At 40.9% G+C, this 72,089-nt stretch overlaps 1 protein-coding gene across 3 annotated transcripts; it reads right to left on the reverse strand.

The window, feature by feature from the left end:
* Positions 1-35,772: 35,772 nt before the first annotated feature.
* On the reverse strand, positions 35,773-56,013 carry KCNS3 (potassium voltage-gated channel modifier subfamily S member 3). 3 transcript variants are annotated; one of them, XM_041420705.1, is made up of 2 exons: positions 55,747-56,013; positions 35,773-37,947 (listed from the first exon to the last, which is right to left on the reverse strand). In XM_041420705.1, the coding sequence occupies exons 1-2, from the start codon at positions 55,987-55,989 to the stop codon at positions 36,418-36,420; spliced, it is 1,773 nt and encodes a 590-aa protein (XP_041276639.1). In that variant the 5' UTR covers positions 55,990-56,013; the 3' UTR covers positions 35,773-36,417. The 3 variants fall into 3 exon arrangements, with proteins under 3 accessions (XP_041276639.1, XP_041276657.1, XP_041276648.1); XM_041420723.1 differs by lacking the exon at positions 55,747-56,013 and adding an exon at positions 55,320-55,336; XM_041420714.1 differs by lacking the exon at positions 55,747-56,013 and adding an exon at positions 38,627-38,778.
* Positions 56,014-72,089: the final 16,076 nt, after the last annotated feature.

A 72,089-nucleotide genomic window follows, 5' to 3' on the forward strand; every position in this document is an offset into this window, starting at 1 on the left:
CTACAAGGTGGAATGGCAAGACCTGTTAAAACATGACATCATGTTGCTGCATAGTAGGCATATAAACTATTCCCTTCTGTCATGATCCCAAAATGCTATGAGCTTTTTGCAAGCACAATGTTCATGGTATTACTATTAATATAGAGCTGCGTAGATCCAAATGGGCAGTGTAGTCAGCATGCGGAACATATAGAATATGGCCAAAACAAAGTTGAACCTGAAAAATGCTCTTCAGTTTATGTAACTTATATAGCTCCAACAACTCTAAAGAATTTACAAACTTATCTCAAATCCCACTTGTCAACCAACTGATCCATAATTCTTAGCCATAATCTGTACACTTCCTCTAAAGAGCAAAACATTGTGGTTGACGTGCAGAGAAAATGCATTAAGCAGTAAATAATATCTATTGCTTGACAGATATTTTCTTCTTAAAAGTAATATCTAAATAAATAGTAACATAAGAGTCTTATTTTCTCCAGGATTTTGCATGCAAATGAAAGAAAGATATATGTTACTTGGGTTGTTCGTAACATCCAACAGTTCTGCAGTATGCCAGCAAAGCCCAGCTCATATAGCTGATTCAGTGAGCATTAATATTCATTAAAAGCAATAATGAAGGGATATAGCCCTGATTTAGCTGTCTGGCAGGAAGATGGTGGCAAGAGTCAAAGCTGGCCCCAAATGCCGTCTTAATCCTGACCCAAGCAGGTATGTGCACCAGCCCACAGCTCACTAGGTCTGCTGGCAAAGTCTGCTCCCCGTGGAGAGCAGTGGGGTCAGGGTGAGAGCCACTTATGTCTTCATGACTTTTCACTAGGACATAAAGCTGTGGCTTGCCATGGAATTGATAAACTGGCACATCAGGACCAAAGTTTTAAAGACTGGGGAATGAGATGCTGGAAAGCAGTGCCATGGAAAGGGACCTGGGGGTCCTGGTTGATACAAAGCTGAACACGAGGCAGCAGTGCCCTGGCAGCCAGGAGGGCCATCCCTGTCCTGGGGGCATCAGGGACAGCATGGCCAGCTGGGCAAAGGAGGGGATTGAGGGGATTGTCCCGCTCTGCTCTGCACTGGGACAGCCTCATCTCCAGTACTGGGGACAGTTTTGGGTTGGGTGCCATGATATAAGAAAGACTTTAAACTATTGCAGTGTCCAAGGAAAGGCAACAAAGAAGGGCCCTGTGAGGAGTGGCTGAGGCCACTTGGTCTGTTCAGCCTGGAGGAGACTGAGGGCAGACCTCACTGCGGTCACAGCTTCTTGTGAGGGGAAGAGAGGGGCAGACACTCATCTCTGCTCTCTGGTGACAGCAACAGGACCTGAGGGAATGGCCTGAAGTGTCAGGGAAGGTTTAGGTTGGATATTAGATAAACGTTTTTCACCCGGAGGGTTGTTGGGCACTGGAACAGGTTCCCCAGGGAAGTGGTCACAGCACCAAGCCTGACAGAGCTCAAAGAGCATTTGGACAACACTCTCAGGCACATGGTGTGACTCCTGGGGATGGTGCTGTGCAGGGCTGGGAGTTGGACTGGATGACCCTTGTGGGTGCCTTCCAACCTAGCATAGAGTGTGGGTCCTTGATTCTCAGTAAGCGAGGTTCAGCCTTGAGCTGGGCACAGAATCTCTTTATTATACACCAGGATATTGTTATACATAACAGGATATTGTTATACCCACTTCCCAGTAAAAATTCTTAGATGGCAAGCTAGAAGTCATTTCACTGTCAGGGTGTCCTGAATTTCTGCAGAAAAGTTTATAAGATTAGCTGGGCCATCAGTGACACCAAAGCTCTTTGCCTTGAAGATGAAGTCACAGGTTCCAGTCCCAGCTCTCTAGCTAGTTTTAGCTAGCTCTCTCTAGTTTGTTTATTTTATTCACTGGCTGTTTAATATTCAATATATAAACACTATTTAGGACAAGAACAGGAATTTTTAGGCAAATTTCCTCATAACATTACTAAAGACTTTTTTGCTGTTCTTGTGTTTTCTGGTTTTTTTAAGTGGGTCTTCATTTCTTTGCTGCACAAAAAGGGAAGTGTCTCACAGATGCCAAGATCATCTCTTGTTTGGATAGTTTCCTGAAGAATAGCTTTGAACTTCTTCAGCATTAAGAGGTTTGTGTGAGGGTGTTGACTGTCGGGGTGAATTACCCCTGACACCTGATCCAGGTGAACCACAAATTAAGAGATTTCTCTTTCCTGTTAATTAATAAAATGGTCTCATCTTATTAATTAGGTGATGCTTTTTTTTCTCATTTTCACAGATATATAGGTATATTTTGAATACCTTTGACTGAGCTTTTCAAGAAACTAGATAGCAAAGCAAAACAAAAGATCTCTGAGCTTGGACTCAGGTAAGACACAGAGATGAAGGAAGGAGCATTTGGTGGGATGAACTTCAGATGCCTTTCCTCAGCATTTGCAGACGTGAGGATTTCTGGGTTTTCCTCCTTAGGTGGCATCCTAAATTCTAACTACATGCATTTTTAAAACTCAATTGAGAAGTCTTCAGTGATCCCATGTTCCTCTGTCTCAGTTTTCTTGTCACATATAGCTGGCACAATTTCCTGCTTCTGGGTGGGGGTTTAAGAACAACTACTGAAAATTTGGAAGATTTTGTGGTGTTAAACATTTCCCAGGATGCAATTTTCTTTAAGCTTGCTGGAGTTTGACTGTTGCTATTCTTAAGTTAGATCAGTATCAGCATAGACACCCAATGGGAAACACCCAATGAAGTTTTCACTCAACCAGGAGAAAAGATGGATTGAAAATGAAGCAAAGAACAAAGAATGAGAGATAAAAGTGAAGGAAGAAGTGGGACAGTTTTGTCCTTCTGAGTCCTAGAAGCTCATATCCACAGCAATAATTTGTTATTGCAATGTTTGATTTTTTTAGACGGTAAAAAATAGTTTCCTGCAAAACTTAACTTTCCATGGTACTGCTTCAAGTGGGGTCCTTAATTTCAGTTGGAAATATAAACACTTATTCCAGTGATTGCATTGGAATGACAAATTGAAAGAAACGTGAGATGGAAAAACACAAGGTGTGTGTTAAGAATGCTCAATTGAGCTGAGAAAACAAGGTAGCATCCCTCCAGAGGAGATCACCTGATCAGAATCTCAGTCCTTACTGCTGGTAAGATGCTGAAAGGGTCTGAAAGCAAATTTTTCTGATTTATTCCAGCTGGATGATAAAAGTGCAGCCTGCATAGAAAGTGTATTTTACTAGTGCTCATTAAAGGAACTGAATTTAAGAATAACGCTTTGGTGCTGCATTTAAAAAACAAACTTGAGAAATGCTTCCATATGGAAACTGATAGGATTGTACTTTGAAGAAAAAAATGCCTCCTAAACTAAACCAGACCTGTCCAGTCCTGTTCTAACATGAAGTTAGAGAAATATTTTGTGTGCTTCTCTGAAACACATTACTTCTAGGATTCTTTCCCCATTTTAAGTAAGGAAGGCTGGAAGACAGTCCATCTGATTTAAGCTATTTTACTGGGAATTTCTGCCATATTTTGAGCATGTTCCAAGTAGCAGTTGAGATATAAATAGCAGAATAAACAAACAACTGCGCAAGCAAAGTTGAAAAGTCAGAGACCAACAAGATTATCAGTTGTTTCTGCAGTACTTCCAGACTGCTAACATACCAAATGTGATCTCATGTGACAAACAAATTCTTTATTGCCAGCAGCTAGCTTTGGCATTGCTTCATTTTCCCTACTTACTCATTCTGAAGACTTTTTTCCTTATCTTCATCCTGAAAATAGGGAAAATTACATTAAAATCACTGACAATGAAAATCCCATGGTTTTGGTCAAAAATCCTGGCTTATACTTTGCATTTAACTTGCTTTATGGTATATTTATAAATATAAGGGCAGTTATATGTTGAGAAATGAAAGTCCACAGATAAAATAAAATGTACCCTCCCTTCCAAATCTACCTTTATTTAAGAAGTGGGAAGATGTCTTTTATCCAATATTTGTGTGCAAATACTGTTTATGATAAAATAATGAGCAGGCATAAGACTTTCTGTATCCCATATCTGATTATGAATACTACTCATTTGGCATTTCTTCCTGACTATAAACACTAAGCAATAGACAATTCTGCATAATGAAACAGCTAGAATCATGAGAACGCCAGTCTTTTGATGCTCTCTACAAATGCAAATAAGTTAAAATGTATTTATTGATTGCTGAATAACTACCTGTCTTCACTGGGTTTCAATCTGAGTTTATGTCCTCTAGTTCACAGGAATTTTTTTTTTATTAAAGTGAGTCAAAGCCTTTTGGTTTTTAATGGGCTATAGTGTATGTGACCAAAATGTTTAGATCTGTTAACATTTTCCAGAGCTCTGGTGCTGAAGATGATTTATGATTCTTACTTACAAGGACCAAAGTTTCTGCTGAAAGTACTGTGAAGAATCACATTCACTTTAATGTCTTGAAATTAAGCATAAAATTGAGCTTCTTTCATTTATTTTACTGCCACTTTCAATAGTGTAGTAGCAACATTTGAATGCATTGCATTGGTGTTCACTCATTAATGTGCAAAGGAAGTTAAAGTGTATTTTAAAGACTCACTGCCCAAAAGTAATTTTTAAGCTGTTTTGAAATTCTTCATGTTTTGACATTATTTATGTGTTTTGACTTATTTATTTCAGTGGAAATGGCCATTTGCCCTTTAAATGTTCCAGTCCTTTTTAGAATCCTGGTAGTTCATTTTCTAACTTGGCTGTAAGTCTCCTCTGATTCAGGTTCTCATGTCAACATTGAAGTGCTCTTTCATTGCTGTTTTCTTGAGTGATGGTGGCATTTGTGAATCCTGTAAGCATGACTGCAGTTTGAAATTGGAGAGAGTTAATCTAGGAACACTTATTCTGCTACTATTAAACCACAGTCTCATGGGATGAGCTGAGAGGAAAGTACAGGATGCCCGAAATATTTACTATATTGGACAAGAAATTGGAGCCCTTTGAGCTCTTTCCAAGTGCTTGTGATGTTTGACCTATCCATTAGTCATATTTGGTCTATGATCTCCGGAGTATCTTTTATAGGAGATGAGCTAATAACCGCAAAAGATGGATAGTCAGCTAAAACACTTAAAGGGATACAGCCTATCAAAACAAGATGATGTTTATATTAATAGTTTAAGTAATTCACTAATATGCCAATTACTGATCTACTGTAGAGAGGAAATGGGTATCATTATTCCCACCTGACAAAAATGATATCCAGCTTCCCAAGATCACCCATGCCATAGGTAGCAGAGTTAAGAATAAAACGAAGGTCTAAGAGAACATTGCTTGCAATCAGCCAACAACAACAGCCTCTGTAAGAAACTGCTTACTATCTGAAGAGTTAAGGCATGGGGCAAGGAGGGAAGCAGAGCAGAGCAGCAAAGGGACAGAGAAGCAAAAAGAGGTGACTTCCCCAAGGAAATTCAGTGACCTGAAACTCAGTGACCTTCCTTCAAGGAAATTCAAACTCAGAATTCGCGCACACCTCTCGTAGTCCTGTTCATGCCACCACTGGGACATCCATGGTACAGTGCAGAAGAATGTGTTTTCCTGAGTGTTGATGTTTATGGCACTGAATATCCAGGCCACCAGATATTTTAGAGGACTGTCCTCAGACAGAGTCAGGCAAGAGCTAGAAGATGTTTCTATTACTTTACTTGAGATCCTGTAAATATTATCTTTTATCCCAGTCTCTCTGTGCTAGTTGCTATTCCCCTTTCATTGTCAAGAGCTTTCTTCTTTCATCAGAAAATACTGTCAGTGAGTTCTCAGCTTAGTGATCTTCCCATTGCTCCTGAGACTTTTATTACTTAGAAATACCCTTATACAATTGCAAAACTCCTCTCAAAGCTTTTCTTTGCCAGAACACCTTACAACAGTTCACAAACAGCCTGCTTTTTTTAAATGTTGCTGCACAAGTGTTAAAATATTTATCTTCTATCTGTGCCTAGCTGTGGTCCCCAGATTTATAAACACTTCATACAAGACAATCCAGGTTAAACAGACGAGTATCTGTGCGCTACTGAAATACAAATATGCCTTTGTTCACGTCTCTCTCTCAATACATCTGTTTAATCTAGAACATGATGTTTGGATGCAGTCAGCCAAATATGAGAAGAGATTTGTGTCAAAAGCACTGACTCAGAATCGTTCCTCAGCCCTTACTGGGCAGGATATGCCACTGAGAAATGAACAGAACTTCAAGAACAACCAGTTTGCTCAGGGAACAAAAACTTGGCAGAAAGAATCAGTATGGGGTCTGATCAGACCTGTCAGGAGAGCAATCTTTTTTTGTAGAAATGGTAAGATTAACAGTAAATATAGATTATTGCTGGTATGTTACTCCTGGTAGTGGAACTAGAAACTAGTAGAATTAGGAGGAAATTAAGTTTTCTTAAACATTTTTTAAATTATTTCAGATATGTAATGCTTTTTACATAGCCATGTGCACTGTGTTGATTTATTCTAGTTACAGCAGCTAAGATATCTTTGAGATGATGATTCTTTATCACAATGATATATGTACCAGGGTTCTTGTTTTGTAGACAGAGATTAGGTTAAAATTTGAAAATGCAGAATTTTTTGTTCTTCAGCACATAATTTTGGTCATAAATATTGAAAATAAACACACACTTTGACCTCTTAGTATAAAAATAAAGTTACAAAACCAAAATTATCATGGACCTCTTTCTCTAGAGATATGATTGATACTATCAGGCAGAGAAACTTTCTAGTAGCATGAATACATCCTGACTCTAGGATAGCTAAAATCCATTTATAGAATTTTTCTTTATTTTACAACAGGCACAACAGCATGGAGAATCTGACACCTAGTGTAGACTTTAAATGCTCATATAGAAGTAGAGTAAACATCTCGAGATTTGCTTACTGGAAGATTTTCTCATCTTCCATAATTTAAAATATTTATTACTGTAATCTTTATTTTGTCTATTCTACCTGTGTGCCTGAAGCTCACATGTCTGTATGAGAGAAAAAATGATGTGCTTTATGAAAAAATAAAGCTTAATACTTTGTCCAAAACAGAAGCACATCATGCGTGGGAAAGGGAGCCTGACGCTTTTTCTTCTCAGCTTTTAATATCATGACATTCACAGTAATGAGCCACTTTACACAGGGCTTTGATTACCTGGGGTGAGAAGGGGATGTAGTAGCTGATGTGGACATCACTGCACTGAGCTCTTCAGCTATTATCTCTCCCTATCAAATGCAAATCTCTAGCCAGATTAGGATTTTCTATGTCTCTTTTTCTATACATTGCAGTAAATCGTCTGAGACAGTTAAAGGAACCAGAAATGTAGATTTTATTTCCTTCCACTAATCTTGTGACATACATTCATCTCAGCTTAAATCAAGCACTCAAGCTGAACTGCCTGTTTTGCCTACTGATCTGCCAGTTGTCAGCAGCGAGCTGAATGGAAATGAAAACCAGTATTTCAATATTTGAGCAACTGTTATTGTAAATAATTGCAGGAGTGCAGCCTCTTAGAGGATGACTGTATATTGAGGGTATGAATGCTGTGCCTCTAAAATGCTTACACTGCTGCTTGTAGACAAATGAAAGACAGAACATATCAATGCAACAAAAAAGCAGAAAGAAGAAATGAAACATAAAATTTTCACGGTTCACATAAATATTTAAGTGTCACCTATAGTGAGAATTGCCAATAACAATGTTAATGTCAGCAGCATTTCCAGGAAGAAGCTGTGATAAATTTTGGAGGAAAATGTCACCCTGTATCTTGTCACTTGCTCAAATTAATCTGAAGTCCCAAGATGAAACTCAACATAAAGAATTCCATCTTCTTGTTTCATACAATAGTAGGGCATTTTTGTGACTATAATTTGGTCTCAGCTGACTTGAAAATTGCTCCATGCCACAACAAAGTGTTTAAAGTTGATAATACAAAATGCAAAAAAATTTGCAACCTCTGTACCTCAATTTGATTGTTTTGCATAGTTCATTTTTCTCCATTCCCAGGCACTAACATGAACTTTTCAGGTCTGACAACACAATGTACCTTTTCAGATTATAGCATCTACTCCACCACCCTTCAATCAAAGTTCATTTGAAAGAACTTTGTTTCTTTTATTATATTTTAAATAAAGCAACATCTTTAGGGAAATAAGGAAACAAATGGGCTGTCTCCCCCATCTGTCTGGAAAAGTGCAAATCAAAAGTAAAGCAGGGCTAATAAAATAGGAGAATAAAACAGTAAAAAGGACCACTGAAAAGTGGAATAGAAAATAACAGCTTTGTTTTTTAAAGTCAGCAAGAAGCTTGCATGTTGAAAGTGTATAATGTCAAATGAGCCAGGTGAAATAAATATTTATCATTGGCTAACACAGAGTGAATTAACTGGTCATGAGTAAATTAACCGGTCATGCTGCACTTACCTCAGGTTATGTTGCATAATCAATCATGAAGAACTGTTATTTGCCTACTGCTTATGAGCCAATGGTCCCAATACTTATTTTAAAACTAAAATATTCTTTTTAAAAGGAGGGGACTCAATGGCCAAACTTGACTCTCACTGCAAAAAATTGAATAAAAGAAGTCTGTTGACTCTGTTAATGCAAAATTTCAAAATATTTTGAAGATAAACATTAGAGATGTTGGCATCTAACAACAGAAAGAAACATGGCATTATCCCTCTGAACAAACTTCATGGTTACTTTTATAAAGAAAATTATTTCACTCTTGTTAATTACTGGAGACTATAAAAGTCAAAAGAGAATTAATGTGTTATGTAAAGGGATGCATGTAAATGGTCTGTATTCCCTCTTTGTATGCTGAAAGATGGTCAACAGTCCCCTAAACCAGCATTTATATTTCATCATTTGGTGTCTTTTAGCATTTGTCCTGAAGTGGTTTCTCTCCTAGGGGAACCAAAATTTCACTCGTCTGCCACCTAGAACCCCTTTGCAATGCTTCTCCAAGGCTTTGTGTTGTCCAGCTCTCCATGAGCCTGAAATTTTTTGGAAAAAAGACAACAAACTTGATGAAGAGTCTGGAGTACAAGTCTGGGCAGGAGGGGGTTGGAGGTGCTTAGCCTGGAGAAAAAGATGGTAGGGAATGACCTTATCACTCTCCACAACTGCCTGAAAGGAGGTTGTAGTGGGCGTCAGTCTCTTCTCCCAAATAACAAGTGATAAGACAGGAAGAAATCTGTCTTCTCCCAAATAACAAGTGATAAGACAGGAGGAAACAACCATCAAGTTGTCTCAGGGCAGTTTTATATTGGATATTAGGAAAAATTTCTTCAATGAAAGGTTTGTCAAGCATTTGAACAGGCTGCCCAGGGAAGAAGAGTCATCACCCCTGGGGATATTTAAAAGATGTATAGACACTTAGGGACATGGTTTAGTGGTGGACTTGGCAGTGTCAGGTTAACAGCTGGACTTGGCTCGGAGAGGGGCTCAGAGGTCTTCTCCACCCCAGAGGACTCTGTGACTCTAAGATGGAAAGGCCCCCAGGGACAGCCATACATAAATCTGCTGTGCAGCGCCTTAGACAGGGTGCATGGCTGAGACCAGCAATGGGTGCAGACACCACTGATGGAAAAGGTGTCCTGGCACCACCGTGAATCACCCCACAGACCACAGCGTGCTCACACAGAGACAGATGTAACTGCAGGCACAATATCACACATTCCTGTGCAACACAGACATAGCATCCCATCCTGCATCTCCTTCCAGAGGAATATTCAAGCATGATAGAATGAAGATTTTTCAGAAAGGATCCAAGATTTGGGGTTCCTCTTGAACATAACATATAACTGTGCTAAGCTCGCTCCTTCCCAAATTTGAAGTCTTTACAATTTACAATTTATTGAAATCTTTTTCAATTTATCACTGAAGGTACATATCAGACCTGATTCATTTTCAGTCTCTTGAGCTTCTTTACTAGTCACCTTCAGAATTTCAGCCTGTTGCCTACTTTTCTCTAGCTAAACAAACATATTCTGCACTCAGGAGCACAAAATGCAATATGTGCTGACTTTACAATTGCTTAGGGCAAAGCAGTTTTGTCTCCAGAAAAAGAACTCCCAAAACCTTTGTAATACAAACAAATATTAATAACGCTCAGGTCTTGGAGCAGTCTACCCTTCCCATGCCAAAGTATTCAGTTAAAAATTGATATATGCATGAGGCAATGGGAAATGATGTTCATAACAATTTAAAGCATTATTAAAATTTAGCTTGCTTCAAGTAATAAATATAATGGATAATTGTATTATTTTGATTTAATAAGTACATATATAAATGCACAAGTGACAGTATTTGTAAAATATCAAAGAGGAATTCTGTTTTTCACAAATATAAATATTTCAAATAAGTTGAGAGGAACTGCCCATGTACTTACTAGTAAGCATGTGCACAAAGATCTGAGGAATGATTGCATAGTTGGAGACATTATTTTCAGAAGGCAGCAAAATTTTTCTACCTATCACCCTAGAATTTCAAGCATTTTATAAAAGCTAGTTAATTATACTTCTTGTTTACTGAACTATTAATCAGAAGAGCTCAACATCTTTTGCAGTAATTAATTAATTTTCTCTTCTGACACCACAGTGAGGTAGGAAAATATTATGGTTCCCTCTTATAATTTGAGCAGTGCCTCTTTTCAGTGGTGTTGCAGTCTGTATTGCCTCCAGCAACTGCCTCAGCAGCACACTGAACACTGAACACTACTCACTTGCCCTCTGCTTTTTGCAGGTGTTGGAACTTTTTTCAAGCAGTGATCTGTATGAAAGTCAGAAATAGCACCTGACTGATGACTTTGAATCCCTGAGCTAACCAGTAGGAGAACATTTTTGCTAAAGAATGTTAACTAACTTGTAAGGCACTTCTACACTCTCTTTCCTTTATTAAAGTCTGCAACACCTTTATTAAAGTCAGCTTCAGACACTTAGCAGTCGCTGCTAACCAAGTGCATTGACACCAAGGTGAGCAGAAGGGTGGTGCTAACAGAGACAAGATGTGTTACAAAGGGAGCTGAGCCCTGTGAAACAGAGAAAGCAATACCCCAGGAAGTGCTAATGGGTGAAAGACATGCCTGCATCCCAGTAGGTCCTGTGGTTGCAACCCTCCTGATAACTAATGCTGTGCTAATTAAATAAGATGCAGTAAGTTTATTGCCACAGTTATTATGTATCAGACACCACTTTTCTCAAAATTTATGCAAGAATTTCAAAGTACTGGTGAAAGTGTAGTTGGCATTCAAGCAATATATGATGTACACAGGAAATGCACGTTGTGTTGTGTTGGGCATTTGTGACAGAACAGGAATAGACATTTTCCTCTTAACCCTGCCTGCAGATACCAAAGGCATGAGCTGCACACCTCAGTAGTTTTGGTTACTGGGTATTGTTCTTCAGCTGCTGGGCAGCATATTAGTGATGTGTCTGATGTAACTTACAGGCAATGTGCCTGGTGCATCCACTCACCCCTGCTGGAACATCTTCAGGCAGGGCTTAGGGACTGCTTTACAGAAACCACCTTGATGACACTGCTAATGTGTTTCATTCTCCATTTGTCCCTCTGTGCAGTTTTCTACAGCTACCACTAAGGAATGTCAGCAGAATTTGGGAGATGAAAGGAAAAGCAATCTCTACATTCCTGATATTCCTGAAAATACTAGTCAATCACTTGCTTATCTTCTGCTGTTAGCTGTCACCACGGCTTCTCTTAGGCAACTTTGCACGGAAAGGGCAGAAAATCCTACTTGTCTCACCTCATAAAATAGCAGGTCCTTGTCTTCTAACTTCTGTCCAAGGTCACAGATAGGGAATATTTGCTAAGAGTTAGCCAGTAATCCTCTCAGAGATAAGGATTCCCTCCTGCAACTGGATACTACAGGGGTTTCAGTAGCAGAAGAGCATCTCATCTGCTTTGTCTCCCCCATTTTTCCATCTTCCAAGAATGGAGCCGTAAAAATAGCCTTGGATGCTTACAAAAATCCTTTGAACATTTCTGGGAGTCAATGGCTGATATGATCCAAGACTCTGTGAAGAAGAGAGAAAGTGTTCCTGGGGTGATGTCAATCAAATACCTTTAGAAATAGTGGCTTTGGCTCATGGCCAGCACGGGACAGTCTCTATCCATGGCCCACTTAGATGGGGTTCATTGTTCAAGGTTGTCACATACCTTTCTCCACTCTTTTTTTAATCAAACCAACTCTGAACAATTGATACGTTTTTCTTGCAAATACAGAATGGCATCTATTGAGGCATCATTGATGAATGAAAGGGACTTCGTTCTCTTCACATCCAAAGATATATAAAGCCAGATAGAAAAGATTATGCTATATATATATTAAAAAATAGAAAAAGCAGTTTGGGAAAAAAGATATATAAGTCTGTTTTGGAGCTTGACCCTCACCAAGTTCAGTCCTAGCTCTGCTGCAGAGTTTCTTTTAGGTCATGAAGAATTCTACAGCTCATACTGCATGAAGAATTTTCTAAAACCTCTATTACATCAAGCCATTTACTTTAATTTCAGAGAAATAATTTAAAAGGTTCTTAAGAGTAGAAACTTATTCTGTGTGCATTTACTAAGTCAATTAAATACACCATATTAATGAAAAAATAGACATATAAATGTTGTATATATGTATGTGTCTATGCATAAGGATATGCAAATATATAATAGATATAATAAATAAAAATCACCCCTCTATTTCGTGATGGGTTAGTCCGAACACTAATACTCTGCCTTTCGTAAACTCTCCACTTTGAATTCAAAGATGAAAAATGGAATTGCATTTCTTTTCAATTGTAAAGCTTATTCAGCACCTTTGGTTCCAGAGATGGGATTGGTACTTTGTCAGAAGCTCACACTAAAAATGCTTCATCAACAGTGCACTGTTCCCTCCTCCTGCAGTGTAACTGCTCTTCAATTTACTGAAACCTGAAGGTGATTCACTGGGAAAAGAGAAAAAATCACCTTGTCTTGACAGTTATTCATAACCCTAAAGATATAGGGACAAATCCAATGAGACCTTAAGGACCTAAACCAGTCATTTGAAGGACTGAGCTACAAAGATACAAAAGTACTTCACTGTAGTCACTTAAACTGGAATTATCTACATCTCCTCAGTGGCAACAAGGACATGTAAGTGTATTGAAAGTCTGCAGTAGGCTTAATTGTGTATTCTTTGAACCTAACTGTGTTAAATATTCAGATCCTCCTTCTATAATTCACCTGAGAGTGTTGTAGAGAAAACTAGCTTGTGATTAAAAATAAAATGAATACTTAATACACAAAATCAATACCACTACGCTACTACTTGTATTTAACCTGACAAGCTCTATGTTTTGTTTTTCAGCCAGTAAGATTCATGATTTAGCACAAAAAAATCTTCACAGAATTTACTGTTTCTACATCATCTGAGCACTTTGCTGCACAATTCTTAGAGAAATGTATGTGCATGCATAGATAACAGCTTGTAATTAATTAATAAGTTCTTTTTTGGAAGGATGAATCAAAAAATGCAACTTAGAAGGAAGATATATATGGCTATTTCAGGGCCTTGATAAAGGAGAATTGCTTTGCTTTGCATTTGCTCCACAACAGACATGCATAGCAGAAGCGGTGCCCAAACAGTTGTGAGAAACCCAGTAGTGAGAAACTCAGTTATGAGAAATTTCTATTTCTCTCACCAGTCTCCTAATGTTCTCCCTCCCTGAACACACCTGTAGCTGGATATAAACTCTGTATTGTGACATAGCCTCTCAACAAGTTTTCTACAAGGAGACCTTGTTCCTGTGTTTAAATCCTCTCACTGGCTGTGCATGTTTAGGCTTAAGACTGTTAAATCCCTGGCTGAAAAGAATTTGTGTCTGGTTCACATCACTGCTCTTCAGGAGGCTTGAACTCATCAGTCATTCAACTCATCTTTTTTCAAGGTCTTTCCAAGGTCCATCCAGCCTGATTTCCTTGCCTGACTCTTCTGTCCATCACAGATGATGCCCTCCAAGACACCTTTTTTAGGAGATTACTCAGTATCCATGCTGAAAACACCATGGAGGCATGAAGCCACCTTATTCTGTCACCACTCATTCCGTGAAGTGGGAGCACAGAGTTTGGAAGACACTTTATCCACACACTTTATCCAGGGGCAGAAACACATGGTTCTGGGAAGGAAAGCAATTCTTCAACTCCTCCTGTGCCTGGATCACTGGGCTGGGAGGGCAGCCACCCCATCTGCAAGAGGTTGGTGCAGGCAATGTGTCCAAGCCTTCCCTCTACAGTGCACCGAACACCTCTGGGGGAAGACTTAGCACTTTATGGAAATACTGATTTACTGGGACAAGAACTCAAAGGGAAAAGGCCCAAATTCAGCACTCTGCTGGAAATGTGTCATCTATCAAGTAGAAGCTACTCACAAAAGTTAGTATTTTCCAAGGTTAGATGGCACAGCAGATGCTTGTCTGCACCTTCAGTTGAAAACACAGATTAGGGGTTTATGAACAGGAGAGTGACAGAACCATTGTGAGAGCTCCAAACACAGGCAGTTCCTCTGTAAACAGTACCCTAACAAAATCCACTTTGAGTCTTGTTGAAGCTTGGTCCTGTACTTGTAGTCTGAGAGCGTATTCAAAACACCTCATGCAGCCTGTGTACCCACTTGACTCTGTTTGCAGCCATCAGCCAAATTAGTACCATAAAGTAGTCTTTTTCTGGGAGTTCTGGTTTTGAATTATAACAGAAATGTGTGCATGTCCAGAGTGTCACTCAAGAGTATCAAGTTTTGACTGTATTGTTTCCAGGATGAGCCTGTTGTTTGCTGAAAAAAATGACAATGCTGTCTGAGGATCTGGTTTTCTTTCCAGGATCTTTGGGCCACCTAAACTGCTATCACCACCAGTAATTAGAAAACTGGTTTGCAGGCCACTGGATGCAGTGGATTGCATAGAATTGGTTGGCAGTGGGAGGAGAGAGTAGGAACAGCAGACTGAGAGGCTACAACACAGCTCAAGACCGTGACAGGACTGTGGACAAGCCAATACAAACTGGTCAAGCACTGGTCACCCTTGATACCTTCAAGATGCCTACATGATCCTACTGTCTCACTGAAGCATCCTTTTTATGGTGGTTTTTTGCTGCCTGGTGACAAGTTTTCAACAGAAAGATGAGTTTCAGGTGAGGGCTGGCCTGGGAGCTAAATTTTGAAACCACTGTGCCTGAAGGGGAAGTCAGACTTGGCTTTCCTGCTTCCTAGGGGAGCACTTGAAGCATCAGGCTATTAGTTACAGTGAAGTATTGCAGAAAGACTGCAGCCAGCTTCCCCCATATTCCTTATCCTTTGTCTTATCCACAAAGTTGTGACTGAACTGTCAGAAAGATTCCCATACAGTTCACACTGTTTCTGGGTGTCCTATTAACTGAACTTAGAGCATTTGGGAAAGACAGGCAGATCCATATTAACTATAAGGTAGGCAAAATGTGGCTGGACATGAAATCAGTTTAAATCCCCTCAAAACACACAACACTACACAGCTACTACTAGAAGAATGTATCAGGTGAAGTTCAGTATCCTAGGTGCATACACTGGAAAAAGTTAATCACCATTAAGCCTATGGCAGAAGACAGTTTTAATGGTTTAATTACAGTTAGTACAGCAGCTTTATTGATAAGTAACACACAGTTCACAAAACAAATAAAAGAAAAATGCTCTGTGAGTCACTGGCCCTCCTGAAAATCCCATACAGTGATCCTTCATTTTTAGTACTGTCTTTATTGTCCCTAATATAAATAATTTGCTTTCATAAAGGTTGCAGAATTTGGCCCAGAATAACACTGTTGTAGACCAAACAACAAGGTTGGGTTTACTTCAGCAGTGACATTAAAGATGGACAATTCACTAAAAGACACAGGGGAAAAATACACAAAGTAAAGACAACATTTTATTTGTGCTGAGGTAGCTTGCCTTATTGTGGAACAGTCAGCTGAGATATTTGCAGTTTGTATAGTGACATTTTTTTAGTTTTATTGAGGTTTTAAACAGTAGGAACAAGGAAATAGCAAGCAGCATCATTTACATGTCAGAGCACATCCAGCTCACACCGAGCAGCAGCAAATGGCAGCAGTTACAGTTTGAGCAGCTGCACAGAACCCAGAAGCTCCATCAGTCACCTGAGCACTGCGAGTCGTGCAAGCACCAGGACAGTGATGCTAAAAAGTGACTGGCAGGGGGGATTTGTGGTTTCATGTGAGCCCTCTCCTGACAAGGGAGAAGGATGCTTGCCAGTAGTGAAAGGTGCATCACTAGACGGAGAAGTGGTTATTGACAACAGGTTCTGCTGGCGAATGGATCATACCCATCACTGCTGCCCTCCTCACACCATTTACGGGTTGTGATTTTGGCCATCAGAGATGGGCTACACAGCTCTGCTGGCCACTGGAACGGGAAGGTGCTGCTGAGTCTCTTCAGGTGCTGAGGAAGATTTTGCCTCAGTTTATGGTCAAGACAGATTCAATCACAGGTGGGCCCTAAAAGAGACTAAACATGCCCCATGACAAAACAAACACACTTTTAAAATCGACAGCTGACATCTAAAGAATTAAAAACCCAATGTGTCTTGCAGCTTTTATGAATTACTGGAGGAGGAGAAAACTGAAATTAAAATAAAACAAACAAAAAAGCACTAAATTTTATCTCCTTGCTTATTTTTATGCTTTGTGCTAAGGAAATGGTGCAGCTCATATTAATTTAGTAGAATTAGCATCCACAGTGTCTAAGCAGTAGGACAAGCATATGCAATTACATCTGCCTGCAGAATAAGAGCACAAAATCTTTTTTTCCTCTCTTCTTTATGTTAAAGAAAGAGCTGAAATTTTAATTAATTTTTTTTTTTTTTTTTTTTTTTTTTAGTGCTAGCGAATTTTTGCTGTTTGAAAAACTAAATAAATGGTTACAAATGAGCCATCATAACTTTTTTCTCAGACTAAGCTGCTTTCTGGTAGCAATTCTGGATAAGACAGATGGAAATGGTAAAGTTTACTTTCAAAATTTAGATGTAAGCATTGTTATGTGTCTAAAACCTCCTCTTTTCCTTCTCTACTCCTTAAAAACATCTCTTCATTCAGGTGCATTACAGAAACAAATTCAAAAATTGCTTATTCATGTAAATATGCATATCAAACAGCTCATATGATTACTATAGAACAGCTACTGAGTTTATTTGCAAATTACAGCTAAAAATTAAGATGAATTCTTAAAAAGAGATATTACCCTTCCCTATGGCTAATTCTAAAATAAATAAAATAAAAAGTGCTGGATCAATTTTTGAAAGGTTAAACAGTCAAACAAGTTTGATGACATGTTTGAAAATCCACACTTAGACTCCTGCTTAGAAAACTGAATTGGAAATTTCCCTAAACTTACAGCAATTACTGATTGCTCTTGGACTACTACTAAAATAGAAGTAGTACCTTTTGGTATTTTTGAACATATGCTTTTGATCCATATCTGAATCAAGAAATTATTTGATGAGAAGCAGTGGAGGAGAGATGTAACATAGTCAGACTTTAAACCTCATAATTTATTCCACATATTAGTAATTCTTATGCTACAATATCCATTTCTCTGAAAGCAATGACACTTTGAGAACGCAGACATCTTTTAAAGCTCTGGATGGTCAGTGGGTTTTGCATGGGAATTATCTGAAGGATTCCAAAGGAAAGGGGATCTTTGTCATGCTGGTGAGTGTAAGGAGTGCTGAGAACCTACCCAAAAGTATCCAGTCCATCACTATCCCTGCAGGACAGGCCTTTGGGAATTACTAGTACCTCACTCCAGATTTCAAGTTCAAAAGCACCATCAGGATCCACACACACACAGAGTGTAGCTGATGCCATTACTTGTTTTGTTATTCCACTCAATATTGGGAGGAAAAAAAAAAACAGCTAGAAATTCTATAAGTTGCCAAGTTGGCAGAACACTACTCATAGGTGCACTGCCATCTTCTGGGAGATTTTATTCAATTTTTAGTCAGATGCATTTGTCACTTAGTCCAGTCTCTATCCAGTGAAGATGTTGATTTCCAGTTAGCCACTAGTACAGCTAAGAGCTTTGTATTTTGATTTTATGATCTCTTCCTTGAGTCAGCACTAAGAAATAATCACAGGCACAAACTAGAGTTATGAGCACTAATGCATCAGACTGCTTAGAAAAATATCTCTCATGGCCACAAAAGTCAAAAGATCACTGTAAAACACTATTTTCAAACAAAGTGTTTAGAATTTTTAACTAGTGGATCTCCTATCCAACAAAACCAATGGAAAACATAAGAAAGTATTCACATCCAGCCAGAGATTCATTATGACTTTGAGATATATTAGCTAATCTTAAAATAATTGAAGTTATTTTTCTTGATGATACACAGTGACCCTCTGGAGAAAGGTGTTAATGTACTTTCTTGGACATATCAGTTGTAAATCAGCTTCATGAAGGGGCGTGTGCCTATACAAATATTTTAATTCTGCTAACAAAAAGTATGGATGTCTCAGATGAAAAACAAACACTCCAGTCTTTTGAATTTTTTTTTTCTCAAAATAATTATGTTCTTTTTTTTTTTAGAGAATGTAGAAAAACACTGCCCAAAATCTCTTGCAGAAATCACATTAATCTGTAAAATCTTTAAAGCTAATGTATACCAAGTCTCCCCTTTACTAGGCAGGCTACAGAAGGTCAGTCTGTCAGCCCTGCAGTGCAGATGTAAGGAAAGAGAGAAAAGAAAATTTTACTCCATCCTATCAGGTAAGTAAATGTTATTAAGTGAAACAACCTATTTAACAAACTTAAAATATTCATTTTACTGAACCTCAAAACCTTTCAGTAACAATATATCTTGTTGCTTATATTGATAAGCAATGGACACCCCAGTTACTATCAGCACTACCAAAGAAAAACAAAAAATGTATTACGGTCTGATTCATTTATAATCACCAAGCTCACCAGGTTTCTTAACTCCTACTCCTTCTATCTCCTTTAGCCATAGGCTGGGTGTTTGTCAGGTGAGTTAGAAGGACTGCCACTAGCTACTGCTGAATCTCATACCTGCTCCTCAGGCTCACGAGCCATGCCCAGGGCAGTTCAGCACTGCACTCAGACTCAGCCACTCCAACAGGAATTGCACTCATCAAAACAGTTCTTAAAGGAAATGCCTTGTCTTGAAGTGAAATGAAATGTAGCATCTAGTACAGCTGATAAATGCTGGTAAGCTCAGGACAGGATGCAAAGATCCCAGAGGGGTCAGTGACTGCTCCTCTGCCAGCAGCTCATCACAGGCTCTGACCAGGAACAAGTTCTCATTTGCTTAGTGGCTGGCTGCTGCCAGCTGCTTTTTCCATGTCTTCACGAAGTCTGATCTCCAGAGAAGCTCAGCTGGGGTTTGCCCTGTGTTTTGAGGGCAAAAGTTAATTACACTCAATTAGGCTACAATGATGGTGTCTAATGAAAGCATCCCAGTCACGAACCTTCAGACTTTCTGTGACCAAGAATATCTGTGATGTTCAGAGATGTCAACTAGAGGTCTGTTCCAACCACTGCTTAGCCAGCAACTTACTTTGACAATTTTGTTCCTAAAAATGGGAGTCTCTGGGAAGATCACAAAGATGAGTGTTAACTAATGGAAAAGGCTGCCAGATCCAAATATGAAACTCTTATAAAATACCTTCTTATTCTCTGCTATTATCTACACAGTCAACAGAACCTTGCAAAGAATGGCAGTCACTGGGCATAAAGAGAAGTTCACTGATAATATCAGGAATTAAATCCAACATCAGTGTTTCCAAGGAAAGCTTATGCACACAAATAGGAATTCACTGAAGGAGGCATGTTTCCCTGAACAGTTATTCTGTGCCATAAATACCCTCCAGAAAAATGAGAACCAACAGCTCCAGTTGAGAAGTACCAAAGTCTGTTTTGGGAATGGAAGAGAACTGGAAGGAGTGGATTGTGATGCACAGAAATGAAATTATGATCTAAGTGTCCACGCTCACTAATGTCAAATAAAAATGAGACAATTCAATCTGAAACTGGGACCAGATGCATTTCCAAGATCCAAGCAGGTTTCCAGGGCTGCAAATGAATGGAAAGAATTTGCTGACCAGATAAAATCAAACCATTGTCTTGTCAAATCCAGCTGTCAAAAAGTAACAAAGTAAACAAAAACTGTATTTTTCTAATGCTGATAGAGCGCTGTTATCCACACTCTCTCAGGAAAGAAAAAAAACCCAAACAGACAAAAAAAAAAAAAAAAAAAAAAAAAAAAACAGAAAAAATATTAAAAGGATTTAGGGACAAATTTCATTAAAAGATGGATATAGAAGAGTAGTAGATCTGGTTTTGTTTCCCAGACAGTATTACAGGAAGCCATAACTCCCTTTCCCTGGAAAGGCCAACGTGTCTTATGGGACAGCTTTAATATTCTCCTCTGGTGAGAGAAGATGTAGGAACCATGATGGCCTGGAACTCGGGACCTTTCCAAAACCAAATTTACAAACACTTTCCATCCACAGGGATCAGAAACAGAAGGACTGGAGTGGTCTGTAGTATAGGGACTCTTAAAATGACCAAAGCTATGACTACTCGGGCTCCTCACCCCTCTTGGTTTCATCTGTAAATCTGTGATGGTCTTTGTACCAACAGTAAAATTCAAGCAGTTTTTCTACTGTAGATAGCAGCTAACAAGAAAAGTTCTGAAAAGACTGCAGTTTGTAAAATAATTACAAATTGATTTTCTTCTTCATGGACAATTAACTCCTGATATCACTCTTTGGCTCCAGACTACAAATGCCACTCTGAAGAGTTTACAGAGGAAGAAGTGCTTGAACATCTCTCTCCATCACCTCACTCCAGAACCTCTGCCCTTGCACCTTGCCCTCCTCTCAGCTTCAGCCTGGCAGAGGCTTTGTCCTGGCCTTTCCAAAACTACCCACCAGCTTTCAAGCGAGACCTCCCCTGGCTGGGAACTACACAGCTGCCTTTGTTCACCAGTGACCTGGTGAACAAATACACAGCTCGTTCCCAGCCTGGGAGGAAAAGTCCTTCCCCCTCATCCTGCCAGAGAGCTCAGACTGGGCTGTAGATTGTGTTTTTCTTTGAGCCCAAGTCCGTTTGAAGTCCATAGACTTGTGTTGCTGAGAGCAGGACATCTGTCTGTCCTTCACAGCCACCACAGCTTCAGCTTTCTAGTGTGCTAGAATATTTCTTATGGAGAGGTCAGGAAAAAATAAAGATGTTTTCATACAAAGTATTCTTAATTATTCTAATGCCTACAGTATTTATTAAAGATGCACATTCATTTGGTACACAATGAAAATTCTGGGGTTTAAGAATTATTTGAGAAACACCTACCTGAATATGTCAAGAGCTGAAAATGAAGCATCAAAAATCATTAGATACTTAAGCAAAAGAAGCAGTGTATTTTTTGCTGGAATTTGATGTTATATTGTAAATGGCTTTCCAATATTCGTTAAAGGAAAAGTTTTATTACTGAATAGGAATAGATGCTGGAAAAAATAGTTCTTTCTTTACACCTTCAGAAATTGGAAAGGATATTTTAAATGTTTACAAAGGCATGGACTGGAATACAGTTTCACAGTTTCTAGTGAACTAATCTAGAACAAAAATGATTGCTCACTTTCCCACAGGAAGAAATCCTTATGTTTCACCCATGCTCCCTTTCCTGCATGATTAACGGGTACTTCTGAACCAACAACAGATGACCTCCAGTAACCATTCACAAGAGGCTAAAGTCATAAATAGATACAGTCCTAAAAACGTTTATCTAAAAGAAAAACAACTCTCAAATCAGCTGAGCAACATGATAGGTTTGCTTGACTCTGCTTGACTTAAGGATTGACTCTTCCCACAGCTTAGAGCCTATGCAGTTTTCTCAGACAATCCATGCAAGAAAAGCAATAAAAGATCTAACAACTAAGAAAAACAAATCAGATACAGTTATAAATATCTATGCTGGTAATGAATACAAGCTGGTTATATTTCACTGAGAGCAAAAATTAAAATTGAAGAAAAGCTTTATCATGACTTTCAAACAGTAGTGCTGAGTACATTATTAAGCTCAGATCTCAACATTAACAGAAAACTCATTTGTATCAGAATCAACAAAGACTATATAACATAAATATCTATTAATAATAAGCAACTACACCAAAGGCATGGATAAATATAGCAAAAGACTATAAATAAAAAAAGACTGCATATAACTGCCCAAACAGGCAAAGTTAAATCTTATTAATGCCTGAATGAAATGAAAGTTACCTTCTATCAGCACAACATTCTCTAAAAGTTAGGAAGCACCTAGAAATGCCTCTTGTGGGTACCAGCTGTCCCCTGAAGAGGCAATCTATCCCCAGAAGCTGTATTCCAAGCAGATCCATATTTTCAGTTTTTCCCTTAATTCTATGATTGTTGTGGTGACAAAGCAAAGTTCAAAGGTTTGCACTGCCCCATTAATTCACTCTGGGCTTTATCCTGTTGCCAGTAACTCACATGTCAGGGTTACTGGCTCTTTTCTCCTTTATCAAAGCGAGGCAGGAAGTAGATCTGCACAGGCAGGTGTTGTGAGTGTGGCCTCAATTTGGTTTGACAGAGAAGGGGAAAAGAGCAGGGGAAGGATGGGGACCTTTTAGAAAAATCTTCCTCTCCAATTAAGGTGCCATGTATGTATTCCAGCTCATCTGGAAATTAACTGAGCAAAAAAACTGCCCAGGCTCGGTGATTCACAGATTAAATACTGGCTGGTGGGACACAGATGGAATTTATTTCACTGATGCTTGTGGAAGGAGCTAAACAGGTAGGCAAAGGACAGAAGAGTAAGACTGTCATGTCCCTGACTTTCTTCTGTTCATCTTCCACATTCAAACTTTAGAGGCTGCTTGAATTTAAACCATGGATCTTGAAGCTTTCTAGTACCTAAGATAATTAGGTGGCACAGGTGACATCAGATGTTAAATACAATCATCATTTATACAGTGAATGATGAAGGTCTGCAAACCACAGATGTCTGGCATCTATTCAGGAATTAATTGAAGTATTTTGTTCAAAATCACAGGAGACTCAGTGCAAAGTTTAATGATTATGTAGCTGGCACTCTTCAAGCACATTCATGGACTGGCTGATGAACACGTCAAACAATATAAGATACATGAATTTACACAAAACATAGCAAAGAAAGTTAGGTCCTGACTTTAAAATTAAAATGGTTACATTCCACAATCTTGAAACTAGATTTGAAGTAAGTTCTGTGCTTAGAAGTAATGTCCTCTAAGGAAAAAACTTAACTCCTAAGGATAAAATGTGGCTTATATTTCTGCTATCAGCACACTGAATCAAACTGTATCTGAAAAATAAAGAAAGTATGGAAAAAAAACCTGTCCATCCTGACTTAGGAAAAAGAGATTTCACAGAACTAAATGGAGTCAAGGAGTTAAAGGACGGGGGTTCAAAACACTTGAGGGGATAAAAATGTAAACTGACGTATTCAAAAGAGCCCAGGGAAATTAGGCTTTTATATTCAAATACTGTCAGAAAACAAATTTTTCTGTTGCCATGGAAATTGAAACAAAACCAAAAACCCATTCACAATCACAATGGAAGGGCAGGATTTGGAAATTTCCTCTGGAAGAAAGTTTCCAGGAAAAAAAAAAAAAAAGAAGATTAATTCAGAGCCATAAAAATACATGGCTTCTGGCAGATGAAAAACATACAGGTAAGGCTCAGGATTTCCTTACCTCTATTTACATAATTAAAATGTTAAAAGTTATATGATAACAAATAAAGTATAAAAAATTTCACACTACTACATGCAAATATGTGCATGATAAATTGAACAGATCAAAAAGAAAGGGATTGCACTTTGACTATTAAAATCAGAGAGGAAATAGGATTATTTGTGATTCCTTACAACCGTGCTGAGAGAAAGATAAATCGTGTGTGTAGTGCTCACATACCAAAAATCATCTATACCATGAAAAATTAGGTAAACACATTGAAGACTGGTAGTAGCTGTAGAATCTGCTCTCATGGCAGATTGTCCCTGTGCTCCATCATGCTCCCAAGGACCATTTTACTGAGTAAAAAATCATTTCACTTTTTATTGACAGGTATCCCCAGTTTTATCCTCAAAAGTCCTTCTTCCTTCCCCATGAGAAAATCCTGGCCCATACCACATGAACCCCTCCCTTTGAGGCCAAGACCGAGTCACAACAGCAATGCAATGTACAATGCTGGGTCCCATCATCCAACTGTTTTATCCTTGGCACAATACAATTTCCGAGGCCAGGGACACCTCTGGACACAGGGAGGTAGCCCAGTCAAGTCCTTACTGAATCCACAGTCAGACCCTCAGTGCAGCACATTTTCCTACCCCCAATAAACTGAAAAATTATGCAAGTCATAGGTCAGACTCAAGAGTACTGGTCAGAGGTCTACGCCAACCTCACTGATTTTGTGATTCTGTAATTTGGACTGCTGCCACAAGCATGGAGTCACTGAAAAAAAGAGCTGAGTCTCCACCAGCAAGACAGTGATCCAAGGCCTTTTCAGCTGCTCAGGCTCACACCTCTCTTCTCCCACCCAGCAGAGAATAATTATTGTTATTCTAAACCTGGGTCATTGAAGCAATCTGCTCTACCTTTACACAGATTTGGATCAGTATGACTGGGATAGTGAGCAGCTGGAGCTGGGGTCCAGCAAGGAGCCCCCAACCAGGAGGAATTCTTGAGTCACTTCTACCACCAGCCCTTCATCTTCATTCTCCTTGGCTTGAGCTTTGTGCCCTAAACAATACAGGAAAAAAACACAAACCTATAATTTTCTTGCAAAAGGCTTTCATATACAACAAGATTACTCTTACTGCCCAAGCCTTCTCTTCTCTAGACTAAACAGCATGAATTAAGTAACAATATCATAACATTCCCTCTTGAGCTGACACATCCATTTAAGAACACTACAGTTCACCAGCCATTAAGCAGTTACTGGTTGGTGCAAGTTTATTTTCTGAAGAGTACTCTATTCAAAACACACTTGCTAATTATTGCAGAAGAACACACATACCCATTTGTAATTATTACTTAAAAGAAACAATGAATTTCCCTCCGATCAGCCTTCAGTTAGATTCCCATCAAAGTAGTCATATGAACAGATGGGGTCCAACAGGCTTTTCATGTGTATTCTTTTTTTATGCTTTGTAATGAAGCTCTCCCTCATAAACTTGTTAAAATGGACTCATTTCCTTTACCAGGATGTGATTTTCTGGTAACTGCTTTTCATTTTCTGCCTTGAACAAAGCAGATAATTCATTTCTCTTCACCAATAACCTGAGTGATTGGTAAAGTGTCACGCACATCAATGGATCCATGACAGCAATCATGGAAGTGACAAAGATTTTACTTTTTTTTCTCTGACTTCTCCAAGGAAAATAAGCATTTTCCAAAGAATACAGCCAAAACCAGATGAGAACAATTTTTTTCTGTGAATAGAAAATTCATTGAAAAAAGCTGTGACAGAGAGAGAAACTTTATATCTGAATGCAACCCAGAGTTGGTGGGAATATTCTACAAAACAAACAAGCTGAACAAAAACAAAACAAAAAAGGCAGGAGGAAATTCGGAACAGTGCATATTTCATTGTGAAATTTTCTGAGAGCTTCTTGTTTCCAATGATGCTGAAATCTTGCATTTCAACATATTCTAAAAAAAAAATTTTTCATTGTGAAACTTTTTTTTTAATGTCAAACCAGTCTAAGTTTAATTAGATGCAAAAGAATTAATTCCTCCAAATCAAATGAAACATTGAGTCAAAGTAAAAAAGCTCAAAGGGTCTTAAATTACAGATTTTTTTTAAATTAGTTTGTCCAGCAACCAAGTAAAAAAAGTCTATTGTTTGGTGTAATCAATTATATTATTTTTTTATATAACTATGACAGGACAGCACAGGAGACAATGACTTTTCTTCCCGCTCAAACTAGTATGTTTTCCTTTTTTTTCACAGACATTTCATTAAACACAGTTCATGTTAAATAACTTGGGCAAAGCAAAAAATAGTTCTTCCAAAAAGCATTCTTTCCACTTCTGTACACCTAAGTCAGGATTTTCCCAGTGATGAGGACTTCCCTGCCCCACTTTGGACCACCACACACCCCTGCAAGGGACGGGGTGCACAGACTGAGATCACTGCCACCCTACATAGCTGGAATGTCAGAAAGAGAGGAAAAGACGTGACAGAGGCCAGAAGTGTGGGGTGACAGAATGGCTGGCACAGGATCACATGGAACTTCAGGCAGGGCTGCAGTTTTGTAGCCCTGAGCTGTTCCACCGTGGGAAGATCCTTGATCCAGCCCGGATCTGTCGCAATGCTCCCAGCCCGCTGTATTGCCATGCCCACTGTGGTCTCTTCCTGTAGAAGCAGGATTGGCTGCTGATCCCTTCAGGACTCTTGTTCCCAAATGACCACAACAAAATACTTAGTGCCCACTTTCCCAGCAATGAGCTGCCTTCACAATGTCAAAGAAAACTATTAATTAAGGTGTCAAAACCTGACAAGATTGATCACAGAGGTGGTTTCCTCCATGCTGAGCTGTCTCAGACTCCAAACTCCTTTTTCAACTATACCTTTCAACTACTTAATTAACAAGTGGTTCATCATCCGACTTGCCAAGAAAAAGGAATCTCAATCTCCACAAAAGGAATCAGAGAGAGAAAAGAGTCAGCAATTTTTTTTTTTTACTTTTCCTTATGTTTATGTTCAAATGTCTATATAGTTTCTTTTTTGATGATTTCACCAAACAATGATCACTTTGATAACTGTGGAATTATTTGGCCATGACAGTTACTATTAAAATATTTTTGCTTGCCTTTTTGCACCACGAAGAAGCCAAGCATTTTTCTTCTCTTTTTCATTTTAATCCAAAAATAAACAATCAATCAGCCCATGTAAGGCCTATTCCAATTTTTTTTGTTTGTTTGTTTTTGGGTTTTTTTTTTTTTTTTTTTTGTATGGTGGACTGGATTTTTGATGGGGAAGTCATCTGCATTTTAAAGGAATGGGACACTGAAATTATATGCAGAAGAACAGGATTTTAGCAATACAAAGCATTTCTTCTGACCTTATTCCACTTAGCCCTTCTTTTAGTTTGTTGAATAGCTGGGAACATTGGATGGATTATAAAGCCTGGCACGTGCTGCATGCATAGAAGGGGAGTGTTTGTTGCCAAAGCCCACTTGGATGCAAAGAAGTACGGAAGCAAAAGGAAAACAAAGACCACAGAGTGAGCTAGACTGTTCCCTTCCCAAGACAAATTTATCTCCCAGGTTACATTCCACAGCAGTTTATCCATTCCATAATGACCACAAGAAGGGAGAACACACTTTGCAAAAGCCATGCTAAGACACACAGCCCTTTTACTTCCAAGTGCAGGCTGGGCAGAGACTGGATTTAGAATAACCCCGAGGGGAAGGACTTGGGGGTGTTGACGGATGAGAAGCTCAGCGTGACTCTGCAATGTGTCCTTGCAGCCCAAAAAGCCAGTGGCATCCTGGGCTGCACCCAAAGCACTGTGGGCAGCAGAGGGGGAGGGGAGCTCTGCTTCACTCTCATGAGACCCCACCTGCAGTGCTGCATCCCGCTCTGGGGTCCCCAGCAAAGGACATGGACTGCTGGAGCAGGTCCAGAAAAGTCTACAAGAATCATCAGAGGGCTGGAGCACCCCTCCTATGAAAACAGAGAGAGCTGGGTTGTTCAGCCTGGAGCAAAGGCGGCTCAAAGGTGACCTTAATTGTGGCCTTGAGCAGTCAAAGGGGAACTGCAAGAGAGCTGCAGAGGAACATTTCACCTGGGCATGTAGCAACAGGACCAGGGAGAATGACTTTAAACTGACAGAGGGTAGATTTAGATTGGATGTAAGGAAAAAATTCTTTACTATGAGGGTGGTGAAACACTTGCACAATTTGCCCAGAGAACCTGTGGATGTCTCATCTCTGGAAATGTTCAAGCACAGACTGGATGGGCTTTGAGCAACCTGGCTTAGTGGAAGTTGTCTCTGCCCATTGCAGGGAGTGGGAACTGGATGATCTTTAAGGTCTCTTCCAACCCAAACCACTGTTTGATTCTCTAAGGGAGTTGAAGAAAGGAAAAGCTTCAAGACATGGAAGATTTTCCAACAAAGCATCTTTGCAGCATGTCCTCTCTACAGACATGGCTCTTGCCATCAGCCCCTCTTTACTACTTCAGCAACCTTACAGTTGCTCTCATTACATCTCTTGTCTGTTTTCAGGTCTCAGGAAGTATTTGTACACTTGGAAAAATGGGCTTTGGACTGAGAAGGACATTGTGGAGAGGGGACAGAAGGCTCTGCAGTCAGAGCAGCAGAAATCCACTGGTGCAGAGATGTCTTCTCACCCATCACCTGGAGCACGGAGCACAGCTGTGTCCACATCCTGCCCACAGATCCCCTACCTCAGTCCCCAGATTCCTTCAGTGCTTATTTTCATAGGGAATCTCAGTGGCCCTAAAGGCTCTTGGAATTCTAAAGCTTATTATGTTCCCATTCTTTCCCAGTCATAACTCCTATGACAAGGCAGAAAAGCCAGGTCAGTATTTGCTTTCAAGGAACACTTGTGTTTTATAAACCCTTTCCAGATATCATAAATCCTCTTGGATTAATTGACACATTAAATGGAGAACACAGCTGTCTTCAGCAGGTAACAATACAATGAAAGCAGGCCAACAAAACCCTGTTTTGTTGCAAGTGCCTTTGGCAAAGCCCCACAGTCCCAGCTGCCTGTTCTCCCTGCACACCTCTGGAATGCAGAGGCTCCTGGGCAGACCAGCAGAGGTTACCTTTGCTGACAGGCAGCTAAAAGCCTGCACAATAATGCTCTGACAGCTGTCCAGTCAGTCTGTCTAAGGCTAGGTATATGAAATTCCAGAAGCACTAGACTCCCATTTAGAGTCAGCCTAAGAGCCAAGAGTACATTACTACACCACAATATGCAACTAGAACAGAACCAGATTAACACCTGAATTTTTATTAACCTTTCATTCACTGAACACTGCCAGAACTTCAGCTTTGGGGCTTGAGATACATTAAATGTGCCATACTAATGCATAAATTTTTATGTTGCTGAGGAATGCTTCCGATGAATTTTTAAATTCACTGTCAAAACTGAAATACTGAAATCTAACTTTTCCTTCACATTCAGTGGCCTAAAATAAATCTACAGATAAAGACTGTCTATTATTTATTTTGATTCTTCAGTCAATTAAAAAAAAAAAAAACAGTGCGAAAGTGTGTGATTTCAAAGGCAAAAGCACAGAATATAAAAATAAATTATAAAAACTTCACACACACATACCCCCCACCCCCCCCTCCTACCCACCAGCCAGCTCTCTTTCTATACCTCTAACTGGAGCTAATTTAATCTTTAAAATACCCAGCAAGGAAAACCAGTGCAGTGGTTTTGGTAGCTGTGTTTTTGCCTTTAAAAAAAACCCTGGAACATCATGAAAATTACAGTCTGAAGGGAAGTGAGGTGGTTACAAAAAAAGCCATGTTCCCCTTTAACCACCTTAAGTTCATTATGCCTTCATTCAATGCTCTCCATCACCACAGAACAGCAAGACTGTTACTCCATCCTCCCCAAAATATTTAGAGAAATAAGAAGTGTTTTGCTTTCCACAGAAGACACTTATAAGCCATGCTGTCTGACACCAGGATCATTCTGGTTCATAAGGAATTCGCTCAATGGGCATTCAACCAGCTTTTTGGCACCTGGAGTTATTTATTCAGCACTTTTTTCACCAAAGATACACAATCCAAATATGTAAGATTGCTACTGTGTAAACCAAAAAAATTAATACTTAGTTGTGTACTTGAGGTTACACTGCCTGGAATAAAATTATGTCTTAGCATCTAAGCCGCTCTTCAAATACTTTATTTTAAAAAATACCTAAAGTCCTAATGTACAAAATTCAGGAGCAAGGAAAATCTCTTTCCATGAAATGCATGTCATTTGAGGCTGTCAAAAAAATAATATTGAGCCAGAGAAACTACTTTGAACTCTTTCATGCTTATAGTTTCCAGATTTCTAGGAAATGGTGTAGAAGCTGCAAGGATAATTTACGGCACATGCAACGCTTCAGAAAGATCCAAAGTCCAGTCAGCCCGAAAGGCAGCGACAGCATCACATCTAGAAACTGGCTCAGAGAAAAGCACATATTGTAGCTGTAACTCAAAGCCTGTGGGAAGACAATACATTATTCCACTTCATGGAATGGGTTCAAGGCTAAATACAGAATTCTGTTTTACCTGTGATTCAGTAAAAGCCCTCGGATTAATGTAACACAAAGCAGCCTTCAAATGGCTGCTGTTAAATATCTGACCTTTCAACGTCTTCCTCATTTCTGCATTCTCTCCCAGGTCTCACAGAGGTATAGGAGGGTGGCAACACCAAATTCAGTGATACTATTTTACCTCCCCAAAGGCTATTTCATACAGACCTCATTATTTTCGTGCACAACCACATTCCTCTCTAGGGACAACTGGCTCCACACCGGGCCCCAGGAAGGGTCTGCCCTCGAGGCTACAAGGGTCCCTGAGCCTGTATGGTCAGTGTTAAACAGGCAAAGGAAGAAAGGGAACCCTGCTTACCACTGCTTGTGCATGGCTCCTTGCTCCTCTCACCACTGATGCAGCTGCAACAATAAAACAGCAGTGGCAGCTAAACAGTATTTCTGCAATTTCTCCGAGCCAAGATTTTTTTTTTCCCATCTTTAATGCTGCAATTCCAGGACTTAGCTCCATTATTCTATTTGTATTAATGCACAGCAGCAGATTTTACAACACATGACAAAGTAAGAATATTTTATATGGCTTACAAGCCAAGAAATAATGCAAATTTGGTTTATAAAAGTACTGTCAGCATATTGTGTCTGCCTCTTTGCCAGCACCAGAGTTTGCTCCCTCTCATATTTTATTATGTGTTTTTTAAAATTACTACAGGAGGCTGCAGTAATTTCCTACAGGAGTAAATTCCACTTGCAGGTCATTACTGACTCTTAACAGACAGCTGGCTTTTTAGGGGAGTCCAAATGAGATCACATGAAACCACACACAGCATTGGTTCTCCCTCACTTAATGTTCTCCCACCACCAGCAGCTCTCATCCCAAACCCTTGGCTAAAGTTCATGGATCTGTTGGGTATGCTGCAAAGTCTCTCCTCCCAATGGCATATGTGATGTGGAGAAAACTGATGGCTATGTGGATTGAAGAACCCTTGGGCCACAGCCCTTGACCTGATAAAAACATGAGCAAAGGCTTCTCTCTGCAATATATTCATTAACGAGATGCAGGTGTCTTCTCAGCAAAGTGTCATACCTTATCTGATATTATATACCTAAATGAGCTCTGTCCAGAGAGCAGATACAATTACATATAAATTATATCCATCCCCAAGGAGCTCTGCCTTGACTGCTTACCTACCTGTAACAGGCATCAGCCCATTCCACAGTGATTACCACTGTGCACCACCTGAATTGTGCCAGTAAGATGGGAGGGCACTGCTCTGAGTTAAAGTCAGTGAAATCTTGTAACTTGTCTAGAGACACACAGTGACCTTTTCTTCTGCTAGATTGTGCTTGGACCATAGGCTCATCAGAAAAAATTAACTACAACTAGGGACAAAATTAAAAGAGAAGCAAGCCATGACATTTTGCTGTGCTTGGAAGAGACGCTGCAATTCTTGTGGAGCTGGAAAGTGCTGAGATGGTTTTAATGGCATCTGCTGTCTCTTGATTGACAGAGCATAAACATTTCAGAAATACAGGCAACAGCATTGCAGCCAAACAGCACAGCACCAGGCAGCATTATTTACTGACTGCGACTGAGCTACTGCTATCAGTCACAAACTGCACATCCAGCTCAGGGTTATTGTGATTTCATTTGAGAAATGTCCTCTTCTGGATGAAGAAGTATTAGCAGCTTCACAAACACTGTCAGCTAATCAAAAAAATATTAGAGAAGCTCTCCACAGCTTAGTGGTTTTTTGTCACTTGCTCTAGATGTTAGGAATATGGGGAAATGAATAAATGTATTAATACACAGCAGTCTGTCAGGAGCCCTTGGCACGCTGTGAGCCCATGTACTGCATTTGCCAGTCAAATCTGCCTGATACTCTCAGCAGTCCCTGACAGCAACCCATTCACATGGGAATCAACAAGGAGTCTGCTTTTAAATGGTAATGTCTGGCATTATCACAGAATCACAGAATCAGCTGAGGTGGAAGGGATGCACAAAGATAATGAAGTCCAACTCCCACCCCTGCACAGGACACCCCAGGTATCACACCCTGCACCCAAAAGCATTGTCCAAATGCTCCTTGAGCTCTGTCAGGGTTGGTGCTGTGAGCACTTCCCTGGGGAGCCTGTTCAGTGCCCAGCCACCCTCTGGGTGAAAAACCTTTTCCTGGTATCCAACCTAAACCTGCCGTGACACCACTTTAGGCCATTCCCTCAGGTACTGTCACTGTCACCAGGGTGAAGAGATCAGTGCCTGCCCCTCCTCTTCCCTTCAGAAGCAGGTTGTGGACTGAGAATTTCTACCTAAGCCACAAGTGGTATTTCATTTACAGGCCTGACACAAATGTGATGTTTATTTACCCCACATTTATGTTCCACAATCTGAGCAACACCCCCTTCTTGCAAAAAGCACTGCCTCTGCTCCCTAATGACATCCCTATGAAGTTCTGCTTGCTGCTCTCCGGGTGGATGGAACATGCCTTTCTGGATTCAGAAAGACTCTCATTTTTGGACATAAACAGACTGCTGGATTACAGGCTGGTTGGGAAGGGGGGCCAGGGTATGAGCAGGAGGGGATGGAAGGGAGAAGGAAGGAAAGGGGAGAAAAGCACTGGTTAAAAAAAAAAAAAAACAGGAAATAAGTGAAAAAACATGAGGACTCTTTCTGTCAACTTCCTTACTTCTGAGGTTCTCTCATGCTTCTCCACCACCCTACTGACTGATTGCTTCCTGCCTTCTCCCATTTCTCTTTTCTAATTCCTTTACACTGAATTTTTTTTTCCTCTACTACCATACCCCAAAAGCCTGTGCCAGAGCCTGGCCCCAGCAAGGCAGGAGCTGTGGGCAGTGGGGTGATGCCCCTGCCAGCTGGAAGCCTCTCAAAGAGAGCTGCAATGCAGTGCAGTGCTGCCTTCCCTTTATACACTAAGGAAAGCCAGGAAAAGGTGGATGCTCCTGTGGAAATACTGGATATCAAAAGGGAAGACTTTGGCATCAAAACAAAGAAAGCAACAACACTGCAGTAAATTGTTTGTATAAAAATGAACAAATCTCTCCCATACAAAATGGGATGCATGTCTAAATGGAAATCTTCTCTGTGCTTTGGTGTCTGAAACAGAGCAGCTGGGTGGTGAAAATTTAGGAATCATTTCTAAAGCAAAAATATGTGGTTCAGGAAAAAGAAAAACAATATTCAATATACTTCTGTTGACACTAATATGACAACAATATGCCACTGTGGGCCAAGGAAGAAGACAAATTCAATAAGAAACAGCCCCTTTATAGACTGTGTATCTCAGTCTTTGCTCTCATCTGCTTCCTTCTGGCACTCGAGGCTTGCGACACTGTCTAGCACCAGTGCACGTCACAGCACTGCAGTTCTGCCTTGAGGGCATGAAGCACAGTTATTTATTTTTTGGCATGAAGCACAGCTCACATCCTGCTCACAGTCACACCTGTGGGAAACCAAGGTGCTGGATTTATTCCAGCAAGGGGTAAGGATACAAGAAAGCCATTTTTAAGATACAACTGATGTGAAAAAGGCCAAAATCTCATCACAGAAATCCAAATAGTGTACACTAAATGATATATGGATATGTACTGCACCTTCTGATGTGTTCCAAAAGATATATCTCACTTTGCTGCAAGCTGTATCAAAGCATAAAGTCAGAGCACTTAAAAAGTTTAACAGCCTTAAGACTAATTCATGAGTTTGATGAAAAACTTATCAATTTTATGGCAAATAACCAGTCATAAAATTCAATCCACAAAGTTGTATATTGTTGTTCTGTGATCCTTGAGTAATGCCTGATACACAAAACTAAATTTTTCAGTAGCACTTTTTCAATTATTTAATACAATTTCTTGCAGGTCTTGTTGCATTACAGTATTTTTCATTGCTTTTGATCTTCAGTGGCAATGCAATATATACATAAATATATCTTTACATGGACACCACCAAGAGATTTTCTTTGGACAGAGAGTAACTTTTTTGCTCTATTCTCTTTTTTGCTGTTATTCTGCTGGTTCCTATTAGATTCATATGCACATATGTATTTTGTATTTTGTATCATTACATCTGGGAAATGTTAATTGTTCAGCAAGAACAAATCACATTTAGGCTAACTTTACCTTTTGCTATTCCTACAAAAACTATGGGAAGAATTATCTTTAATTGTCTGTGAAGCATCACATACCCTTACAACAGTCAGCAAGTAACAAACCAAATTTTGAGGTTCCTCCAAAGCTCAAAATATTTTCTTTAGGTTCCACATCACTATATTGATGCACAGCAGTCCTGAGAGACACATCTTTACAATGTATAGGTTGATCCCGTTTTCTTGTTTCTCCATCTCAGAAAGAGGTTAGAGCTCTGTGCCTTAGTAAATTTAAGTGCACCTCAGTTACTTACTTAATGCATTTTGCAATAGAAAATCTGGCAGATACATGAAAAATCAAGTGTCTGCAGTGGCCAAAATCAATTGTCATTTTCTGGCATCTTACTCAGTGCTTAAGTCAATTCCTATGGAGTTTGATCTTCTTGAATAGAAGTTCAGTACAGGCTTCCATATTTGACCCAATAATACTTAAAAAAAATAAAATAGTCAAACCTCTCTTCAAGGCGAATATCAACATCACAGTGTCTTCGATTCTCTGTTGCCCAGCAGCTGATTTAGTCACTAGACAAATGAAAGAAAATGAGTGTTCAGAAACACTATGGACTATATGGTCCACATGACACTCTAAAGTCCTTGAGCCTCTCCAGAACTGCTGGAAACAGAGCAGAGCTAGCTGGCTGCTTAGGAAATCCCTGAAGAGGAGGGGAATGCACAGAGCTGCAGGACTCTGCCAAGCAATGAGCACTGCTACAGCACATAGCACACACCAGGAAAGCTGCCACCACCAACAGATGAGCTTTAGAAAAAGTGAGCTGAATACAGATGCCCAGGTGCAATTCCCACCCTACATCTCTGATGGGCAGCACATGGCAGAGATGAGCACGTCCTCACATCTCTGCTGCTTGGCACTTCAGCCCTGCACAGGGACCCAGCACAGCAACTGAGCTGCTGCTCCCACTGCTCCTACCACGGAGGCAGCAGCGCCCAGCAAGGGGCAGCTGTGCTGCCAGTGGGGAGCAGGGACTTCTAAAGACCACCACAGATGTTTGCTTCAGTGCCCACAAGTCAAAACTCCCTGGGGAAGCCACCGGGGTGGCCTTAACCACAGCAGGATCCCCTCCAGGTACCAGAATTGCTCAGGGTCACAACAGCTGGAGAGGTGGCTAAATGGTACAAAAAGCTCCTATCCTGCTTTCATCCTGGGACTTATGACTAAAAACCTTTAGGATCTGATAGAGCTTGGCCATGGCTGGATCCTAGGAAAAATACAGGCACAATGGGAATAATTTATTTTAACAAACTAAAAATGTATTGTGCTTTTGGAAAGAAATTAATAAATATTATGCTTCCATGGAGTAAAAACAATAGGTATGAATATATTTTCTGCCCCAACTTAGGAAACAGGTTCCCAACTCTAAAATTACATCAATGTGTTAGCAACAACAGTTTTACATGTATACAATTCCTTCAATTACCTAATGTATTTGCAGGTGAAAACTTCACTAACTTGTGCAATATTTCTTACACATTTTTAATATATCTCTACCTGAAGAGCAGCAAGTTATCAAAGCAAATTCTGTGTAAGACATGAGACTGCTGCAGGGGAAAAAACAATTAACAAATCAAACAATAATACCCGCAAACCAAAAAAAAACCCCACTTATCTCACATGTAAAACTCTTTTCCCAGCTTTTGTCCCCAAAAATGCATAACAATAGTTGTGTAAAAACTAAACCACGGTATGAGGCATATTTTAAAGCCTCATATAAACAATGAAGCTTTTATGGCATCCTCAGAGCAAAGAATGTCCAAATATGGCTGAGAGTTAAGTACCCTGAGAATCAACTGCTCTTCATGAATTCACTGAAGTTTGTCAGTCCACATTTACCAAGAATCAGCAGAGAAATAAAGAGAAGCAAACGTGATTCAACTCATTTTCCTGTACCGTTCTCTAAAGATACTGTGTTATAAACATCCTCCATATCTTGGATACTGGAGGCATCTGTTGACTCTTGGTCGCTGACTACGATTCCTACTGAAGAAAGGCTAGAAATGAAGGAGTGCATCTTTTTTGCATAAATATCCCTAATGTTAAAATAGGGTAGGTCATTGCTTTTCTCTTTGCGATCATTGCTGCACTGGTCTCTATCAATAGCTTTTTGCTTTTGGTAGTACTTAGAAAACTTATTGAAAATAATGGTGATGGGAAGTGCTACCACCAGAATCCCACAGATAATGCAGAGGGTGCCGAGCAGCTTTCCAGCAAGTGTGACTGGGTAAGTGTCCCCATAACCAACAGTGGTCATGCTGATGGTTGCCCACCACCAGCAAATAGGGATGCTCTGCAGTTCTGATGAGTCATCATCTTTCTCCACAGAGTAGACAAGCACTGAAAAAATAGAAATCCCAACTGACAGAAACAAAAGCAGAAGTCCAACTTCTTGGTAGCTGTGTCTCAAAGTGGCGCCCAAAGACCGCAGTCCTACGGAGTGCCTGGCCAGTTTCAGGATGCGAAATATCCTCATTAACCGCAGGATCTGAACCACTTTCCCCATGTTCTCAATATCTTCACTTTCTTCTTCCTTCGTGTCCACAGCCAGTGTGGCATAAAATGGGATAATAGAGACAAAATCAATGATGTTCAGTGGTTTCTTCCAGAATTTCTTTTGACTTGGAGCAGTGAAGAGCCTGATCACTAGCTCAGCAGTAAACCAGATGATGCATGTAATCTCCACAGCTTCCAGCACAGGGTCTCCAATCTCCCTGTCATTGGCATCCAGCCTTTGAAATTCTGGCATGCTATGAATGCACATGGCCACAATTGATGCCAGAACAACACTCAGGGATGACACGGCAATTAACTTGGCAGACAAGCAATATGCAGGATTTTCCATCCTGACCCAGATCTTCTTTCTTATTTCACCAAAACACAGATGATCAAACTTTTCTAGCTCTTTGTCAAATATGGATGACTCTTCATTGGAGGAATCCATACTGTCGTTGCTCTTCTGATCCCAGTCTTTTTCAGGACCTTCCTCTTTCCGTTCTTGGTACCGATTGCTGCAGCAGGAATCAATAAACAGCTCATTTATCCCCCAGTACTCTATTTCCTGGCAGAAGGAAAAGACACAAAGTTCTTCCATAACGTGAAGTTTGCCTGTATAGTAAAAGTTCAGAACATATCGGAACAAGGAAGGATTCCTGTCAAAGTAATATTCCTTGTCTGCCACACTATAATCATCACACAGTTCTAAAATAGCCTCTTCTGAATGGCATTTGAGAAGTTTTCCAAGTCTGGTATGGGGAAATCGGAGCAAGGTGCTTTGATCCACTGATTGCTTAAAGCCACCCACGTTCAAATTGATAAGTTCTGCATCTTTGCCAGGTCTGCGGAAAAATTCACCATAAACCATTTTGGACAGACGAGTTCCACGCTGTTGCCCTATGGGATTACATAGAACCTGAAAAGAACATAAGATATTGTTAGAGCATTTAATTCAGTTTTGCTCTTCTGACACATTCTTTTCTCCATCTCTGGTTACTGTGAAATGCTGTAACAAAACAAACAAAATAAGAAATACAATTATGAATACCCTTATTTAGCATTTCACAGGTGTAGTTTTAAATTAGTTTGGTTTACAGCTTTAGCAAATTTGAAAGCAGTAGGTTCTGGTTTAGGTCTCCTTTTTACCAGGATGAAGGAAGACTGCCAAATTCATCTGCAAACCAGTCTCTGTTTTACTACCACACTGAAATTAGTAGTCATGAAATCCACGTACTTCAATGATGCAAAAAAATCTTTAAAGAGAAAACTTGCCAATCAATCAAAACATTTAGAATAAAACTTTTGAGCGGGTTTTTCTCAATTACAGTTTCAGCTAGGTTGCATTAATTTATATGATAGTGCAATTTATAATCCACTAGTTCCAATGTTATTTGCTTGAATGTGGACTGGAATTACTTTTGCTGACAATTAATTTACTTCTAGGGTAATCCACACATCAGCAGTCTGTGCTCTTGAAAACATATCACAACTTCTTTTGAAGAGTTTTAATTCCTGACTTCAGAATGGTGTAGTACATATTGGGAATGTAGTACCTGCATTCCCTCAGGTATTTTTCTATCTGCCTCCCTGCTCACCTGAAGTGTCACAACCCTTTTACAACCTTGGTCAGTTCCAGAAGCCATTCCTATTCTGCCACAGCATAGCCACAACCACTACAGCAATGCTGAGAAGCTGGAAATGTCATCTCTGGAAACGGAGCTTTCAGAGATGGAACTTCCACAGTAATTCTTCCTCAACAACTGTGGACACCTGCAGACGGACAGAAGGGCATTTAAATGCTTCATTTTACTATTAATTCAGTTGAAACTGAATTCAAAAGGCAGTTATAATTACTAGTGAGTAAGTTAACTTTTACAGAACTGTTTTCTTGCTTTTCTTCCAAGGAGAAGCCATTGTAAAGCCAAAACTGGCAGTTCTTACACTTGCCATCAGATTATATGTAACTTCATATCATGGGGAGACCAAATGTTTTTGATCTCTGACACTTAAATATTAATTGATGTACACTAATTTATTTCAATTTAGTATGGAAATCAATTAATTTTAAATGTGACAAGATGGCATCAAAATTCTCCTGTCCTAAGAGATGACATGTTATGGTGTCATGCTCAGCATGGAGAGATGGGGGAAGAAGAGGGAAAGAGGGGTGACACTCAGACTGATTGTGTTTGTCTCCCCAAATCACCATTAAATGGGATGGAGCCCTGCCTTCCTGGGAATGGCTGGACACCTGCCTGCCCATGGGAAGGGGTCAATGAATTCCTTGGTTTGCTTCACTTTTGCTTTACCTATTAAATGCTTTTTATCTCAACCCACAAGTTTTCTCATTTTACCTCTCTGGTTCCCTGCCCCATCCCACAGAGGGTGGGTGAGCATGGGGTTGAGCTGCCACTTGAGATTAAATCGCGACAACATAGAAATTATTTGGCACCTTTAGTTTTAGTTTGAAGGCAGGTATTTGCTAGCTAATAGAGTGGTTGTAAAATACATTTGCTCCAGCCATCTTCCAAGGCTTCAGTTTTTAGGAATCATTAAGAGGTCAAATAAGACCATTGATCTCTCCTCACAGAAGAAGGGCAGCAAGACTCATCTGATAAACATCACCACACTTCACTCATGATCTAAAGCCAAGCTCTGTTTTATAGCACTATAAATAATAAAAAAAAGCCATAAATCTGGACTGGGGTGACTGGAAGTCAAAGTATATTCAGACCCAAGAAACCTCTAGTTATTGATTCACTTAAGTCAATAAAATCTTCACTTCTAGCAACTCATTAACACAAGAACCCTGGCAGAGTAAGTGAGCACTATAAAAACCAGGCAAGATCGTGGAGTCACAGACCAATAGAATGGTGAGGGTCAGAAGACACCTAAAAGACCCACCCCCTCTGACAGGGCCAGGGACACGTTCCACTAGACCAGGCTGCTCAGAGTTCCATCCAACCCAACCCTGAACAATTCTGAAGTAGGATGAAACATCCACAGCTTCTCTGGGCAACCTGTGCCAGTGTCTCACCAACCTCACAACCTCACAGTAAAGAACGCCTTCCTAACATCCCATCTAAATCTAAATCTACCTTCCTTCAGCTTAAAGCCATTACCTTCCTGTCTGGGGGCACTTCTGATCATGACAAATAACGACAAATACAAAGCAAGTTTTACTCAGAAATACGTAAAGCAAGAACTTAGTGCTCAGCAAATTCTTTGTACACTAGACTGACTTACAATTGAGACAGCAATATAAAATCATATTGATGATGCAGATTGTATTAATAATGGTGCCTCCAAGAAATTGCTCTGTATAATAAATTCAGTGGGCAATATTTTACTGCTTTGTTTTGAGGGTACTGTAGTCATTTGTACAAGATACGGAGAGAAAGTAGATCTTGCTTAATAAGACCATGGTCCAGAACCATGTGGTGTTCTACTATTAATGTGTTAATGTGTTGCTACTATTAAGCGATTTTTAGACTACAGAAAGAACATACAGGAAAGCTTCACAGTAACTGTGTCAAGAGGAGTTTGATCATCTGAAGAATGTCTTGTTTGACTTGCAGAGACCCTGACTCCTGAGCCATGGACCAGGACATTGTTCTGCCAGTTACTATCAGAACAATTTGTGTCACTTCAACAAGTGACTCAAGCCACAGGGCAATGACCACAGATGACAACTTCTGTCTCAGCACAACGTGCTCTCTACTCAAGGAAACCCTTCACTCACTCAGGAAGCTTCTTTTCCTCAAAGGTAAACCTGTGCTCAGCTGGAAATGATATTTTCCTGGAGTGCCAAGACCTGTGTCATGAACATCCTAAGAACACAGAACTACCACAAATTTTGCAAATCTCAACTTGAAGTGCAATATTAACCTCTTTGATCTTCTTCAAATAGAGATAACATAATAAACTGGAAACCATTCCATATCACACAATTCTTGCCCTGCGGAGAGTACAAGAGAGCAAATAAACACATACCAGATGTTAGTTATTTGTTTGCTTTAATTGCTTCAGCTGTTTCAAGGAGCTACTGGCTAAGAATTCATACAGAATAGAAAATGAAACAAGACACAGAAGAAAGATGGTAACTGAAAGCATGAACATTATTTTCCAAGATAACGGAGAAAAACCCAGCAAACAGAAGTTCCAAATGTTAAGCTTCAGGGCTAAATAAAAGCCAGTCATAAGAAAAGCTGTGTTAAAAGGACACAAACTTTAGAATAAAAAACAGAATGACAGGATCTAACTCTTCCCAGTCCAATTTGGAGATGGGATCTAGCCAGTGTTTCTGCAGTCACCCATTGTTGGCGAGGCCACAGGCCCATTGTCTGGCTTGGAAGGGGAGCTGCAAATTTCTGGGCTTTTAGCATGCTATGAAATCCCTAAAGCTCTCAAAAGGGGAGTCATGGAGACAGTTTGCAGATATAGTGCCTTTGAGACAGCTATGCCACAGATGTGTAACACATCCCAGAGTGCCGTGGTTTCCAACCTCTTCTGGAACAAACCACTAAGAGATGTTTAGTGACCACATGGATCTCCACATTTATTTGTCAGCAAAGTTCCTCTTTCTCAGTTATGTTTTGCATAGTATTTACACAAAGTCCCCATTCTCTGTGAGGTCTTACACCAAAAGTTTCAGAACTTTTTTCTGATCTCTTGAATTTTTGAGCATGGTATCACCTTGGCTACTGGCAACTCCAAATTGGGGCAGTTTCATCTTTTGTTAGCATTAATCTGCGATTATCCAGGCCCAAGAGAAAGGAAGTTGAACTGGTTTACAACTATTGTGCTCTGCTACTTAAAATACTCAAACAGAGCACATGCCTACAGATTTTCTACCAGTTTCCTTCATGGCTATGTTGTCTTAGCCTCACCTCCTCCTTCCTGCACAATTACACTCCATAAACCTCTCAAGATGAAGTTCACATTTTAGCATGGCTTCCTATAAGCTGAAGGAAATTAATTAAAGGGCCTAGTCCTGCTCACAGTGAAGGCACAAGGGTTGTAACTCTGATGTGAACCTGAAAGGGCAAATCCCAGTAACTCTACAAAGTATTTCCAGAGCTCAAAGTCATTTTTTCCCCAAGGAATCTGATGATCTTGGTAGATTTCCATTTTAGGGTTCCAAACTCAGGAAATTCGGCTGCGAGTAAATTCCCTCTAAAGAATCTTACTTTGACACTCAGCCATGCCCAGGAAGCAGATTTTGTCTCCTAATGATGCAGACAAACACCTGGGCTGTTACTTCTGCTAATTTCCCGACACTTAAGAGCTTCTACCAATCATCCAAGCTACACACGTGCAGGTTTTGACACCTAAGTACTTCTAAAATGCTGTGGATAACAAACCATAACAACCTTCAGCTCAGGATCAACATTTCACTGATTTTCTACGTGTTTGAATTTCTCCACTCATCATAGGGCAAGTACTTGTCTAATGCACCACCTAGAAGTACTGTCGACATTTTCTGCCTCAGTGAGCAGAGAAAAACATTTAAATGCATGTATAATTTACTTGATCAATCACAATTAGGGATTTGGACTGAAATCCAGTTAGCATGGCTTAAGTTGTTGCCTGTCAGCTGGGCAGTAATAACTGCTTTAGCACACTTAATTAAGCCTGGAAAAAATGTAAGGTAATATTAGCACAGCCTCTTTCACTGTGATATAAGCTGCAACATTCAATTTGTTGTAATACTTGACACAGTTAAGTCAATTGTAAAGTCATTCACAGACTATGAAGGTGGAAGTTAACTTTAAAAAGTCATCTAGCACAAATAGCAAGACCATTTGAAGAAACCACTCTGTGGTTATGGACACTCTGTGAGGCAAAGAGGATAAATTAATCAGCTAAATTATGTTCTCAGCTGTAATTTACTTTTTGTATTCCACTAGCAGTATCATCATTTATCCAGAATATTGCATTAAAATGCCATGAAAAGAAGAGAATTATACAACTACATTTCTTTTTAAATGGATTCAGTAGAACCTCCCAGAAAACCTCAGGTAAATAAAGCTGGAGTTGAATTTTGGTCTGATGCTACTCCCATGTAAGCCTACTTGGCTATGTTCACCCCAGCACAATTCTATTGTCACCAGGCTGTTTCAGAAACTGAGTGTGTGCCAAATGTTTGTGCAACTTTGCAATACAATGAACATCAGAAAGAGATTATCATCATTTGTAAACAACTATAGCTGTTAGAAGCACTACTGACATTCAAATATAAAATTATTTAAATATTCTTACCATTTTATTTAAATATTCGTACCTGTCGAAAAAATGGTCTTCAAATATAGGGGGTTAAAAAAAAATCACCTCCTTCAAAAGACTGATAAGGAAGAAATGAAGCTGTTACAACTGAGAGTAAAAGAACACATGCAAGAATAGAAGAAGAAGCACCTCCAGCCCATGGTTCCCACCACTCAGCCAGGCACAGGTTTTTGGAGGTGAATCACCAGAGGTGGGGTCCACCTCTGCCATGACTACATTGGCAGCCTATAGGAGTAGTGCTTTAAGGTGTGTAACTTCCATGGAAAAGGTAAAATGAATCCTCCCAAAGTGAAATTCTGCTGTTTCCACTAGGAGGATGCTGGAAAGGACAGAGGATATGCCAAGGGTTGGATATGAGAAAGGGGCAAGGGAAAACACATCAGCTGTAGCCTGCACGTGACAGAATGGGAATGCAGTATGTGATCTGAACTGCTTTCTCATATACATAAAGAACAAGTAGCAACACCTAATACTACCCAGTTATCAGAATGTCACCTTGTAAAATGACTAAAGTGAAAAAAAAAAAAAAAACTAAAGTTAATCTCTCTCTGACTTGAAAAGGCCCTGGAGATAACACACATTATGAGAGTTAACAAGGCTTGCACCTTGCAACATTCCCAAAGGCTCTGTAATTTATATTCTGTTCATACAAATTAAAAGATCATTATCCACAACTAAGTGGAAGTGACAGATTAAAATGTGCTGACTTGAAAACCAACCTGTAAATCCCCACCACTGAATGCTGCAGTGACCAAACCTGCTGCACAGCCAGCCCGGACAGACAGCTGACCACACTAAGACTTCCTTGTGCTCTGTCGTCCCAAGGGCTGCAGTTCACAGAAACATATAAGACACCAAAGGCGTTGTTACAAGCAGGTCAGCATTGCTGTGGTTGATGGTAAAATAAACTGGTTTTTTCCAGGTTATTTTGGCAATAGTCTTGTTTGACAGGTAGTATTAATGGCACCCATCAAGAGCACAGCTTCAAAACATGAAATAATATCTGAAGTGGACATTGCAACTTGTAGGTCTAGGTACCTCTGTAACAAGCACAATTTCTATGTATCCCTTCCCCAGATTATTTTTTTGTACCCCATTTTCCACTGAGCTCTCCGTTTTTTTCTATTCAAGTACTTCTCCAGTGATCACAATGAACATAAAATCCTGTTGTTACACTTACTGGGGTAATTTGTGGTACTACTAGTTGTCAAAAATATTTGATACATGATCCCAATGTCAAACACTTCCATACAAGAAAAAATGATGCAGAATAAAAATATATCAATATACTTCTTGAAAATAATTCTGCATTCTCCATCATTGATTAGTCTAGAATCTAAGAAAACCCTTGGTGAAAATGTAATTCACTTATAAATGTTGTTTGATTTTGAAAGGTTTCTTGCCTAAACAAGGAAAATAATGCTGATACCCAGACACAGAGAGCAGTGTCCCTGCAGTCACACAGCAGATCAGCCGCCCACAAACAAGCCCACATCTCTCACACACCATTACCTCCTTCACAGTCTCCCCAAAAGCTATCACACACCACTCCAGGTACTGGTACCCTGAGACACGTGGGCCCAGAGGCAGAAGTCAAATTCATTCTGACAGTTCAGCTAATAAAAACCAACAAAAACAACAACAATATTTATCTAGCATATAAGATCTAAATACCATTCCAGTATTTACAGTGCAGTTTCAATGTCCATGGTTGTATCGAGGGGCTGGGATGCCAGAGGTGAGAAACTGCCCCATCTATCCCACCACAACTCCTCCAGGCCTGACATAAAGGGATGAACAATTAGACATGATATATTTTCTCTAATACACAGGTCCATGGACCACTGAAGACTTTCCTGAGTTTTTAAGGACAGTGATAATGGTTCACAAGCACAGTGGCAGATTATACCCACACAGAACCATAACTCTTCCATGTTTAGGAAAGGAATGCTGACCTTGGTGCAATTCAGAATACTCTTATCTCTTGTGGAAGGGGTACAGAGTGTTAAAATTAAGATTTAGCTTGCTGCCAAGAAGACTGATCTGATACTCAAAATCTTCTATTTGTTTGTCCATCCTATGTTTTCTGACTGCAAAGTAAAAGAAGGCTTTTTTACTCATTTCTCACTTCGAAGTCTGAGGACTGTCCTACTATTCCTAGTACAGACGGCAGAGCTGTTGATCATTTCTGCTCCCAGATCATCTCCTAATTTCTTTCCCTTTTTTTTTTTTTAATTTTTTTTTTTTTTTAATTTTTGGAAGCAAGGTAATATTTTTAAAGGACACAAATCCAATCACAACAGCGCGTTTCAATGGGTGAAAAAGTTGTTCTGAACAATCTAAAATCCATGCACCACATAAAGTAGGACTTTTCCTCCTTAAACTGGGAAGAGACATTAACACCAGGACTATGTTGCAACACATTACAGCAGTAAAACCTGTAAGGAGACCTGGAACCAGTCTTGTCTGTGCTACCAGCAACACCTTCACTAGCAGCAGCCACAGGAGCAGCAGAGCTAAAAGGGCAATTGAGCTGCAAACAACTCACCTGGCTACACATGGCTTTTGAATCCATTATACCTTTATTCTGCAAAGTCCTGGCTTTGGGACAAGCTGCTTGAACAAAAAAAATTCTCTCTCTGCAATACTGTTCTGGGTGTACGTCAGCCCATTTGTTGGAGTCTTTTAAATTTATTTAGATATAAGATGCTTACATTAGTAACATACCACTGAATACAGAAAACAGGCTTAGAATGGACCTTGAAGAGTAATATAATTCAGCTTCTCCCCCTCCTCAAGGCAGGATCAGCTACTTCTGGACAAATTTTGGCAGATGTTTATTTCATGTTCCATGATAAAGCCTCTCCAGAGAAGTTGTGGAATCCGGTCCAGTGCTTGAATGCCCTTGTTCTCCCAAAATTATTTTCCTACCATCAATTCAAGCACACTGTGCTGCAGTCCAGGCCCATGGATGTGTACATGTACAGCAGATTTGGAATGGTTTGGAGTCACTGAGGATGGACAGCAGAAACAGACTATTTACAAATTCTCCACAACAAGTCAGTTCTTTCCTTTGCTATATATTTAATTTCACTTGGCAGTCTGAGTAGATAAAGTTACATTGTATTTATTTTTTTATGTTTTGAAAAAATTCTATTAATTTCAGAGATAAACAAAGGTTTTCTTGACCATGGTGAAGTCCTCCAAGATATTCAGAGTCTCTTAGGCAACAAGAACACACGCAATTGTTATTGTGAATATTTTGAGTGAAACCTTCAACTGAAAATCTGTAAAACCACTTGTGTTTGCAGCATGGTAATCTCACTAAAGGAGTCAGTACTGTTCAATATAAATTCTCTTGACCCCAGACAACTCTGAAGCAGAGCTCCAAATCTCACTTACATATGAGTTCTGCAGTTCTGTTGCTGTGATCCAACATTCACTTTCAAAGCATCCAAGTAACTTTTACAACGTGCTAGTACGCATGACTTAGGGCCACAGGCTAAGGAAGGATATGTGGAGGCAGCTGGAAAAAATATCTGCAGAGCCATGCTGCAAACCTTGCCCACACTGAGGCCTCCAGAAGCCTCCATTTCTTGGAGAAGTCAGATTTTGGTACTTGCTCACTGCTCCTATGCTGGACATCGTTTGGTTACACCACTCCTCTTGACTTTCCAGGTAGCATAACAAACTAATTTGTGGTGGTAAGATCCTTTGCAGGTCAGCTTGTCCCACCCAGAGTCAAAGCTGGTTCAGTGAAAGAAGGCTTTTCAGGGCAAATTGATTTTTTTTAACATCCTCAAAATTTCCCAAATTCTCTGGTAACCTGGTCCAGTTAGACCCCTCTTATGGGGACAATATTTCTCCTAAAGCCTAGTCAGACACTCTTTAGCTCCAGTCTGGGTTCAGTGACTCCTCCTGTGGACCTGCTGGCTGCAGCCCTGCTGACAAAGCCCAGGATGCAGCTGGCCCTCACTGCGAGGGCACAGTGCTCGCTTGAGTCCTGCATGCTGCCCACCCCAGTGCCCACGTCCTTCTCTGCAGAGCTGCTGTCCATTCAGTCAGCCCCCAAAACTGCTGCATCGGGCTACTTCACCCCAGATGGATTTTCTCCAGGATGCTGACAGCCCTTTTAACAGCATCCCATCAGTCAAACAATGCATTATTAGTTATCTCAGTCCTTAAAAAACAAAGGAGTTTTCCCTGTTTATTTCAACCAGGCTGTGCCCACAAAGCATTCAGCAAGAAAGGACATTTGCCAGAAAATGTGACAGGTTGAGATACAGAATTGCATCCCTGCACCACTGTTCAACTGAATATTCACAGAAGCTGAGGCAATGTCATTGCACACAAAAAGGATCAGCCAGCAAGTAATTTTTTTCACAAAATAAGTACCAGTCCTAACCAGTGCAATTCATTTCAGCAGTTATCAGTATTATTACCCACTATTTTTTCAGGAAGTGTTGAGTAGACACCATCACCTGTATTTACATATGCAAAGAAATATCACACATTGGCACAATTTGTAAGGTGCTGGGGGTGCTGTGTGTGTGGGCTGGATTCTGGCTAGTACGTATTTGCACAGCCCATAACAATACAGCCATTTAGCCAACTACTCAAAGGCAGACCTTATAAAATTACTCTGGTGCCATTTTCACCATTGTCTTCCAATGACTGAAAGTTTGGAACAGATAGAAAGCCCAACCAGATCAGAAAAAAATTCAGAAGTCAGAACCCAGCCCTTTCTCGCCTTACTTCTCCCACCTTTTTTTTACAAATATATTTTTCTACTGTTTAGGATGACCCACACAAATGTCCAGAGAGGGAAAAATGAAGGTGTGTGGCTGCATAAATCCTAATCCCACAAAATCAGCAGATGTTTTGTGGAAGACTAACAGGACAAGGGATTTCTTAGATTTTTGCCTGGGCTAAACTTCAGCTAGATAGATTCATACACTTCCACAACAGGCCCCGAGGACTTTGAAGGCACCACACACCAAGAGCTCCAGCAGAAGATATGAGATCCTAACTACATGTCTTCCAAGAAAGAATTGGAGTTAATTAAGCATATGCAGTGCATTGGAAGAAACTAAGAGCAAAACAGATTTGGGACTGGTTGGTAGCTTCCCTTTATAAGCTGCTGCTTGAAGCAAAGTACCACTGAACATCACTCTAAGCAAAAACTTGTTAAGGGCAGTGCTAATCTACAGCTCTCTAGAAGAAAAAGATGATACTTGAAATTATATTTTTTTCTTTCTGTCTACTTTTGAATAAAGTACTTCAGTATGTGCTCAGTAAAACTCTGGAGAGAAAAATGACAACTTCTGACTCTCACTTCATTTGTGAGGCAGTTTACCACTGTCCTCAGACTTTGTATCTGAATATATAAACACTTGATATAATTTGAAATCAGTAATACTTATCTAAGAGAACATGTCTGATTGCCTAAGACCCAAGTCTCAGGGCCAGGAGCTTTTAGAGGTGTCAGCTAAGACTCAGTCCAAATTGTTCAGAGACTTGGTCCTAAGTTTTGAGATAGAGTTGAATACACACAAGCAAAATGAGATTTTTCAAGTCACGTTGGACTTCTGAGAAGCTAATGAATAAAACCGTGGTTCAGTAGTGCCTCAAACCAGGGTTTTGCTCAGCTCCAAGGGTAAGTGATAGCCTAAGAAGACTGAAACTCATCCCCTGCCTCTAGCACTTACAGAAGACCTCAGAAAAGACTGGCTTCATGGTCAGGAAATGGAATGGAGCATCCCAGAGAGACAAGAACAAGCACTTCAGCTAGCAGCAAGTGCTTGCAGATTAAGTTTTTCTCACATTCAAGATTCACAGGTTTCAATGTGAATCCACAATAACTCTTATTTGAGCACCAAACATGCCATGAGCTAATATTCCCTTTGTTTTGTTCTTTTCTGTCATCGTAACAAATTAATCAAATTAAGTGGGAAAAACTTCTCTCGGTCTGGCCTAACATCCAACAAACTGCACAACAAAATCGTGACTCCCTGAAAATAACAGCTTACAATGAGAACATAAACACCCTTACTGTTTCCAGACTAATAGCACTGAGCTAGAATACCACCAAGAACTCATTCTATCCCCCTTGCCCAGGCTCAAGCTTTTACCAATTTCATGGGTGAATTAAAAGAGCAGTATCGATCTATGCTGGCTGCCCTTTTCAGAGCAAACATTGCACTGGACAGGAAGACACACAGATCTTCTTAGCTTAAGAATATACAAGGCAGCATCATTTTCAGCAGCTTATTCAAGAAAAAAGGTGTCTGTCCCTAAAATGTCATGCTGAAACCATCATTCAATGCTTGTCACTAGCTACAGCTAAACCATGGAGGACTGATTTACATTTGTGCTGCAGTAATGAGTGAGATGTTTTCAAAATGAAAACCTAACTTATTGCTCTATTTGCTCTTCTCTCAATGGGCAATAAGTGGAATTCTTAAAATTACCAAGCTGCTTTGGAATTGTAACCTAATTAAATCAGCAGTAACTGACTGAAATAACTGAAGAATTATATATATATGTGTATATATATATATATATATACATATAAGATATATAAATAAAAAATATTCAATAAAAAGAAGTCATCTTTGGGACATGCCCAGTGTCTTCCACCACTCCTGTTTTAAACATACTGATTGACAACAATTGTCCACAAAATTAATATTGTAGATTTATAATTGCATCTCACAAACTATGAGGTTGATTCTTCTCTCACTGAAGCCAGGAGTGAGAACCCCCTTGGTCCCTGTAACACACACCACCATGGCACCAAAAAGGTTTTAGAGCTGAAGCCTCCACAGCAGTTAACACCACTGGAAGCAGCTGTCAGCTGAAGGAGAGGAGGTAGAAGAGAAGCAATGATCGTGGCAGAGCAATCAGAAGTGCTTCCAATTTTTATGAAACTATACAGGCTTTGTAACTCCTCCAAGCAAACCAAAGCTGTTACAGATTTTTCCTGAGCTGATTATCTGCCTCCCACAGGTAACCTGCCTGTACTTACATGAACATCAACAGTCAATTTGTTAGGCTCAAACAAAAAAAACCAGAGAAATATGGAACTCTATATGGGGCACAAAATTGCCAATACTAAGTTTTACAAGATTGATGTACAAGATAGTTTTTGTCCATAAATCTCATAGCACTTTATTAAGTGCTGTGAGGCAGATGCCTTGAGCTCCATGCTTTGGAAGCTGAACCAGAGACTTGAGATGTGACCTTCTCGATGTCATGCAGCAGGTCAACAATGTTCTACTTCAACATTCCCAAGTCCATGAGGTCTGCCATTGCTCTGAAGAGAAGACAAGCAATCCTCTGCACAAGTTGAGCTCTGAGCCTGTCATTAGAGTAACACGGAGCTAGAATGATTAAATACGTGGAAGAATCAACCAGTTTTTAAGATATCAGTTGGCATCTAAACTGCTCATCCAAGCTGATGAACAAAAGACAAAAATGTAAAAAAAGGAAGAAAAAGAAGGAAGCAAAATTCTGCCTCAGATCATAAATAACCTTTCCTCCTTAAACCATCCACACTCCATTTTGTCCACGTGACCTTTGCTGGTTTTTACTGACAGGCTGGTAAGACCAAAAAAATGGAAAAAAGGGAAGTTAATTTCTTAGCCTTTATCCTGTTCAGAGCATACACATCTCCAGCTGCACAGGTGCACCTCCAGAGCACTCACACTGCACAACACCTCACAGGGCAAGAAGGGACAACTGCATCTCCTGTTGCTGCTGGCACACATGAGGATGGTGCCAGGCTGCCCATCTGCCACCATCTGCCCATGGACTGATTCTGGATTCACAGTCCAGCAGCTCTGTCCAAGATCAACCTTTAAGACATAAAGCTGCTTGGAGGAGATGGCAACAGACATGGAGCAAGCCAAAGCCAGGCTGATGTCTGCAGCCAGGGCAGGTGGCTGCTCTGAACAAAGAGAGTCTGAAGGGCTGAGCCCCCTCCCTGAAGTTCCTCAGCAGCTGTGAGAGCTGGTACACCAAGAGCCCTCACCTCAGTCCCCACTCACCTGTCAGGGATGGGAAGGTAGGATAAGACACCTTAGTGTGAAGGGCAAGAAGATGAGCCAGAGAGTTTGTGGATAAAAGAAAAGAGAACAGAAATTCATGCTATGACTAGGGACATCAGGAATACCCAGCAGACAGACAGTAGTAACAGAAACAATTCAGGGAGGGCAAAATGAGTGAACCCTTCCACACCTTTATAACAACATTAACAAAACACAGAGACCACCACATTTACTCCAGACTTACCTGAGCTCCTCCTTGCTGAACAGTGCATGAAAATTGAGGTCTCAATTTTTACCTGTAACATAGCAAATAGCCCAAATGTGCAGCAAAGTAAGCAGAACAAGAACAGTGACCACAATGGGACCTTCTAATACAAATCACAAAGCTCATTTTGCCAGAAGACAGACGTCTCTTGAAAATTATTGTGGAATGAGCTCCCTCAGAAACGAAGGACCAACACAGTCAACATTATCTCCCTCTTCAAGAGAGATAAATATTCTACAAGTCATCTCCTTTAAAATAGAATGAAAAAAAAAAAAAAAAAAAGGAAAACCATTACAAGCAACTGTCATATACAGAACACCCTTGCAAGAAAAACGAGCCAGCTATCCACAAATGACAGATGACAGCAGTTTAACACACTGCTGTTAGCATGTCAGGTACATTATGAATGAGAGAAGATGAGCAGAACACATTCACATAAAATGGAAAGTACAGTAATAAGGAAAGAAGCATCAGTAAAATATGGGAAAAATGAAAAGGACTAGAAGGAAATGAGGTATAAAAAGGAAAAAATTGTAAGGAACAGAGCAACATACTGAGGTAGTATCTTGAAGCAGATGATCTCCTGGCATTAACTGATGCACCACCACTGTCTGGAACAGGTCAAGGACAATTTTTGTCAGCTGAGGATTTGGTCCTCCACACAGAACCAGGCAATGGCGATAACAGCATCCTGCTTGGTTTTCCTGGGTTGCCTTCTCCCTCAAAAAGTGAAGAGGCAACACAGGAAGAAAATAAGATGATAAATCAAGATAAAGATAAGATGATAAGGCAAGATAAAGATAAGATGATAAGGCAAGATAAAACAAAAATATCCACAGATTAGTGGAGTACATTTTATTTATTCATGATCTCTGGTTTATTATGTGTCCTTGGCAGATGTCCCACAACTGAAAATTTGCAAGGCAGATATTGATGCAAGTTTAGAGACTTGAGCCTTGTTTCTAGTCATTAGCCTTGGGCAGATCTTTTTAATATATGTGCCCCAATAGGCAGTAAACAAGTTCCTTAAATCAAGAGTCTTTGGACAGGAGACATGCTGCAAACAAATGGGCTTAGACAGAGACTACAGGAAGCAAGACCAAAAGCGTGGTCTTGACCTGTTTTCAAGCTGAAGGTCAGGCTGCTCATACAGATATTGCCTAACAGGACACAGACTGCCTCTGACTGACTCACAACTCACACCAGACCCTGCCTGTCACACACCCTCCTTGTTAAGCAGCACTTATTTCACCTGAGAGCGTGGGGGCTGAGCCTGCCCAGCTGGCAGGACAGGGATGCCAGCAGCAGCAGCAGCAGCCAGGGGAGCCCTGGCAGCGATCATGGAGCGATCCCAGCAGTGAGGCAGGACATGGCAGGACACGTGTCCAGCAGCAGCCTGGCCAGGGGCCCAGCCAGAACAAAAAGCACACCTCTGGCAGATGCACCAGTGCTGAGTGCAGGAAGCTCAGCTGCCTCACTCTCCAGGCAGGCTTAAGGTGCCTCTGCAGCTTGGCTCAGTCACTGCAGAACCTTGTTTTGCACTGAGGCTGAATGGTCTTGGCATTGAGTGCTAGAAGTTGATTTTATCCTGCCTGTGGCTGTAATTTCACAGCTAAAGTGATACTGGTGGCCAAACATCAATTTATCATCTTTTCAGGTTAAGGTGGTTTTATTCTTCTTGCCCTGGGAAAGTTGCTAAGTCCTAGAGAGGGTGAGCAAAGAACTGCTCCTGCTTCAGGACCTGTCTGTTTCTACAAAGGACATTCTAGTAAAACATCTTCTCTCACCTGTCTCAGGAACAATTCTAGGGGTCACACTGCAGTTTGTATCAGCTCAGCTGAAAGCTGATTATTGATTTTTTTTTTCCCACACTCACAAATAGGAAGTTGAAAGGCTGCAACAACTTCTGTGGGTTGCCTTAGTGCTGAGACAGGTAACAAGACACAGACATTTACAGACAAGGAAGGTCTCTTAAAAAAGAGCTTTAATGTCCTCTGCTACGAATACATATAGATTTACTCTTTTTTTAATAGCAAGAGCCACTTAAATCTGTCCAGACAGTATCAAGCAGATCTAAACAAGTAAAGAACTGTGATTTAGAATATCTGATATTATTTCTGGACCTTCCCATACTTTAATTAATTCCCTGAAATTGAAAAAAAAAATTGAATTATACTTATAATTATATTTAAAGAAAACTGTTTTGAAATCTACAACTAAGAAGCACCCTTGTAAAAGCTAGGTATGACTACTGTCAGTTAAAGTTCTTTTGTCATCATTTAGCTACCTACCTGTATTTAAATAATTTACACAATTTCAGAACATAAAATCATTTTTGTCTACCCACAGTGCTAGTTCAGCAGAAATTTAGATACAGAAACTGTAAAGTTTCTTCCTTATAAGCCTTATAATTGTCTTTCATTTCCCCAAATGACTACTGGTTTCAACACTGCTGCAATTGGCAGGTTCCCCCAGCAGCAGATATTAAATACATCATGCAAAGTTGAAAAGCCGCCTCTGCTTTGTGGCTCAGGGTATGAACTCAGATCAATTCCTACCAAAACTGTAGGTTATTTAACCCTAACTGATTAGAGGAGAGAAAGATTTTGGGAAAGGCTGCAATTTTGACTGAGGAAAGTAAGAATGAGTGGTCCAGGACATGTCTCTGAAAAGGATATCTGCCCCAGTATCCCAAGTCAGACACCCAGAACTTGACTCACACATCCCCTCTGAAACTCCTGGCTCCCGTACAAAAGGCATGCCTGCTCCTTCTGTCCCCTTAGGACGGTAGCTTGAGTGCCTTATGCCATCTATTGGCCTAGACCAGTGACAGGCGCTCGGAGGAGAACTTTAATTCTGGGAAAGTGACTGTGTTAAAAGGAATCTGTCGGCAGATCTGTAAATTCCGCTAATGGAATCAATACACTGCCGCTGCTCAGATCTTGAGGTCTACCTTGCCCAGCAGACACACTGAGTTCAGCTCCCAGAATAACCAGCAGCTGTGCTTTGCATTAGGCAAATGATAAACAGTACACAGCGATATCGCAGGCAAGAACATCCAGAAAATAAGCAGAAAGAATTTTCACTGTCCTACACATGAACATTTAAAAAGTCATTCATAAAAAGAGAAAGCTCCTTCAAAATCCACTTAGCTCTAAAATCTCGTTAACTATCCCCAACTTACTAAAGTCTTCTTTAAACCGGACGCGCACAGTGAAGAAACTTCTACATTCCTTAACCACAGTTAGCCGTAGCCATTCACGGCTGCTTAAATATAGTTTACTCTTTAACCTAAACGAGTTTCTAAAAGACAAGGCAGAGCTGTGCAATGCGAAAGGATTCAGAGGCATCGCTCTTGACCCTCTCCCGCACAGGCCATTACAAAGCAGCCGCGGGGAGCCCGGCAGGACGGGTCCCCTCCGGGGGCCAGAGCGGCGCCCGCGCCCCCGCTCCGGAGCCGCGTCCCTGCAGAGGGGCTGCACGTCCCGAGCCCCACGGCGAGGCAGCGAACGCCAGGGGCTCCCTCTGCCCCAGGTGGCTTCCTGTGCACCCTTTTTCCTCCTCCTCCCCCGACTGTTTGCCCCGCAAAACGCAAGGAGAAGACACCGCGCCGGACTCCGCGCTGTCCCCTCCGAGCCGCAGCCGCTCCCCCGAGGCCGCCCCGCCGCGGGCCGGGCCAGCGCTGCCTACCTGGAGCTGCGGCCGCCGCCCGCGCCGCGCTCCCGTCCCGGCGCGCAGCGCCCCTGGGGTCCCGCAGCGCCCTCGGGGGCCCCGCTCCGCTCCCCCTGGTTCCGCACCGTGCCCGAGCGGAGCCGCCTTGCCTCCGCGGGGTCCCGGGCCGCTCGCGCCCGGGCGGCCGGTGTTCCCCAGAAGTGCCGCTCCACGCCCCTGCTCCACGATCCTGCTCTGTGGCGGCGTCCCACCCGCACGGTTTCCTCTCCTCTCCCGGAGTGTTCCCGCACTTTGCCTGTCGGTCCCGCACAGCATCCCCGGCGTCTCTCCCCGCGCCCGGGGACGTCCCGCTCGGTTCCCCTGGGGAGTCCCGCACCCACCCGGATCCCGTGCCCGGAGCCCGCCTGCGGACCGGGCTGCGCCGCTGCCTCGCGTAGCCACCTACCAGGCACGCCCGGTAGTCCCCGCTGCAGGGGGGCAGCCCGGCCGGAGCGGCGATGCTGCCGGGGCGGAGCGGGCTGGGCCGGCCGCCTCCCGCCCGGGGCTGCGGCAGCGCCGCGGAGCCGGTGCCGGTGCCGGCCCTGCCGTGCCGCGCTCTGGGCTGCGGGGCTCGCCCCGTCCCGCTTTTGTGCGGCGGCGGGGCCGGCGCTGCCGCTGAGCTGTCAGCGCCAGGGGATTGATCTGCCATCGATTCCCAGCGCCGGTGTGCTGAAGTGGCACGCGGCTTGATTAGGTGGCGGTGCAGCCTGAGATGCGGAGTGTCCGCACGCTGCCGGGGGAAGTAATTTGTGTTCCGTGTTATGCCCCAGAGTAGTTGTCTGCTTGTGTCAGGGCTCAGTTCTGCCCGGGTTAAAGTCAGAGGGCAGTGAGAAGCCAGGCCAGCTCCCAGTGTAACTCGAAAGCACAGCTGCGACAGCGTTCCACGATTAAACATTTTGTCTGTTTCAGTGGTGTCGTTTTGAAAATTGCCGATAACGAACGGGGAGGTTTATTCCTTCATTACGAATTTTGACACAATGTAAAGTATTCTCTGCACGTTTGCCAAACTTTTCAAAACTTTTCACTAAGAAAAAGTACTCTAAAACATCATCATCATCATCAACATCATCATCATCATCATCATCACTAATTGCAGGATTAGGGGGGGGAATCTGTTTCATAACTATTTCTGCCAATTATTTTCCTAATCAATTTTAGCTTGAAAAAAATCTTGCACAAATATTGCATACAATTCTCCTCTGTTTTGGGGAGAGATTTTGTTGTGGGTGTTTTTAGAATTCTTTACATATTTTAAGGAGAATAATTCAACAACCTATTTTTTTAGAGGCAGTCCAAATACTTACTGTGCTGATGTCTTCTTGTTGTGGCAATAATTTTTTAGTCTTATAAGAGTCCTCAGTTGTGAAGACTGAGGAGAGGGGGGATCCTAAGAGAATACATTTCTCTCTGACTCTGTTCACTGTTATTCCCTTAAGATACTATTGCTCTGCAGGGAAGATTCATTTTATTACATGTTATGGTGTATAATAGCATTAATAAATTAATTTTTATCACATTTCTTTTTCATTAATCACAGAAGTTTCAATCACTGCAGAATATGTCTTGTCCAGATATTACATCAACCCTTCAGTGTTGTGCACAGCAATATGCATTTATGCTACACATCTTTTTCAGAAAACATAGTTAAGGAGGAGCACAGAATGACATTTAGTTACAGAAGGTTTGTGAGAAAGCCATGCCCTGTTTGCAAAGTGAGTTCCTCAGAACTGTTCAAATACAAGAATGTGAACAGAATACTTCCTGAAGACGAATGAGGTCATCTTAGTGGGTCATTTGGAGATTTCAGCATAACATTTGAAAGATCCTGCAGAAATATTGTTACTGACTTTTGCAAATGATACTGCAGCACTGCAGCCCATCAGATGGTTACACAACCTCAAGTCATCACAGGCAAGAATGTGAGATGCTGAAAATTGCCCCAGAAGGTGAGCTGCAGCTGCCTGGGCAGCAAGAACACACACATTTCTAACACACAGTGACATCTGTAGTGACAGGGGGAATAGGTATGTTTATTGCCTGTGTCAACACATGTCAGTGGTGACACCACAACAGTCACAACAGTGTGGTGACACTGGTGACTGTGTCCTCAGTGCCTGTTGTGGGCACTGGATGTGTCCCATGGTGCTGCTCTGCCTGGCAGGAGGGCAGAAACATGCTGTCTTGGCTGCTCATCAAGCCTGTCGAGCTGCAATCTGCATTATCATAACTTAGAGCTCCTTACATCAGCATCATCCTGCACTGCTCTTTTCTAAACAACAGACCCAGTCCCCTGAGGGCAGCACATTTAGAAAAGCCAGTTCTTTCCTCCCAGTATTCTGCAGACCCAGCCATCTTCTCTATTTCATCTGCATCAAGAAATACCACAAAACATAGGAATTGCATTTATTTTTGTAGTTGATGCATCATGGTTTCTTTTTACATAAACAGTGTCTGAGCACTGACATGTCTGAAGAAACATTTTCCCTTTTAAAACAGTTTTTCACGTGCTTCCTCTAAAACACAGCAACTCCCCTGAGCTGTGATCATGCTTTTACATGCAGGGCTGACTTGTGGGTTTTTGGCAGGTTTTAGCAACTTCAATCTAAAATATGCTCTGGAATTTTCTTGACTCAGTCATCTGGAGAAGGAGAGATTTCTGTCTTCCTGATGCAGAAAAACTTATTGGCAGCTGTTTATGGTGGGCATGAGCCTAGTTCCTGGCAGTGAGAAAAATAATTGAAAGGAAATCTAAGCTATAACACCATCATCTTCATTGCCCTGCAGTGGTTTATAATATTGCAAAATGGTGTTAAGTGTTGCTCACCAGCTGAAAAGGATTGTGAGACAAAGACTGTTAAGGAAAGTAGCATACATAAGGCTGGCTCGTAGTATCTTGTGCTCTAGCCAAGGATCAACCAGAAATATTATTCAGGAACAAATAATTACAAAATGTCCAGATTAGTCTTTAAAAATATTAACTCCTTCAAAGTTGCTGGTAATAAGTTAACTCAAGACAAAACTGTTGTTTTAAATTTCTCTTAAGGGAAGAAGATTTTCACCAGTGGAGTGAATGGAGTGAGGAGTGAACATATGGCTACATCAGAAGGAATTGTGACCCCCCGTAAAATAGCTTACATCCTTTTTATGGCTCTTTAAAGCACGCAGTGGGCCTATCCAAAGTCAAGCTGCCACTGGCTAATCTAAACTGGAAACAGCAGTGCCCTGCCTGAGCACTGTTGTGCATGTGTTTGTTGTGTTTGTGTAACATTTCCATCCCTAGGGACTGGCCATTATCCCCCCCCCCCAATTTGTTTTCTTCCCTGAATTGCCTTCATCCAACCAAAATATGTCAGCAGTTACACCAGGGGGACTCTATTAAAGACAAATGGACTCAATGTTCTTCCTGAAGAAATTCTCATGATTTAAGCTGCACAGCTGTGGGACAAATTTAGAGTAACTGTGCCTAAGGTACTTTCTTGGGGAAAAAGGAAAAAAAGGTGATTGGAATGGCAACCCTCCCATCAGCGAGAGCTGAATCTGCTCTACTCTGCCTGCCGCAATCCCACCCTTTCCAGCCTGCAAGGGACACATGGGACAGGGACTGCAACACCACTTGCAGCCCCTGCCGTCCCTGCTGGTGACCATCCGCAGCCACCACAGCAGCCAGCACAAGGGTTTGACTTGCTGCCCAAAAACAAATGCAAATCACAGCTTTTCACACTCCCATTGACTTACATGTGCCTCAGTGCAGAACTCTGGCTTTCATTTGCACCCTGTCTGGGTGAAAACTATCTCATTCAATGGAGTCTTACTTGGGGTTTGCACTACCTCCAAAAGCTCAGTCCTGCCTCTCATACAAATCAGGGGAATTACTGTTGCAGAATTATGTTTTTGCATTGTCACAGGTAAACTGACCACAGGTCAGAGGTAAACTGTACCCTTTTGTATTTGCTTTTGTATTCCAGACCTGGGGACTGTCTTAGGCTATTTTGATTTAATAAAGTCAGTGGGAATTTTCAGTTCATTTTATTCAGTTCAAGAAGATAACTTTATCTGTGAATTGCAGGGCCTCTCCTTAATTATCCTGAGAAAATAACTTCATATAATGCAACCTAGTGCCTTCAATTCATTAAATAAAATATTTCTAATAGTAAAAAAGTATTACCAGAAGAAAGTCAAAGGGTTTTAAATTGTTTGTTAGGCAGCATGATTGATCCAGTAACCTGAGGAAAAACTGCATCTGCTGCAGAGCCAGGAACAGAACTTAGAGCTCTGGAGGGTTTTTTACTATTTTTTAATAGTTAGTTGAAATTGTTAGTTAAGTATGAGTAGTCATAGAACACTTCATTTGAATTTAAAAGCATCTGCAAGTGTTGCTAGGAATATGTGAACCATAACAGATCTTCAATTAAGCAGAAGGTAAGAAATTTATCAGTGTCAGCTCCCTGGTTACCAGGCTGTTGACATAGTTCTTAGAAAGATAAGTCAAATGTACATGTGCATTAAGCATATTGTATTTCTGAAAATTATTTTTTTTCTATTAATTATGAAAATATATTAACACAGAATATTGTTTAACAAAAGATGAACAGTAAATTACTGAATCACTACTCGGCAAAGTAGGTAGGAAATTCCTGATACATTTACTAACTCAAAGCAATCTCAAATTACAATGTGACCTGTAGCAGGATGTGTCTAAAGTAGAGCCTCGTGAGCACAATGTATAAACAACAGCTCCTGTGGAAATGTTGAATGCAGCAGCTGTCATTACACAGGCTACGAATACAGTAATTACACTTCAGATGTGTAACCTGGCTTGCCTGTCACAGCTGAATTCTTGTTTACAACAAATACACTGCGCTTTACAGAGCTGTGCCTTTTTGAAAAATAATTGGAAAACATGGTTCCTAAGGTAAAAGATGATGAGGTCTTTCAATGGGAAAAGGATGTCCATAAAGAATGGTGAAAATGGCTTGTATGCAATCTTTTAATTTCTATTACAAGTTTATGGCAGGGGAAGGAGTGGGTGTGTGTGTTTAGGAAGCTGCAGCAGAAGGTGGGGCCTCCTTTTGTTAACCTTTTTTTCTCTTTTTTTTTTTTTTTTCATTTCTCCTTTGCTGTCTTTCTTCTCCATTTTCAACTCCATTACTATTCGGTATTACTAAGGTAGTCCCTCAGGAACCTCAGTCCAGGCACATAATTTTATTTGGATAGTTGGGATACAGTCAAGTACAGAGGAAGAAATTCAGAAGATTGACTAAGACAGGGCTATAGAAAAAACTAAAGATCAGGGTTTGGGAAGCAAGATAATGTTAAAATTAATAGAGCAGTAGTAAAGCTACAGCAGTGTTTCAATTTTCCTTAATTATTTTCTTTTATTTCTCTTCAAATCTATAATACTTTTTCTTCTAGTTCTAGTTTCTTTTCATTCCTTTTGGGGATTTTTCATTATTTTGCATTTATGCTCAGCTCCAAAGTCCTTGACATGTCCATTTCTCCGACTTTCTGTCACCACCTGTGTGGGTGAAAAATAGGATTGCAAAGATTTTCTTCAGTACTTCAGAGAAAAATGGGCCAGGAATCAATATTGCTATACTGGCGTAGTAAGGGTATTTACATTTGAAAGCATTCTACCTTGTTCTTCCCATGAATAATGAAAGAAATCATGGCATTCTTGTGGGGCTGGTCTAGCCAAAAAAAATATCTTTGGAGAACATGAAGGGACTACTTCATTTTCATTTCCATCCTTTGTTCACTTATTGTGTTCTGGAAAAAAAAAAAAAAAACAGAACACTAAAAGGTAAGAATTTTGTCGCTGTTTTGGAAAGTTTATATTCTGAAGAATCTATGGGTGCAGACCATTGACACCACTGCTATAGAAGTTCCAAAGAGGTTTGATACAGAAGTCTTTCAGTTCTAGAGACACTGCATTTTAGTGAAATGATAAGAAGTTCTCCTATTTGCATCCCCTTCAAAGGCTAGGTCTTCAACCTAAGATAAACAGGACCTTATTTTTATCAGTGGTAAGTGGTTTGATGTATTCTGTGTATCTTAAACGTGCCCCTTGTAAGAAGAATTTGACTTTTGGGGGGATGCTCAACTTCATGTGATTGAGTACAGCTTTAGCCTAGTGGCTTGGGCTAGGAACTTAAAATCAAAGGATTAAAAGTAATGTAGAGGAAATCACATTCTATGTGATTAAAAAACAGGGAAATCTTTTTCTGGTTAAGACAAAGGATATTTATATGACTTTTTTTTTGTGACTCTCCAAAAAAGGCAGCATCAACAAAATGACTGCACAGCTCGTTGCAGTTGAGACAGTAACACGTTCTTGATGACAAAAAAGGAAACACTTGCATTCAAAAAGGAATGCTTGTTCTGCCCTCAAAAGAATTGATAACCATCCTCATCACTGTATCTACGAACAGGGTAAAAATGTAAAAGTTGAGTGGAGAAAGTGGATTAAATGGGGTGTCTTACTCTGCTTTGCCAAAGTCTCCTTTGGCTGCTATCTAATTTTCCACCAAACAGAAATATAATCTGTTGCATTATGCTTTACAGTCTCCCCAGAAATCTCCCTGAACCCAGGACATGAACATCTCTGAAACTCCTGCTTTAAACTCATGTCAGGTCAAATTCCCAGCAAAGAATGACTAAGCAGGACACAGGCTGGTGGTCAGAAGTACTTATGATTGGCTTACTTTTCATAGTGCATGTGATTTTTTTGTGGAGCCTCTCTGTCCCTTTTTGTGTAAACAAGCTACATTTCATATAGTTTTAAGTTTAGAACAGTATATAAAATGTTTGTTAAAGTTTTGCGCTGCTTGAAGGTGGGAACTATTTTACATGCAGCAGTTCAAATGCAGTGAGTGGAAAGGCCTTTTAAGGAGCCCATCTGCTCAGAGTTTAGACTAAAAGAGTAGAGAAAGGTGTCATTAAGGTAACTGGTCACCCCATGGCTATGAGCCATGAACAGAACTTGACCATAAAAATCCCAAGGTATCTTGAGCAGAGATAAACTTTCCTGTCCTTATGCACTGTTCTGGTAAAAAAAACCTCATCTGTGTTCTAGTCAACTCTATTACAGAGAAACATGCTAGTTGGATGTTCAGATGAATGGAGAATCAAGTGTAAAACAGGATGTGAAAAATTAGGGTGCTTCAGTCCACAAAATGAAAAGTAGCAGTATGAGTTCTCCTTTTGAAAATGAGGCAAAAATCAGGAGGTGAATACAAGTAAATTGTACTCACAAGCTGTACTGGTACAAGAATGAATCAATATAAACTGCTCAAGAACCCAGTCTAGATAAAAATTACAACATTTCCAAATGCCAGTGAAATAAAGGTCTGGAACATTGTTTCATTAGAGAGTTTGGGGGAGGAAAAAACTGTAATGTTTTTTGGAGTGGGTTTTTTGAACCTGGTGAAAATGATTGTCTAGAGGATGGCCTACAATATTGGGGTATTAAGTACAGGGATTTATGGACTCATAAACTTTTGAGATTTTTAAGGATACCACTGTAAGCAAATGTGGAAAACCTCCAATTTAAAGTAGCACCATTTAACATTTGCACAGAGGAAGCTGTGATTTGTCAACATGATCAAAAATGCTTTTAATGCTATATCCAATTTCTTGTCCTGGTTAAAATCAGGTACTTTAAGAACTGCTTCCTTCAGCAACAAGCATCTATTTATATGCCCAGTTTGAGTGTGAAAGCACTAGATAAACATAGAAGCAAGCAAACATTGATGAGACTGGTCTTACCAAAGTCAAAACAGGCAGGCCAACAATAAATCAGCTATGAAGCAACCTGATTCCTTAATGGAAAGATAAATGAATCCCACACTGAGCTTAGGTTTAATGGCACTGTAGCACCCTCCTGTACAAATGCAATAAATAGCACAGAACTCAGTAAAATATTTATCTGAATAAATTATGAAGGTTCTAACACAGTATCAAAACATGAGCTTTCATACCGTACAAGTGTGTAAAAAATATTTTCCCTCTAACATTTGGATTTTTCCAGGTGTCTGAGTTAAAGTAGTTGCAGCAGAATCTGTTATTTTATTAATACTTACTTGAACACCAGCCACTGCTCATTGACTGCATGAGATTAAATAAATAAATGAAAAAAAAAACCACTTATCACCTTAAGGGGATGAAGATATTCAAAGCACATTGAAAGAAAGTAAACATCAGTGCTGCTTCCCAATGCTGAGCCATAAAGAGATGCCGAAGGAGTTTAAAGCAAACTGCTTTGCAAACACAGGATTCAGTTGCTACACACAGAAGCTCTAAAATCTGGGACATCATCTGGATTAACATGCAATATTATCAGCCTGATGGATAGTTTTAAAAGCTCCATTGTTACTCTGATACAGATGTCAGAGTGCTGCTCTTTAATTTAACCATGGTACTGGATGGGGATGTCACCTTATGTAAAATTAAGTCATATCACTAACTGTAATGATTTTGTTTTATTGCAGTAGTCTTGTCTCTAATATGTATAAAATCTAGAATGGCATATTTGTATGTTGTTATGGGCATGGCAATGGTACCATAAAAACATCAACCAGTACTCCCCAGCTGGAGTCCTCCCTGGCTGCTCTTTAGCTCTGCTGTACTGGGCAGGCTGGAACTCCAGTGGGAACTTGATTTGAAGGGACTGTGACATGAATGAGTCCATGATGGAGCAGAGATCCACCTGCAGTCTGTGGAGAGTCCCCCACCAGAGCAGGTGGATGCCTGAAGGAGACTGTGACACTCAAAGGATGAGATGGGGGTGTGTAATGAAGTTTTATTGAACAGTGTGGGACCTGGGCATGATGCAAATGGTTTGGAATAAGGGGTGGAATGTGCTGGTTTGGTCTGGAGTAGAGTTAATTTTCTTCAGTGTGTGGTATGGGGCTGTGTTTTGGATTCATGCTGAACACAGGGCTGATAATACAAATGTATTTTTCTTATTGCTGAGCGGGGCTTACACAGACCCAAGGCCTTTCCTGCTTCTGGTACTGCCATGCTGTCAAGGGGGTGAGGGGTACATGGGAGGGGGGGAGGAGACACAGCCAGGACAGGTGACCCAAAATGACCAAAGGGATATTCCAGGCCATATGGCATCTTGTTCTTGTATAAAGAGGGGGGAGAAGGAGGAAAGGGAGGGATGTTTGAAGTGATGGAGTTTGTCTTCCCAAGTCACTGTTACCTTGATGGGGTCTTGCTCCCCTGGAGATAGCCAAATACTTGCCCAACCATGGGAAGCAGTGAATTAATTCCTTGTTTTGCTTTGTTTGTGGATGTGGCTTTTGCTTTCCCTATCCAGCTGGTTTTATCTCAATCCACAAGTTTTCCAGCTTTTACCCTTCTAATTCCCCAATCTCTCTGATGAGGGAGAAAGCAGCTTCAAGGGGCTTGTTTGCTGGCTGGGGTGAAACAACCTCCTGTTTAATTTGTTCAAAAGTTTGTTGTTGTTCAGTACCCCACTTAAAGTTTTTCTCCCATTCCACATGATAGAGTGGGTTTACAGTCTGACTCTGGAATATGCATCCTCCAAAGACCCTCAGTGACTAGGAAAGCTCATGTTTCCTGTTTCTGGTTGGTTAGGACATAGCTGCTATTTCATTGACCACGTCCTTTGGAATCTGATGACATCCATCTTGCCATTTTACTCCTAAAAACTGAATCTTCTGGGGAGTTCCCTTGACCTTACTTTGCTTTACAGCAATACCAGTCTTCAGGAGACTGGATTATCTCCTCCCCTTTGTCAAAAACTTGTTTTATAGTGATGCCCCATATGATGGTGTGGTCAATTCACTGCAAGTGTTCTGGAGCCTCCCCCTTTCCCTGCAGTCTGTCTCAACTGCAGCCATGCCAGCCCAGCTGCTCCCTCCACCTTGGAGCCGGCGTTACCCCACAGCTTCCCCCACCACATTTGCTCTACCAGAAGGAATGCCTTCTCCCAGGAAGAGACTCCCTTTCCCTGCTCCCAGGAAAGATGTGAGATGGTAGAATAACCTTCAAGTCCTGGCCATGCTCCCTCCTGGCTACTGCAAAAATTAGCTCTGTCCTGGCCAGAACCAGGACACTGAGAAACTACTAAGTGTCCATGGAATTCTGAAATGATTGGTATTGGCATTCTGTCGTCACCTACCATGGTACCCTGTGGGAGCTGTGGTTCAGTTGCTGAATATCTTCAGTTTCTCTCCATGGAGAGGAGTCTCATGCCATGCAACAACTTCCAGGATGCAGGACAGACTGTTACTCATCAAGACATCAGAGCCCGTTGCAGCTGGAGGAGTCTGACGAGGGAATTTGCCTCATATGGAGAGATGTGAGATCATAGAATCATAGAGTCATTTAGATTGGAAAAGACCTTTATGATCAGCAAGTCCAATCCTAAAGACTATAATATAAGTCTATAATATCCAAATGATATCCAGAAACTCAAGAGAATTTGGCCCAACATCTAAGCAACCTGAAGAAAAACCCCTAGATTCTTCTACACTGAATTTCTTCTGAATTCTTTTTCTCTCCAGACTGAAGTTCAGTTCTCTTGAACTTTCTCTTCTGCTATGTATTTCATTATTTCTACTCTCTATCTCTGTTTTGGAGTAAAACAAATGTCAAACTTATTACCAGGACATAATGCCATTTTTTGACTGAAACTGATGAACATTCAATGACATTTATTGTGGAATCCATAGAGTATATGAAACACAGAACAGATGTGACCAGTATCTCATAAGGCCACAAACTTTTTCCTGTAAAATACATAATCTAGAGCAAATTTCCCCTGTATTCACCCAAATACAGTTTAAATCTAGATTGATTTAATTTAAAATAATAATGTTGCTATAGATCACAAATGATCTTGCATTCTTACCTGGTGATTTCGGTGCATGTATTCTGTAGTATAAGAGCAGTTCACAAATCTTTTTATATCTTGCTTAACAGTACTGTGAACCATTATTACCCCTGCCTTATAAATAGGAAATGTAGATACTGGTGTCTAATGAGACTTCCAAGATCACTTAAAAAATCTGACACAAAATGCCCAAATCTCAGCATAATGTTCTAGTTCAGCACAATGATTCCTGGTTTGTCTTACTACTCAAGATGAAGAGAGGAAAAAAATGGAAGAAGAGTTTGGAAGACCCAACAAGCTTTTGGTTAGCACAGTATTTCCCACATTCTGTGGTGTTCAGTTGGAGGTTAAGACCATTTTACCATTCTGGCCTTATCCATAAGGTAGTCTCCGTATATGAGACTGGTTCCTTACATTTTCCATTGACAAAATGGGGATATTCCCACACCTTATCCATGTGTTTCATGGTCCTGCATAAAGGTCATTCGTCATTTGCCTTTTATTATTAAAGTCTCTTTCCATAGAAGAAGGAAATCTGGCAAAAAGACAGAATTGTTTCCTAACTACCATGAGAAAAAGCAGTGAAACCTTTAACTTAACCCTGAACAGCTGCCAGTTCCAGGGGCAGGAGATGCATCATCTGAATTTAGACTTCTGTTCTCCCCACAAGCAATATGGAGCTTTATAAGCAATGCAATACAGATAAACACTGATGCCATTGAAGACAGTTACTCAAATTATTCAAATTTTCAAAAGAAATCAACCATTAAACCCAAGTTTTTCACTGATTACAGTGTGCTAGGAACACATCCTCCATATTTTGGGACCCTAATCCAAAAGTCACCAAAGTTAAAGAGGATCAGATTGCTTTTCATTCAAGACTGTAGCATCAAACATAAGACTTCAATAAATAAGCATTAAAGTGTATTTAAATAAATTACAGTTAGACTTACAAGTTACATTTTATGAAGACACTCTGGGAGGATTTTTCTTCACTTGTTTATGTATATTTTCATTTGAACTGCTAAGAAGAAATGGAATTACTGGAACAGATGGATCAAGTCTGTTTATTTGCAGGTGATTACACACTATTTTCACCTGCTATCTCTGTTGCTACAAAGCCTAATTAGTACTGGTGTATGATTGCACACCAGAGAAAATTTCCTACCTTCTTACAGCACCAAAGACCTACTAGAGTACTAAAAGATATTACAAGGTCTCCAAGACTCTACATAAATAAAGACAAGTTTCCAAAGCAGTAAAATATGAGTATAAATCCAGAGAAGTATTGATAGTCACCAAGGAAATCTGTCTGAAGAGGAGGAGGATTGAAGATGAGCTAAAAATACTAAAATATTCTCTCTGTGTGACCCATCTGTATGACAGGAGCTACTTTATGTGTCCATTACTTTGAGGGATATAAATGTGCAATAGCACCTTTAAATATAGACAAAGAGAGAGAATGGGAGGGAAGAGTAAAATGTGTTTGTCTATATTTGAAATGGAGCTAGATCATAGATTGTATTTTCAATTTAAGAACGAGTCATTCTTTCCTTGTTTATTACACTCATCAAGTAACCATATATAACTACATATAGACAAAGAGAGGGTTGTGTGGGGGCAGCAATTATTAATGGACATTACTGAATCATAAATAAAGAGCTAGCTCAGAACTGGTATTCATTGCACACAGATGTCTGGACCATGGGCAGATGTCTTAAATTGTCTACACAAAGCGCTTTTGTGCGATCACAGCAATCTAAATTGCTTTGCATTTGGTTCCAGGCATTTCCACACACTGCTCTCCACCACACATAAATTCCTATTCTCAAATCCCATCTAGGCTTCAAGGGCCAAATTACTTCCTGGTGTAATTCTTTGGCTTAATTTGCCTCAGGTTTATCGATGCAGACAAAGGTTGAGGCTGGCGTTCTCAGTTACAGGAGATCTCGTGCATAACTTAGGTTATGGTGCTGGCTCTGGGGAGAGCACTGCTCCATGTTGGAGGGGATGAAAGCACGAGCAGGAAGGAGGAGAGGTGATGCCATGGCTTCATGCGTGCTTTGTGTGAACTCTATGTCATGGCCAACACTCTTGAGGGGAGGCTTGCTTCAGAGGTCCTGCTGTTCCCTGTTCAGAGAAGGACTGCCATAGCCTGCCTTCTAAAGCTTTAACTCAGAACCTCTGTCTTTTTAAATTCTGTCAATCATCATACCTACTGCCCTGGGCTACAGGGGAGCTCTAAGAAAACCACTCATAACTCTGAGACAGGCACTTTCCTGACTCTCTGAGGTCTTAGAACTACTGCACTCCCACAGCAGGACTGTGCTTCACTGCAAAGCAAGTCAGTGATGATTTAGGAAATAATTTGTATCCCCAGAGGAGGCATATCTTGCAGCAGAGACAGCCCAGCATAAGTTGCTGAGTTTTAGTTAATGGCCTGAGTCTATCTAATGTGTCTGCTCTTAGAGATTTCACTTACAGATGAACTGTGTGTTTTCTGTCTCCCCATTTTTTTACATGGAAAACATTTGAATTAGGCTAGCACATAAACACACTGTCTAGGAACAGAATTGTGGGAGGAGGAGTTAACAGAGAGAGACAGATGGAGAAGTAGTTTGAAAACATTATTTTGCATTGCAACCCTATGAAGGAAATGAGTGATGCATTTCCTGGTGGACATTTTACAAGGGTCACTTTATAAGGGTGAGATTGCAAAATCTATCTCACTTTTACTCTTCCTATTAACACAGAATTATGTTTGATGTTAATTTAGCATGCATTTTTGCATGCAGTCAGAATAACTTTCAAGGTCTATTTAACAGCTATATTAGATTGTATGGACTGCTTTTTTTCCTTCTTGCTCACCTGCTTGCTGTGGGAGAGCTGCCACTTATCAGCTGAAAGGCTGGTAATTTTAAGATACCCTGTACATAGTTGTTAGCACTGAGAGTGTGCATAACACCACATCCTTTCTCCCTTTTCTTGTTCTGGTAGAGATTGAAAGGCCAAAAGGAATTCCTTTTCTGTTATACTGGACATTTTGACCATACACTTTGAGTAAAGACTTTTAGATTTCACTTGATCTTTAGCAATTAAAACCATGACAGACAAGACTTCTTGCTTTCTTCCACAACTCAGGAACATAAAAGTATACAGAAATTAATCTACAGTTGATGGGTAAAAAAAAAAAAAAAAAAAAAAGAAAAATAAAAAGAAAAATAAGGAAAAAAAGAGTGACTGAGAGTGACTGTGTGGGTAAACTAGCTGTGTGTTTTCAGTAAAACTGTGATAAGGCTGTGCTCTAGCAGACCTACTGCAATTCTTCTTCCATTCTGGTAAATGGTTGTTAATTATTGTGTCCTTTCACTGCAAGGAGTGAATAAGACACCTCTAGAATGCCATTTTACCCTATAACCTCAGCCTACATGTGAAAATTCAAGAATTGAAGGCAGGTTGAAGAATTAAGGGAAAGCTGGCTGGAATCTGTTTGGGATGGAAAAGCATAAGCGACCATGACACTGCCCTGAGCCAAGGTCACTGTGACTTGTGATGTGCTTGTCAACAGTGCAGGTCTTCAAATGTCCAGTGGAGTTAATGCAAACCTGATGAAATCTCAGGCAGTTCCTTGGTGGTACCTGAGATCAAGTTCAGGAAAAATAGAATAAACCTTTTGTAATATTGTAAGAGCACACTGTGCAGTGATATAAATCCATAACTCAAATGGTCTCAGCTCTAACAATAATAAACAGGATCATACTGTCCAGCATTTAAGCCCTGACTGCCTGATCATGGGCTTATTTATTATTAGAACTCATTATTTATATTATATACTTGGTGGATAGTGCTTCTCAGGAAAATGCCTTCTAAAGTTAAAAATCCATCAAATAGGGAATTTCAGAAGGAAACTGCAACACAAACCAGTTGGGAATAACACTTGCTTCTGGAGCCCAGCAAACTTTGGGTTTCACATTCAGTTAATTTTTTTTTATTTACTCTTGAAGATGTGTGAGAGGTTCAGTGAGGTTACCGTGAGAGCAGCACAAATACACGCCAGTTTAAAACGATCCTGTTGGATCTTTGCTGGGATCAAGAACGAGCCCCGAGCAGCACCGGCCGCCCGGGCTGCGCCCCCGGGAAGGCGCCGGGAGCGGAGGGAGCAGCCCGGCGATCCTCCGGCTCCCTCTCCAGGACATCGGGATTAATTACAAATAAACCCTCCAGCTCCGCGGCTCCCGCGGCCTTCTCATGGGCAAAGGGAGGAGCCAACCCCGAATGCCACAGGCATAAGCCTAGGACAGGAGTATCCCCAGTATAATTATGGCTCGTTTCGATACGGAACGCAGTGAGAGAGGAAAGCAGGAAATTCTGAGCACTCCTTAGGAAACACTGCCGAGCACCAGTAGCGCTCAGCACTTACAGACAATGGGAACAGACACCACAATATCCCCTTTGCTCACTGTGTGACCTGGCCATGTTCTGAGCATCAGCAGCTCAGCTCAGCAGCGCCAGGAGCTCCTGCACATCCTGCTCACACGTGTCACTCACCTGGTCACATCAGGTCACCAGAGTGCACTCCTGCTCACATGGTGGGATACTGTCACTCACCCAGACTCGGGGCCCAAGGTATAACTTCTCTGCCTTCAGCAGCAAAGGCAGGGTCCTTTTCTCAGATCTGTTTCTGCTCAGATTCACTTCTCCATTGGGTAAATTTTCTCCAAATTTGAAGATCATTTCTGCTCTAGGTGTTCTACACATCCCCCAATAAGATAGTTTCTTCATTTAGTTTGTGACACCCATCTATCTCCAACTATACTGTTGGACCTCTTATTTTAAAGGTCAACAGTTTCTTCCTATTTTGTTAACCCAATTGCCTTAAAACTGCATTTTATACATTTGCTTCTGGCAGACTTCAGCTGTCCAGGGAAGGCTTTGCAAAATCCTCCACAGAGGAGACAGGACGAATTGGCTTTGGGTAGCAACATTTTCATAGCAGGGGGATTACAGGGGTGGCTTCTGTGAGAAGTTGCCAGAAGTTTCCCTCATGTCCAACATCCAATTCCAGCCAGCTCCAGGACAGATGCGCTGCTGGCCGACGCTGAGCCCATCAGGGATGATGAGAGCATCTCTAGGATAACAGAGTTAAGAAGGGGAAAGAAAGCTGCAGCCAGGAGAGAGGAGAGAGAACATGTGAGAGCAGCAGCCCTGCAGACCCAAGGTCAGTGCTGGAGGGGCAGGAGGTGCTCCAGGTGCCAGAGCAGAGATGCCCCTGCAGCCCCTGGTGCAGCCCATGGTGAGGCAGCTGTGCCCCCAGAGGTCCTTGGGATCGCAGAGATCCACCTGCAGGAGGATCCCACCAGAGCTGGGGGTGCCTGAAGGAGGCTGTGACCCTGGGGGAAGCCCCTGCTGGAGCAGGCTCCTGGCAGGACCTGTGGCCTATGGAGAGGGAAGCCCATGCTGGAGCAGGTTTGCTGGCAGCACTTGTGTCACTGTGGGGAACAGTCTCTTCCTGAAGGACTGCATCCCACGGGAGGGATCACATTGGAGCTGCCTGCAAAGAACTGCAGCCTGTGGGAAGGACTCACGTCGGAAAAGTTCACATAGGACAGTTTTCTACGGGAGGGACACTGGAGCAGGGGAAGATTGTGAGGAGTCCAGTTTGGGAAGGACATTGAGACACTTGAGCACATCCAGAGAAGGGCAACAAGGCTGATGAGGAGCTTGGAACATGAGCCCTGTGAGGAATGACTGAGGGAGCTGGGGGTGTTTAGCCTGGAGAAAAGGAGACTCAGAGGTGACCTTATCACTCTCTACAACTTCCTGAGAGGTGCTTGTGGTCATGTGGGGGTTGGTCTCTTTCTCCAGGCAGCAGCTAACATAACAAGAGG

This window comes from Onychostruthus taczanowskii, unplaced genomic scaffold (genome assembly GCF_017590055.1).
Source record: "Onychostruthus taczanowskii isolate IOZ18803 unplaced genomic scaffold, ASM1759005v1 scaffold11, whole genome shotgun sequence".
In the NCBI taxonomy this organism is placed as follows: Eukaryota; Metazoa; Chordata; class Aves; order Passeriformes; family Passeridae; genus Onychostruthus; species Onychostruthus taczanowskii.

Coding starts and splice junctions, on each gene's coding strand:
- KCNS3 (XM_041420705.1), bottom strand. CDS start 55,989: ATGGCAGATCAATCCCCTGGCGCTGACAGCTCAGCGGCAGCGCCGGCC. Junction 37,948..55,746: donor GGGACTACCGGGCGTGCCTG/GTAGGTGGCTAC, acceptor TGTTCTTTTCAG/GTTCTATGTAATCCCATAGG.